We start from the raw sequence: 72,089 nt of genomic DNA on the forward strand, positions 1-72,089 counted from the left end.
GAGACTGTTGAAATCGTCGCTAAGAAACTACCATCCTCGTACAGTAGATGGATTATGAAAAGTAGGAAGGGAGAAATGGTGTACCTTTGACATGACAGTCTTGGAATAAACCTTACAATGGAAACTACGCTGCAGAAATGTTATAAAGCTCCACGACAGAGCATGATCTTACCTGGAAACTTTGACTGTAATGACGTAGTGAGGCTCTAGAATCGTTTTAATGCAATTTATATAATACACCTGTGTAGATGTGTTTAGACATTAAGATCGTAAATTCCAATTCCATGTTAAAATAATAGCTCACTTAACTCATGTGTTTAACGAGATGGTTAATAGCAAAAACAACAACAACATAAAAGCAAATATTAGTTTATAATTTTGGTTTTTTAATGCATTTTAATTACATTTATTATGTTTGTATAACACTATAACTAGTTAATCCCTTGTAAGAGGACTTCAGTTTTTTAGCGGCAGGCCTAAAAGCTCATAACACTAGGTATCTGTAGTAGTTACAATAAAAATTGCACATTATATAACGTTGAGCTATAAATAATAATAACAAAAAACTTTTGAGACGGAATTACTCCTTCCTTACAAAAGCAGGCAAGTTATCGAGTTTTTCATTTTAAGATTTAAAAAATTTTGACCTTATATGAATTTTTTGTTATTACTTTTCTTTGTACATATCCTTATAAAAATGTTCCTCGCTGGCACAGCAATAGGTCTTTAGAATTAAAACCTACAATTAGGGGTTCGATTCTCCTCGGTGGACTCAGCAAATAACCCAATGTGGTTTTGCTAGAAGAAAACACGCACAATCTTTACCAAAAACCACCAAGAACAGTAACAGACCTTACAATAAATCTTTCTAATCGAAAAAGTATGCCTACAGATAAGGATTCCACCTATTTTTATAATTATTAGTTAATTTGTTTTCTTACTTTCTGTTATTTTAACTATACTTTATGTAGAACGTTTGTTTATTACAGGTAACAATTTATTGTTTCAACAATGAATTCTATTATTTGACACGTGAAACGTACGCTTTAGAAGCGCACTCTATATATATTCAATTAGTATTGAGTATTTAAGCCAATTTGAGGTTTGTGGTGTTACTTACGGATTAGCGTTTCAGTAGAGGCTATAAAACGAAACTTTGAGTGTCCAGTTAAAGAAAGAAAACAAATTTATTGGTTTAGAGCCGTTTATTAACAATATTGAGATAAAATTACGTGTTTGTTTTATAGAAATTTAATAGCAACATTTAGAAAAATAATATCTAATACTGATGTTATCATATAACAATATCAAAGCGAGAGTGACTGGCTTTTTTGAAAGTTCTAATGTCATCTCTAAAATATTATTTTTGACCTAGTAGTAATAACTTAATTTCTTGAGAGTTTTGACATCTTTCATGATGCGTTTTTTAAAAGACAGTGACTGTTTATTAAAAAAAAACGTTTTGCAGAAACTCATGTATTTAGTAGATCATATTTATAAAAAAAACGCATAGATAGATAAAACCAAAGCATGGACAAAAACTTCACGCCTTTACTTTATTAGAATAGCAGAATCTAATCATAAGTATAAGTTATGTAAACTGTTAACCAGGAAAACACTTTTGTTTGTTTGTTTTTTGAATTTCTCACAAAGTTACACGAGGGCTATTTGTGCTAGCCGTCCCTAATTTAGCAGTATAAGACTAGAGGGAAGGTAGCTAGTCATCACCACCCAGCGCCAACACTTGGGCTACTCTTTTCCCAACGAATAATGGGATTGATCGTCACATTATAACGCCTCCACGGCTTGGAGGGTGAGCATGTTTGGCGCGACGGGGATGCGAACCCGCGACCCTCAGGTTACGAGTCGCACGCCTGGCCATGCCGGGCCAGGGCTGTATGAAATGTGTTATAAAACTGATTAGACGCATTATTAGAAACATGCATGTAATATCGGTTTGATTACCTTTCACTGCAAGAAAAGCTAGGACCGATCATCGTTTCGTGTTCACGAGATGACCAGAAATGTTTGTTTCGTTTATAGTGCATTTGTGAATATTTATAAGTAATAAGCTTTAAGTGTTTATTTTTTAACATCTTTGTTCTCTTTTTCCTCCGTTTTGACTCGAAGTAAATTTCACAAAATACACCACAAAAAAGATAAATACGGTTTTTGTTAGTTTGTAGTTAAGCACAAAACTATACAACGTGCTATCTGCGTTGAGCTTACCGCGGGCATTGAGAACAAGTTTTTAGCGTCAGAAGTCTTCAGGCTTACCCCTGTTTCACTGAGAGGTTCCGAATGATTAAAAATTATTTGATAAATTGAAACCAAAATTATAAATGTTCGAAAGAAGAAATACATAAAAAATAAATAGTAAACTTCGCATTTTTTGCCATTAGATTTAATTCATAAAATATTCTAAACATCCACCACTGATAGTTCATACTTGTTTGAACTTGGAGTGCCAAATGTGGTGTGCACATGCGGTTTTGGAAACTAAGAAAATTTATTTTGTTGAGACTTGTCTCTCTGGAGCCTACAAACAAAAAACTTGATTTTGAAAGTTTCTATGTGGGATGTAGGTTTGACAGTTTATTTAACGAACAAGTTGTTTTTAAATTTTCGAGCGTATAGCGAATTTATTCTCACTTTTAAAAACACCTGCAGACACAAATAGTATAGTGTATTTAGAGTCCTGGAAAAACACGCTTACTACAAACCCTTAGATTCACAGTATAGGCATACTAATCATTAGTCCAAGCATAACCCTGGTAAAAAGCATGATTTAATTGATAAATAAAGCATAAATTTATTAGTTTAGTGGCTTAAACATCAGTTGGACCCTCAGAAACTATTGTAGAAATTTGTAATTTTGAATGATATACTATTATAGTTCATATGTTGTTTACCTGAACGACACCTAATGATCGGAGCATAATTATCTTTAATTTTGAACTAGGAAACAGAATAATGGCAATGGGTGAAGCGTTTTAATAGAACAATGGAATATATTTTATATCATTTTCTAACTATTAATGAAAATGTTAAACATACGACTTGTGGGAGGTAAGGCAAGACGACCACCTTAACTTTGAATGTGGTTTCAGTAAATTAATATTAATGTATTTAAAAATCAAAGGCTTTAAAATTAATCTTTGCTCTATTATAAATATAATTTTTTACTTAAAACGATGATTTAATACAATTGAACAAATATAACCAACTTTCTTTTCAATTATTTATTAGATTTTTAGAACCTTTCGGTTTTCGTAACGAAAAATCAATTAACTAATTACTTCTTTACGTACTATATTTTCTTCCTTTGAAGCATATAACTGTAAATTCGGAAATTTCCTGACGTGAATATTTGCTCCTTACATCTTTAAATCGTCTTCAAACCCTCTGGATAGTTCTTCATAAAAAAGTAAATGTTGAATGTCGGATTCCTTTACGGTCAGTTTTGAACGTAAAAAATATATTCACACATGTGTATGTTTTAGAAGAAGCTATTCGTATTTGGAAATGTTTTAAAATGTCTCCAACCCTAATTGTTTATTATAAGTTACCACCATAATACAGTTTTTTCACTTTTCTACTTCTCGAGCAAATCTTTCATTTCAGAATGTTCATCATGACTATATCGACGATCTAAGTATGCAGATTTCTGTTTCGCCTGTTTTAGCTAATTTATTTAATGCCATAAATTAATAGTTTCACTTCAATTCATTTTACTGTTTTCTGCACCCATTATATAGAATAAATCTTTGTGGGCCTTAAGGAAATCGGTAATGTGAATAATTTTCTTTCTCGTTTGAATGTAGCCTACTCTGACATCAATCATGTTTACAATTGAAAATAAAAGCGATAGAAAAAGCTATATTATTTAAAAAAACTTTTAAAATGAAAACTGAAAGTGGGTTTCATGACACTGGTTTTCGAAAAGACATACATTTGAAAGTTTATTATATACATTGAAATTCTTTCCATGATCCTATATGAAAAAATGAATACGGATCATCAATACTCTTTCTTCATATATCTAAAATATTTGTTCATATCACCAGGCCTCAAAATAATAACTTAGATCGCAAAACAGTAATAAATAGAACATTTGCATCTCTGAAAAACGAATCACGATCTGAACAACGATTTATGTATCATTTGTTTATTGCGTTATATCATATATCCCAACGCTTTCACATGTCATGGTTAAAAACGACTAAAGAATACAACGTGGATTGAGATACGAAATTATTTTTCCTTCCAGCAAGAAACCTAGTTCAAATTTATCGAATAAATTTGTTGACAAGAAAACTTTGGTTCCTGTATAAAGCTACACGAAGGATGTTGTAATTCTTATTTTGATGAAATCAGTTGTTAAATGTTTACAATGTTAAAATACAATTTCATTCTCTTTCCGGTTTATTTGAACACATAAACAAAAAATATTACCTGATGTTAAAAATCATTTACAGAGGAAACCATATAAGTGTAACAAAACTTAAATGAAGGTCTCTTTATTTTGAAAAAAAAACTTAGCATTAACCATTATATAGGTGTAAAATTATATGTATTTTAATTTTTTTCTATGTAACAATTGTATTTGACGTGATTAGTGATGTAGTATCGCTATTAATAGTGCAACGGGACGGTTTAGGTTTAGTTTTAATGTGTGTTCACCTTACGGTGTTAGGTAAACTTAAAATAAATAGCGTGTTTTGAAAATGAAGTAAAAATGTTTTTACAAACATAAGTAACTTTTATTTACGTACAAAACTTTTAATTAATAAAGATTGGACTGAAGCCTATTTTAGATAGTGAAAAATTCACTTGTGATTGAGAGAAGTTTTATATGTAAGGTTAGATATAACAAATTCAAAAGGTGTAGTAAAATGCCTCATGTATCTCACAGCATATACAATTTAAAATGCATGCCACAGTTTGCAACTGAATTTTAATCACTTAAGCTATCATTTAAGTGCCCATGATGCACATTGAGAAGTCTGTACGACATGGGTACTAATATGGGGTAAGAACTCCAACCCAGTATAAGCCGACTTCTGAGCTACCCAACGTAGCGCAGTGACACATTGTAAAAGTAATTGAAGTAGGACTGTGTTTCTTTGTCAGCATATTTGGCTTTTTGTTATTCCTCATTCTTTGAAATAAATAAAGCGAAATTTACAAAATATATACATTGTAACTGTACAAATTAAAAGTGTTTACCTTCAATCAAAACTGCTTAAAAATAAATAAAAATGTAAGTAGAGTATTGAAAATGTTTACGTTTGCGCCCATCTGCCAGTGTATTTACACAATAATTAACGTGAATGAACAATAATTACACTTAGCTCAACATAAATGGCAGCAAGCGATAACTGCTGATTTACTGGGAATTACTACTTTCCGAAGGAGATGGATCGTCCTACTTTTTTTAACCCATTACGACTGTCACAACATGATAAACTTTGTGAAATTGGACTGTAACAACATTGCTGAAGAAATAAATTAATCACTTCATGTCTTATTTGGTATTAAATTTAGGTTTATAGCAACTAATTATTCTTCTACGAACAGAATAGCACTACTATAATTGTTGAAATCATGTGATAAATGATAATTTATTTTTGATCAATGGGACGTATTTATTTTGCATCGTTATGTTTTATTATGTTGACAATAGAGATATTCATCATGATGAGGCTAAAAGGACATCCTCAAAAGATAAATTCTATTTATTATCAAATGAACTGTATTTAATATGTTTCATTATTTTCACATATATTTCCTTGGTACATTAAAATTAACACCTTCTGTCATCTCAACAAATTAGAACCTTTTATGCTTAAAACAAACTTTAAAATTTCTTTGTGGTAGAGGATGAAGAACCTTTCTTTTGAAAACCGATTCAGCTACGATAAAGACATTAACATGAACAAGTATTTGTCAGTGAACAAAAGGGATATAAATGGTTGTATTTTATTGTATAAACAAATTTCGTCTTTTGATCATGAACTTAAGGTTCGTCAAACACGTTTCTGTATGTACATCTCTTTCATGATCCGAAGGTACAGCTAGCCTTAGGGGCAAAATTACATTACTGAATTAAAGAGATCATATAAAATAAACTTCCTGTTGTGTTCTTATACATTAAAAAATTAATGAATAAAAGCCGAATATTTTGCGTATGTGTTCATTTTAATACGCTCCAAACAAAATCATTAGTGATATAAATTTCTTGAATATTTTTCTAAGATAATATAGTATTTGTAGCCCTGAAGAGAAAATCCACAACAAGTTTGAACAAAATATCGCTAACTTGTTCTTTTTACGTGAATAAGCATGTAGTTTTATCGATTTATTACTATTTCTTAAGCCTGGTGATGCGAGTGGCTAGACGTTTGCTTTGGTCCCCGCTGGGACAACGGTAAGTCTTTGCATTTATAACGCTAAAATTATGTGTTCGATTTCCCTCGGTGAACACAGCCGATATCCCGCTGTGGCTTTGTTATGAGAAAAGTACATGCAAACGCACCCGTTTGTTATAGGCTACTTATTTAAATATGTAATGAAAACTATTATATCATTATTTTGCAGTATAAAAATAGGGTAAGGGGTTCAAATCTAAAAACATAAATTTTAAGCCCAATTTATCATTCAATTTATCACTTATTACTGAGTTATAATACACACCACCACTACGCGAAGCTTGATCTTGTGCTTTCAATTGTGCTTGTATTGGGTTAATGACGAGAAGAATTCCTACAGATTGGTATAACTCCGTGACTGGTGGAAAACTGAGAGATTGGGTTTCACGTTTATTTGGTCGCATTTTAAGCAGTTTGTCTAAATGAATAATTTACAAGAATAAAGTAGTGATACAATATTGCCTATTCGTAAATTCCTATATAACTTTAGGATTACTGGGTGAATGAAAGCATTTCCGAATAACATTGTATAAATAATTATTTCATTTCAGCGTGGATTCGTGGTAAGATTGAAACAAGATAGAAACTGCTGAAAGCTTAATTTGTAGATATGTTGATAAAAGAAAAGGTGTTGTAAATAACCTCCATTATCATTACAGTTCTGATTTAACTAAAGCGTGCAAAAATATTAGGTTGTCCAGAAATAATTGTCGGAATTCTCACGATGACATTTAGAAACTGAATATTGAGAAACGTATCGCTGGTTGGTTGGTTTAATACACGTTTATCGCTTACAAAGTGTCTTAATTGTCTACTGTTTCAACTCTACTCAGTGTAACTTTCGCAACCCCCAAGACAGCATGGACAATAAGGATTTTCGTCCGATTTTCTCCTACGGCTTCAAACTTGGACGAAAAGCTACTGAAACTACACGGAACATCAACCAGGCATTTGGCCATGGTTCTGTTACTGAACGTAGAGCTCAGCGTTGGTTCTAAAGGTTTCGACATGAAGATGAAAGTCTTGAAGACCAGGAAGGTCGTGGAAGGAAGCCATCCTTAGATGAAAACACATTAAGGGAAGCAGTTTGGACAGACCCTCGCACAACAGTACATTAGCTTGTAGAAAATTTAGACACAAGCAAATCAAGCATTTCTAACCACCTAAGTGTGATTGAAAAGAAGACAAAGTTGGACAAGTGAGTTCCAAATGAACTGACTAAAGATTAACAAAATCGGCATTATGAAACCTGTCAAGGATGACGCTTCAAATATTGAATGAATTGGGAATCACGTTTCTGCCTCATCCATCTTACTCCCCAGATTTTTCTCCTACAGATTTTTATTTTTTCAAGCACTTTGACAACTTTTTGGACAATAAACGCTTTCAAAACCAGGCAACTGCAGAAGAAGCTTCCAGTGAATTCATTGACCATAGAAACTCTGATTTTTACGGCAAGGGCATAAACGGCATCGTTACACGATGACAAAAGTGTGTTAAAGCAAACGGTGCTTACTCTAATTAAAGCATATTTTACAACACTGGTTTATACTTTTCCAGTCTTCGTAGTTCAAAAACGACATTTATTTCTGGACAACCTAATAGTTATTTATCATTTTGTACTTCATTTGAATTATGATGTTAAAATACAGTAGGAAAACATTTTATTCTTTTGAGGTACAAAATGAGGTAGGTTTTATTAAATAATTTTGCACTCGAATGTATTAAACTTCGTTTCGCAGACAAGTCTGTTATGCTAGGCCTTTTTATATAAGGTCATATCGGCCTAAGTAATTGTTTGAATGGGCAAATGAAATTACGGAGTCGAAACCTCGAAACAAATATATATGTGAACACAGAACATTAGTTTCATCTTGAATGTGTAGAAATTATTAAATTTAGTTTTATAGAGACTCGAACACATAAGGAACATGTTAATTACCCAGTTAGCAATGCTGTTACTGGCATATATTTACCTGATATATAAGGATCACTATTTTCAAGGTAATATAAGACCATTTTAAATTTTATTAGGATTTCCTCCTGTAAGAGATATTAACTAGCAACTCTATCCTTTTATGTAAAAGAGTAGCTACATATTACATTATCTTTATGGTTTTGAGTCTAATATAGTTAAGGTTACATTTAAGAGTATAAGTATATTTTATTCAATGATGAGAGAAAACTCATAGTTTTTAAATGAAATGGAAATTTTGGAATTTTACACAGTTAAAAATGTGTTACTGAACTATATTTATTGCGCAAAATTTTCAAGAAAAAGAAAATTACGTCTCAGAGCTAAATAGTGTAATAAACAAACAATATGGAGTGTTAAATTCAGTAATGGCTTGTTTGGGTGTCTGTGTCTGTGTGCACATATAAATATTTATAAATGAAATGTTTGACCTTAATTTACTTTTAAAAAATACATGGCATTCTGAATAACAATTTTAGAATTTTAGATAATATTTGAAATAGCTTAGAACCTATTGTGTGATATCAGTTTACTATAAACCGGAAAAAATTACGTAACACAAATTAGTGATGTTAAGTTTACAGTTGTGATACAATAAAACTTAACACTGTTTAGGGAGCCATTTGCATATGCTACCTGATGTAAAGAGACACTACTTCTGTTTTAGTTTCTGCTTTGATCATTTGCTGGTTTGATATTTTTGCTGTTTGATTTATGTTTTACTATTGTTCCTAAAGTGCAGGGTGTTAAAAGTCTTGAAATGGCAAATCATTTTGACATATCCGTATATGTAGTGAAAAAAGTTTAAACGCAACATCAGACAACTATATTTGTACCCGAAACTTCAATTACGTCAAGGAGTAGCCGCTTTCTGTATAACATCAATCCATTTTTCATGAACACAGTATCGATTTTAGAAGAGCAGTGGAAGTTATTATTTTTGTAGGCAGCTGTTTAGGATCCAATTTATTTATTACGATTTAACATCTAGAAGATTTTGTTTAGACTAGTAACTGACCGTATAAACTTACACAACTTGTTGGATTTTTGTTGAGACCATTAGAACATGTAGCAACACAAAAGAGCATGTTCCACACACGAGTTAAAGTTTCATCTCTCAACCATTGTTAATTAGAATCGTGTTTAGGAACCTAAAGACGGATGAAATGTTTAGTGTAGCATTGTTGTGGAGCAGGTCTAATTTTATTTAGAATTACATAAATTTGAATGATGGGAAGATTTATTGCTCAAAGAACAATCGAACAAGAAGGTTTCATGAGTAGGCTAAGAATTGGATTCAAGCAACAAGACGTTAATGATAACATGGGCAAGATACACCCAAGTCTCTTATTAGCCAGTAAGAAGATCTAGTCTAAATATTTCAGATCCTGAGGTCTCTTTAGATGCCATCTATTTTTGACCTTTGCTACTTCTCAGAAAAGTTGATTTTATTAGACTCCGCGTAATATCTTATTTAATATAAGGAAAATCCCTTACTAGCTTTCTATGGATTGCAATTAATGATGTTTGCCAATGAATCGTTTTAACTAACTATACTGACTGGATAAAAGATGTTTCTAGAAACTTCATTTTCTGGTCTAATGATTATTTGAAAAACAAAGTTTTGATGAATATTTCGCACTTATTTTTCTCATGACATTAAAAAGTATACCGTTGTTATAAAACTATAGGTAATCTTAATAATGTATATTCATAAGCAAAAATTCTAAGACAAGTGAATGAGTATATTTAAAATTTTTTTACAAGTTTCATTACAAGGCTGTTTGCTTGTTGAATTTTACGCAAAAGTACCTAAGGACGATCTGCTCTAGTCGTCCCGTATTTTAAAACGAGAAATTACAATTTAAAATACTTATGTTAATCACCTTAGAGTAAGTTGAAAGTGGTATATAAATTATTGTCGATTATTCTGTTGGCTAACTGGAATAAGATATAAAAACCAACAGTAGGTGCACAATACTTTTTATGATAATATGGAAATAAAATCGTGAAAAATTCAGGTATTTTCGAAAGTCAGAGTTGAAATTAGGATTTCAGATCATATTTGAACAGCTGTCGTCGACTGTGTTATACAATACGTAGTTTCACATATTTTTCTGTTATTTAGTAATAACAAATTGAAAATATTTTTAATGTGACAAACTTTTCTCCAACCTTGCATATATATAACACATATTTGTATTTTACTCAACGTTTTGCCGCAGATGATTTCTTTGTTTAGAATTTCGCGCAAAGCTACACGAGGGCTATCTGCGCTACTCGTCTCTAATTTAGTAGTGTAAGACTAGAGGGAAGGCAGCTAGTCGTCACGACCCACCGCCAATTCTTGGGCTACTCTATTACCAACGAATAGCGGGATTGACCGCATGTTATAACGCTTCCACGGCTGAAAAGGCGAGCATGTTTATGTGAGGGGGATTCTAACCCACGACCCTCAGATTACGAGTCGAGTGCCTTAACCACTTGGCCATGCTGGGTTCCGTATACAATTTAGAAATATTGACTCTAATCTAATAAATGTAAGCAAGTAACGTCACTTTGTAAATGCCTGTGAGGATTTTTAATTTAGCCTATAATGAAATTTATATCATGAAGTTTTAAGAGATAATTTGTATAAGAGTGAAAACACCATTCTTATATGTATAAGATTTAAAAACAATTAATGTTATAAGTTTGTTTCAGTCATATCAGAGTGGATAGTCTTTTCTAAAATTTTGTTTTTCTACAATAACGTGTGTTTTCAGTAACTCTATGGCATTATTTAGAAACATGTTACCTATGGAAAATTAATTTAATATAAATGTTAGAAGGTTGAAAATTATGCTGGAAAAGTACTAGTACAATGTAATGTCTACAATTAATGTTTTGTGTTATTTAGATGAGCAATGAATTTTATTTATTGACCAAATGTGTTCAGGAAAATGCCTAATGACGTTTGGAATCGAAGAAAAATGAGCTATTCAGAGTTTAATACTGATCTGGATACAGTGTTTGTAGTATATTATATACGTATGTTCTTAGGGTTTAATGTTTTAATATGATGTGAATAATTAATCTGGGTTGGTTGACTAATGTGAGAATTGCATGAACTGAAAAATAGTACTGAATGCAACAGAGTGAGAGAGAGCGAAATAAAAGGACAGATGTAGAAAAAGAGAGAAACATAAATTACGAACACGCAGCGAAACGTTTAGAAGTTCTAGGGGGAACCAGAAGAGATTATTGTTAACAGAGTTAAAATTTTCAGCTCGTGAGGTAAACGAACAGAAAATCTGCCCAAATCAAACACCCATATACAATAATACGTTTCGAGAGCTACGTTGGCTCATCATATTATGTGTGTAAGTACTACTCAGTTTTCTGTGTAATTAAATATTTTTAATTCTTTATCGTAACTTTCCAGTAGAGGGTATTTTACCCAATATCTGTATCATGTTTGCATCAACATCTAATATTCTTCTAGCAGTCTTAAGTTTGTATCGTAAAATGTATATAAACACTAGTGTCTAAGAATCATGTGCAGACAGATTAAGCACACTCTATATTAACGCGAGGTTTTACTTGATAATTAATTTTAACACACACCTAGTTCTAAAACTGATTTTTCAATAACTATGCAAAATTTTCACTTGTTGATTTGTTTATCTTTATCTCCCTTACTTACACAATAGAAAAGTCGTTTTTAGGAAATGAATATAAGATTTATACTTTCAATTCACCAAACAGAGATTGGGCATTCCAAGCATCAACTATTTGTTGAAAATACGTGAATGTCTTCAATTTGTTTTTCTTAGCAAACAGTTTGTTTGTTTGTTTTGTTTTAAATTTTGCCCAAATCTACTCGAGGGTTATCTGCGCTAGCCGTCCCTAAATTAGTAGTGTAAGGAAGGTAGTTAGTCATCACCACCCACCGCCAACTCTTGGGCTACTCTTTTACCAACGAATAGTGGGATTGACCATCACATTATAACGCCCCCACGGCTGGTAGGGCGAGCATGTTTGGTGCGACCGGGTTTCGAACCCGCGCCCCTCGGATTACGAGTCGAGTGCCTTAACCACCTGGCCATGCCGGGCCTCGTAGACGATTGAGAAATATTGACTTTAATCTAAAAAATCTAAGCAAGTAACGTCACTTTATAAATACCTGTGAGGATTTTTAATTTAGCCTATAATGAAATTTATATCAGGAAGTTTTAAAAGATAATTAAGAGATAAACACGCTTGGCCATGCCGTACCTCTAAGCAAACAGACCGTCTGTTTTATTCCACTGGAGTTATTGAATATTATCAGTTAGCTATAAAAGTCATAGATTTCCTGAGATTGTTGAGACTATCTACATATTTTGTCGTCGTGCAAATTAATAACACTCACTCTATTCCGGGATACGCGTATGTGTCTGTCTGTCTGTGCTTCTGCGCGTGAGTATCTCGAGAACTAATAGACCGATGTACACGAAGGTTTTACATAAGATGGATGTCAGTATAGAATAGTTCTATCTAAATTTGTTAACTAGTCTGGATTCTGGATCACTGTAAAGCATATTTTATAATGGAGGGAAAAGAGCAATTTTGCAGTTTTGGGTTAATAACTCTGTAAAGTTTGACCGTACGCTCTATATGATGATGTTGCAGTAAGATATAGATGCATACAGAGTTTATTATACTGTTTCTAGTCTTAGGTATTTCATCCTTATAGAGAAATGTATTATATAAAGTTAAGTTGTTTATTGTACTTTGAGTTTGTTTGTTTGGAATTAAGCACAAAGCTACACAGTGGGCTGCCAATGCTTTACCCACAAAGAATATCAAAACCCGGTTTCTAGCGGTGTGAGTCCACTGGGTGACAAGTATTTTGAGAATGGGGACATTGTCAGTTTTAAATACTTACTGTGCACTATTAAACGTCAGCTGTATTTCTTTAATACATATATGTTATCCTTTAAAACAATATATCTGGGTTTCTTTTCGTGAAACGCTTTTATCTTAAAGAGTCTACTGTCTGACTTATGTGGCCACTTACGATTATTCGCAAATTCATGTGACCGTTATATATATAAAACATTTTTGTAACTTCATTTTAGATTAAAGTAAAAAATATACTATTGTAACATTTACAAAATATAAAAAATACGTCGCTTCTTAATAGATTTAGTTTAGTGTGATTTGTCAGAAAATTATATTTTTAACGTCGTAGAGGATTAAAGTAATGCTATTTTAAAATAGAAGTTATCATCAGGCATACTTTGAAAGATCTATATGCCTACAAAATAGCAGAATGTGAACTGCAACTTAACATATCTCAACACATGTAAAAAAATAAGTTAATCTGTATAACTTGAAATAAATGTGCAAATATTTTAATTTATTACGCAGCTCTATTTATCTGGACCATTCAAGAAAGTAAGTAAACGTGAAAAGTATATAACAAAGATACAGTGATTTTATCCGTTATTTTGTATTGTTTTGAAATTGTTTCTGTCACAATGAATCTATTTGCCTCTTGGTTATGAAGGAAAATGTCAGTTCTGGTCTACAAAAGGCTTTTAGCGATCTGTATAAAGAATCCCCTCTTCTAGACTAATTTCCTTTTCCTTTGTGATGTACGTGCTTTGTCAAATTTCCGTCAACGATTTGTTTGAAAGATTCTATTAGGAAAACAGGTCACCTGTAAACAGACTGTATTGACCAAACTCACTTACAGATGTTATTCGCTTTACCTAGCAATATCGTTCGTAGAAACGTACAGTTGGAAACCTTAGTTTATTGCAGTAGAAAAAGACACATAGGACTGGTCTTTCCAAAGTAATGTTTTTCATCCTTCATGTAAAGCTTTTACAAAATTCTTATTACTTTATCATATGATAAAAAAAACTCAGATGAGAAAACAAAATGTATTAATTAAAAAAAGACTTTCTTATGCTTCATATTTTGTCTGAGAAGTATATATGATTCATTTTGCTTAATCTATATCTCACTCTCTTCAGTTTGTTTAATTTATAACAAAATGAGGCCACCACCATCATAAACTGCCCTAAATGTTACGTAAATTGACATTTCTGTGTTATTTTTAATTTAGGAATCTTGGTTATGTCTTAGATACTCTAGTTAAGCTACATAAAGACTAATTACGTTAGCCATCCATAATTCCAGTACAATACAAATAATTATAGTTAAATAGTTTAAACAAAAAGATAACGATATAAAATTGTTAAACCCTTGTAATCGTATTCATATTAATTTCTTAGATAAACTTCTATATTTTAGCTTCATCTTGTAGCTTCTTGAATTAAGCACCCCAGTGGCACAACGGAATGTCTGTGAACTCACGCTGCTGTTAATCGGGTGTCGATGATTGTGCTAGCAGCAGTTTTGATAGCTTATCGTGTAGCTTTATGTTTAACTACAAACAAACCTTAAATTAAAACAATAGTATCGCTACACTGATTTTATATAATATAATTTATTGAAAATAATTGTTCGATTTGAATGAAATTTCTTAACAAAAGTTATAGTTTTGGGCACTGAAAACAATATATATAATGTTATTAATATTCAATGATGTTAATTTAATTAAATCGTTCAAAAATAAAAGTGATAACTAGCTGGTATTTCTAGTAAAAAAAATTCAAAGACTTATTGTCAAAATCACATATCGTTATTTACTTATTGTTTTGTTTGTAATTAATAAACCAGTAGATTTTAAATTTTGTGTCTGTACACACTAGTGTATCGCAAGAATTTCACCAAATTAAGAATAATTAAGAGCATAAAATTCAACAAAAAATATTACCTGTAGTAGGAGAAGTGTCATGAAAAGCAAGGTACGTTGCTTATTGTGTCACCAGTGAAAAAAAAAACTCCAATAAGCCATTAAAAAGTTTATCAAATTATTTTGTCGGGACAAGATTATAATGATTTAGTAGAATATTTGATAATTATTTATAGAATAATAGTGTTAATAAACATTAACACACACAGGGCATATTATGTTGGCTCATAAACCAAGTCGTTATATATTATTAAATTACAATGGTGTTGTTGTTTTTAAAACTTTGCAAAGTGTCGTGTACTATGCTGTTTTTGTATCCTAAATCTGTTTCAAACTTTCAGTCTAGGGTAAAAAAACAACACTTTTTGCCTAATGAGAGTCTGATTGGTTTTATTATAAATATAGTGTAGCATTTCAAGATATGATACTTTAAGTAGATTTCCAGATAATGTATTTTAGGAGTTGTAGGAAATGCCAATTCGGCACCAAACCAGCTTAAAGATTAAATCAGAGAATTTGAAGATTAAAACTTCTAGCATTAAGCTTAGAGATTCTTAAAAAAACTTAATAGTATACATGATATTGAATTGAAAGAGCTTATTTAAAATTTCAAAAGAACACAAAAAGAAAGAATTTACTCGATAGTTTCAGATTTTAACAATTTCTAAACATAAAAATAGTAGATATCGTTATAAAGCTTAAATTTAAATGGAAACCTTTAGAAGAAATAAAAACAAAGATGCTAATAATTAACATGGATAACGAATTATTGAAAAAAATGTATTTTAGATGATAAAAATTTAAAAAAGAAATACTTCATACAATGCACATATCATTCATCACTTGATGATATTAAAACAAACAATACGAAAAATGTGAAAATATAGAGCAAACATCCAAGTAAGTTTAAGTTCCTTTTTAATTTTGTTAGGGACTTTGTTTCAGGATTGGATCCAGCTAAAAAACGTGCTGGTTACAAACGGTCGGCACTAATTACGATAGCACAAATGATATCAGGATAATCAATCATGCACTAGAATCTTCGAAACTATATATATTTATGTGTGTGTGTTCGTGTGTGGAAGTCAAAATAAAAATGGATGAAATTGTTTTATTAAAGAATAGCCTATCTATATCTGTGTGTGTGCATATATATATACTACAAGAAATAAAAAAAAACAAAGTTTAAGAACTCTTTGTTGGAAGAATAAGCAAAAACTAAAATTTGCCGTTATAATAAGCACATTCGTTCTTATGTGAAAAAGGAACACGACAAACGTACAGTTCAGACAGAAAGTGTTCGTATCCCTGCGTCGTGAGTAGTTTTTCCTCATAACTTAAAAAGTATCACGATTAAGATAATGAAAGTACAGTAAATTATAAATATTATACTAACACACATCTACATATTTTTATGTAAATTGAACGACAAATAAACTGTTTATAAACAAATAACCAAAAATAAATGGACAGCATAAAATCCATTTGTTTTAAAATAATATATATTCAAAACAACTCAAACGTATTTACAAAAAAACTTTTACACTATGAAATATCATAATTGTATCTAAAACTCTAAATAATTGTATTTTCTTGTCAAAAATCTTCTTAGGCTGATTCAGTTATTTTACAATTCAATTCACAAAGCAGTTATTTTCCTCAACTTTATCACAATAGTATCAGTGAATAATTTACGCTGTCCCTTGCGTTACCACAGTTGTATCCTGAACTTCAAATAATTGTCTCCTTCTCGACAAAGTCCGCACAAACGGGTTCATTTATTTGAATACACCCTTAGAAAGCTAAATTCTTCTGAATATATCTATTAATATGTGAAACTCACTTTAAAAATCACCTGTTTTCTTTTGTTAGCTAATTTTCTGATTGAATAGCACAATAATTAAATTTACTTTCTATTTCTCGTTTACTTTTTTAGTTTTAAACTTGTGCGATTGGTCGCATGTATTTATATGTTGATCACTGAAGCCTCAAATTTTCTAGAAACTACGCGAGTGGCTTTATAATCAACAATACTCACTCATAATGGTTCAGTTTGTTTTGAATTTTGCGCGAAGACTATCTGTGCTAGTCGTCCCTAATTTATCAGTGCAAGACTAGAGGGAAGGCAACTACTCATCACCACCCACCGCCAACTCTTGAGCTACTCTTTTGCCAACGAATAGTGGGATTGACCGTAACGTTATAAAGTCCTCACGGCTGAAAGGGCGAGCATGTTTGGTGTGACGGGGAAATGAACCGCAACCTTTAGATTAGGAGTCGAGTGCCTTAGCCACCTGGCCATGCCGGCCCCTCACTCATAATAACGAGAAAAATACCGGAGGTTTGGATGATGTAGCGGCAACAATACTACAACAACTGAATCACAAAAACAACGCCCAACTCTAACCGAGTTACGCGTGTGTGTGTATGTTTTCTTATAGCAAAGCCACATCGGGCTATCTGCTCAGCCCACCGAGGGGAATCGAACCCTGGATTGTAGTGTTGTAAATCCGAAGACATACCGCTGTACTAGCTGGGGGCCCCTGCTATGAAATGTAAATAATTATTAAATTTTAACTCACAAAATAAATTAAAAATAGCGCCTACACTAAACATTATTTTACATTAACGAATAAATTAATATAAAGGATTTCAAGAAATATAATTTTGCTTCATTAATGCTAACGTTTTTTCTGCAAAGTAACAATTATGATAATGATAAAAGAAGGTAATCATGCTATTTTGTGTTTGAAAATCTAGAAATATAAGACGTACTTTATAGAACAATAAATATATGTCGGAAAATCGAGTGACTCTCTCTCTCTGGTGCTTGGGTATATATATATTTGTATTCCCAGGTGGGTCAGGTACATTAGACCTCTTCCTCCTTCCATGACTTTGTTGGAGTGGCCAAATTAATATATTTCGAGTAAATACTGAATGGCTGGAGTAATATGATAACTTTAGTCTGGTCCTTTTTAGGGCAATGTCCATTTATATTGTTTTTTTCATTTTTAAATAAGTCTAGAACGTAGGTGGCCTGTTTTATTTTAACTCTGTTTTATTATTACTATTATTATTATTATTTTAAATAATTTTATCTTAATGATCTGATGTACAAATTTAACGGGGAGAGGTGTTTAAATCTCTCTTCATCATATATGCAATATCCGTCTAGTTCGCATAATAACTCATTTTATCGCCAATTTTTATCAAAATATTTTATTGTACTATGTAGAAGTCTATCTGGTATTGTTTGTGTATTTAAGTAATAGTGTATGAATTTTAAGGAAGTGGTTTTATGTACTCTGTATGTTGATGTAATTAGTGTATTATGTAATGTTTGGAGTTTGGTTTGTATTTGTTTTACACTTACATTGATCCATGCAGGAGCTGCATAATCTATTACAGGTCTAATGTATGTCTTGTATATTTTAATGATGTTTTCTGGTGTTGTTCCATAGTTTTTACCAGTTAGATTCCTAGTATAGTTTATTCTTTGCCAAATTTTTGTTTTTATGTTATTTACATGTTTATTCATGTAAGTTTCGAATCATATGTTAACCCTAAAAATTTTGCAGTTGTAGCAGTTTGGAGAAGTTTTCCGTTCATGCAGATCTGAGGTTGAACTTTTTGATGTTTTGTTGATTTTGAAAATATTACTAATTGTGTCTTCGCTGTATTTATTTTAATTCTATATTTTTCACAATATTCACATAATCTGTTTAGGTGTGGTTGTAAGTTTGTGGCTGCTATTTCTGGTGTATGGGCACTCTTCCAAATTGCTACATCATCAGCGAACTGTGACGCGTATCCATGGTTTGGGTCTTTGAGTGGCATATTACTTACATACATGATGAAGAGAATAAGACTAACCACTCTTCCTTGAGGGACTCCAGCTTTTGGAGTGAAGAACTCCGAGAAAGTTTCATCTACGTTTATTCTATATCTTCTATTTTCCAAAACGTTGGATAACCAGCGAATAATTTCACGCGGTAGTCCCATTTCATACATATACATACGGAACCGAAGACCATTGTGCCATATAGTGTCGAATGCTTTCTCGCTATCAAGGAAGCAGGCGACAGTGCATTCGTTTTTTATTAAAGCTCTTTATTATAGTTTCAGTTAATCTAATTAAGTGATCTATTGTTTGTCCATATTTTCTAAATCCATTTTGCTCTTCTGGTAATTTTGAATTAATCTCCAAAAATGTGGAGAGTCTGTTGCTTATTATTCTTTCAAGAATTTTGCCTACACATCTGGTCAGGCTGATCGGTCGATAACTGTTTGGTTTATTGCCTGGTTTTCCACCTTTGTGGAACATTAAAATATTAGCTTGCTTCCAAGAAACTGGGATGTATCCAAAGTATAGAGATAAGTTAAATATGGCTAATAGGTAGTCAAATAATTTTGGAATGCCTTTTTTTCAGAAGAATTGTTTGTATTCCATCATTTCTCAGCGCTTTGTTTTTTGAATTTTTGATTGCTTGTTCAAGTTCATTTAGTTTCATTTTTTTGGTGAGTAGTTGTGTATTGTAGTCATATGTATTATTAGTGTTGCTGTTCATAATGTTGACTGGAAAGTGTGGTTTATATAATTTTATGTTATTTGTTACGTGGTTGTTTATTTTATTGTAGTAATAGTTGTTCATGTCCGTGTTATTATGTGTTTTAAATGTGTTTTGTAATTGATGTTTGAAGGCTTCTGCTTTTTCTTTGTTGGTTTGTGCTAAGATGTTGTTATATTCCGGTGTTGGGTATTTTCTTGTCGTGAGTTTATTTGTGAATCTTTTTAAGTGCAGCCAGAACTTACTAGGGTCGGTTTGTTTGTTTAGTTAGGAACAGAAGTTGTCCCATTTTTCTTGTTTTAGCTGTTTAATTTCTGCTCTAATTTTATTTCTAATGTTTTTAATTTGTGTTTTTATTTCTTGTTCTCTTATTGCCATGAATAGTCTTCTTAATTGTCTTCGTTGTTTTATCATTGCTAATAGTAGTTTGGTTGGTTTCCATATATTGTTTGTGGTTATATATTGTTGTTTTGGTACCGTGTCCGTAGCTGCTTTTAGAAGGCACTCCATGATTATTTGACTGTATGAATCAATTTCTGATTCGATGTTTGCTGTATGTATAATTTTGTCTTGTAGTATGTTGTCTAACACTTTTTGAAATTCTTGCCAATTAGCTTTTTTGTAATCAAATTTGTCTTGCCTACTGATTTTATCTTTATAGGGGTTGAGATCGAAAACATACCATATTGGGAGATGGTCGCTGTCAACATCTTTTCCCACATTAAAATTTATTAGCTTTTGCCTAATATTAAAAGAGATGAGACAGATGTCTAGGATATCATTTGAATTTGTTGCATAGGTAGTATGGGTAGGTGTATTATCATTAATAAGGAATATGCTATTATTTTCTATGAATTGTAATAGGTGTCTGCCATTGGAGTTTGTGGATAAATACAGGTGGTTCTCGCAGGAAATGGTCATAAGTTTTCCTATGCTGTGCCTATATTCTCAAGAGCCTGCAAAAACGCGTCTATCTGTTAGCTCACTCTCGCCAAAAGAAATCCAAAAAAATCGAGTGGCTTTCATGCATTTCTTCCTATTTTTGAAATTTTGCGTGTGTTTTAATGTAATTCGTTTTTTTTTGTTATTTTGTAATGCGCCATAAATGACTCAAAAGGTTTTATTAATTATTTTTAATATGTTATTTTTGCATAATACAAGTTACTTCTTTAAACTGCAATTACAATTTCCACTTGCATAATAAAAGCGATTCATATCACCAGGAAAAAAAAAAATTAAAAACATTACTTACATGACAGCAAACTGGAAGATCGTCATTTTAAACATCTACAATTTTAACCAAATATGAAGCTTATTTGATTCTCTGTTTTATACATTTAACTAAAGTTGAACGAAATTATGATCTGAATTTTTAATAAAGCAGGACTAAGTAATATTATGTTAAAGGAATGCCTTATAATAGATTATCAACGAACCTATATATACTACTCGTTAAGTTTCCTAAGAGGATCCCCGCAGTGGCACAGCGGAATGTCTACTAGAAATCGGCTATCTATTTCTATGGTGGACAGAACATAGATTGACCTTTATGTAGCTTTGTGCTTAACAACAGCTTAGAGGAATATAATATTTTAGGTATTTAGGAATCTGTCATTATATTTTTCTCTTGTTAAAAACTATTTCCATTCAATTTAATTCATGAAACACTATAATAGCTGTTAAGTTTTAGCTTTTCATACGTTTGCGCTTTCCTTTCATAAGAGACCCTGTTCTACTAAGTTCTATGTGTATGTTTGCGTTGGAGAGAATTCCCACAGAAACAACTGCCGACATTCTACGTTTTTCTTTTAAGCATTATTTGAAAAACAACCAAGGCCATATCAAAAATATTAACCTTATGTTGTACTCAGTTTCTGCAATTGTTATGGAAAATGTGAGTATCTGTCATCACTTTAAATGCTACTATTTAATACAATTGCGTTTTCTAGGGTGTATTGGTTTTACTGTAATTACTTTTCAATAAGGCGTTTCTCAGAGCTTGACTCTGGGTGTCGGATCTCTTTGTCCAGTTTAGCTGAGTTTCTTTACCAAATCCACTTAGACCGACATGAATATTTTAACAGTTTATTTTATTAATGTAAAGTAGAAAATCCAGTTAATTTTGTTTCAGATTACTTCCTTTAAAGCAATCATTTATAATTTAACCTTAGGATTTTATTATTATGTTTCACGTTGTTTTAAAATTTCGTTCCACATAGTGCTACGTGCTAAATAAACGTTTGCATTTTACTTTATACAAATTAGTTAAGTCTCTTCAAATCATCCGTTATAACTTTCATTTTATTTTTCAACGTATATTTTTGGTATATTTATTAGATGACTATGGATTAATTTCTTTTAGTCAAGATCACCGCCGTGACGAAAGATAAGACAAATCTTAACGTTCTAATCAAAGATCTAGACTGAGCAGGAACGTGGAAACGTTGAAAACTGTTTGAGGAGAATCATTGCTGAGTTATTGTCCACATGTTGCTGTGCTCAGATTGCAAAGCATGAGTATTCTAGAATAACTTCCTAATCAAGATAACCTCTATCAAATAAATGTAAGATAACTAGATTATGGAGAAAATCTGTTCAGAGCTTCGAAGACATGGCTGGTAGCTAGAATAGCCTATACTTGATTATATAAAATGATATATAGTAACCGTTGTAACCTTCACTTACATAACTCAACAACAACCTTATACAGTTACGACAGAAAGTGTTCGTGCCCCTCCTCATAACTTAAAAAGTATCAAGATTAGGATAATCAAAGTATGGTGTACTACAAATACTTTACTAACACACATCTACATAATTTTTTATGTAAATTGAACGACAAATACACTGTTTATAAACAAATAATCAAACATAAAAGGGGCAGAAAGTGTTCGTACGTTTACTTTAATGGTCAGTTGTGTAGCCTTTCAGGTGAATTACTTGGCGCAAGTTTTTCGGATGATGCTGATAAACCCTGGTCTTCAACTCATGCCAAACGTTTTCAATTGGGTTAAGATCGGATGACTGCGATGGCCACTCCAGAACGCTTATATGGTTCCTCTGCAACCAGGATTGCACGTATTTTCATGTGTGCTTTGGGTTATTCAACGACGCCCAAACCGCAAGTTCCGAGCATCATTCTTGATATAAGTGCCTAATATATCAACGTACTCTTCGTTTATCACGATTCCGTTGACGCAGTAAAGGCTGCCTACACCAGAACCCCATAGCATGATCGAGTCACCTCCGTGTTTAACTGTAGGGACGGTGTTATTTGGAATATTTCGTTCCCCTTTCTTACGGAAAATATAGCGAACATCATTGTGGCTGAAAAGCTCGATTTTAGTCTCGTCTGACCAAAGAATACTCTTCCAATAGGTAAAGGGTTTATCTTCATGCTCTCTTGCATACCTCAATCGTGCTTCTAAGTGAACAGGCTTTAAATATGGAGTTATACGAGAACGGCATGCTTTGAACCCAGAAGACTGGGTAACATGTTCGTAACTGTAGAGATGCTTACTTCAACCCCAGTTTCCCTTACCAGTTTCTGTATGTCATGTATGTAAACGAGGGTTCCTACTAACTTCTCTGACAACCTTTCTCTTGGTTCTCTCTGGAATTTTGGTAGGGCGTACGGAACGAGGGAAGTTAGCAGTTGATCCTGTAAGCTTAAACTTGACAATTATGCTCTGAACAGTAGATTTTGGCACCTTAAGCTGAGTAGCAATACCGGGAAGAGACACACGACACTTGTATTTTACAATAATTCGGTTTTTTAAATCACTGGACAGTTATTTCCTGTTCGCCGTCTCACCGCTAGTAGAGCGGTATGTCTCCGGATTTACAACGCTAAAATCAGGGGTTCGATTCCCCTCGGTGGGCTAAGCAGATAGCCCTTTCTAAAATCAGGGGTTCGACTCCCCTCGGTGGGCTAAGCAGATAGCCCTTTGTGGCTTTGCTATACGAAAAACACACACACTTTATTAAGGCCCGGCATGGCCAAGCGTATTAAGGCGTGCGACTCGTAATCTGAGGGTTGCGGGTTCGCATCCCCGTCGCGCCAAACATCCTTGCCCTTTCAGCCGTGGGGGCGTTATAATGTAACGGTCAATCCCACTATTCGTTGGTGAAAAGAGTAGCTCAAGAGTTGGCGGTGGGTGGTGATGACTAGCTGCCTTCCCTCTAGTCTTACACTGCTAAATTAGGGACGGCTAGCACAGATAGCCCTCGAGTAGCTTTGTGCGAAATTCCAAAAACCCAACCCGAAATATGTTTGCACTAGATATAGTATCTAGAACTAACAACTTCTAAAACAGCACTTTTTGAATATTTTAAAGTGAACATGTTGACTTTATTTCTAGAGTAAACAAAAAATTTCAACCGTTCTTTTTTTGTTATTTCAATGTGTTACGATTTCTCATATACAAAATTTAGTCATACAACCATTCATACGGGCATCAAGTATCGCTTTTTTCATTATGAACATTACTCTTAGAAGACTCCCAGTGGCATAGCAGTATATCTGTGGACGTATAATTCTATAAATAAGATTTCAGTGCATATGGTGGGCAGAGCACTGCTTGTCCATAATGTAGTTTTTGTGTTTAACTTCAAACAAAAAGCACTCTCTAGGCGATAACGAAAAAACTCCAAAGTTTTCGCTGCTATCTGACAAGTAAGGATCTTTTATACCTTCATTGTTAAATTGTATTTTTTCAATAAAGGGTAAATGAAAAATATTATACAAGATATTATATCTATCTTGCACATATTATAAAAATCAGTTCGAGTTATTTAGGATGTGTTTTCAACACTAATAAAAGAACTTTTAAATGTACTTTTAAATTTATATATCAGCATTTAATAATTCGAAAAAAAGAATAAATGGAATGTTTTAAAATTGATCCACAAGGATTTCCTACTTTGGCTTTCACAATAAAAATATACTATGGCACAGCTACAAGAATTAAATAACAAGAGAGCATTTGATATCATATTTGGATATAAAATAATTAATTTAGTATATATATCTTCTTCACAGACCTTTGCTAAACTTAAAAATAATAAGAAAGATAAAATACTGATCTACAGCTCGATATTATGGCCTTTGTGTTTGTTCCATCTGAAAAATGGTTCTCAGCGATAAGTAATTTGTGCCAGATTGTTTCTTCGGCACATTGATTCCCGAATGATGTGTGCTTACTTTTATCAGAAAAAGTGAAAACAATGACTAACCTGAGGGTAATATTTTCTGGTTCAAGAAGTCTTGGTAATTGAAAACAACTGTCATGAGAAAAGTGTTACTATAAGGTTGATTCAGCAACATAAGCTGTTTATCATGACTAGTTATTATAGGACACAAATCTATCGTGAACAAGATTTTACATTATATATTGTAAACACATAGCTTAACAATACGTTTTCTGTGCTGTTTCTGTCACGAGTATTGTAACGTGGTTCTTCGGGGTATGGGCCTTACGTTTAAACATTGGAGGGCAAGGTTTTAATTATTCACTTCAAATGTACCATAATATTAGATTATCAACGAGGTTAATAAAATTGTAGCAATAATTTTTCAATAATAATCAATATTTTTATATGTCACACAATGTACTATTTATGTTCTCCTCTTGTTTGTTTTTGAATTTAGCGCAAAGCTACTAAAGGGCTATCTGCGCTAGCCGTCCCTACTTTAGCAGTGTAAGCCTAGAGGGAAGGCAGCTAGTCATCATCATCATCCACCGCCAACTCTTGGCTACTCTTTTACCAACAAATAATGGGATTGACGGTCACATTATAATGCCCTCACGGCTAAAAGGGCGAGCATGTTTGGCGCGACGGGGATGTGGACCCGCGACCCTCAGATTACGAGTCGCACGCCTTAACCCACCTGGCCATGCCGGGCCTCTCCTCTTGTTTAAAGTTCCATCGAATCCAATCATTAGTGAAAAAAAAATTATTGAATTGTTTTTCTTAAGAGTTTCGAAATTATAGTTAAGAACTTTGCTGAAACAAATTTAAGAACTAATGATATTAAGTTTTACAGTTAAATTACAAACTTCTGGCTCTTTGATGTCTCTTTTAGTTACAGATATCACAAATGAATTTTTACTATAATAATTGCGATAATGAACAAAATTGTTTAGTTTATTTGGAAATAAACTGCGGACTCACATCACTAGACATGCCTCTGTACCACTGAGAGGCAACTAAATAGTAACTGTCCAAATAAAAATACCATTTAATAAAATGACAAAAAACTGGTCATGTTTTATAGTTACAGCAAATTAATTGTTTAAAATATTATAACACTTAGTCGGCAGCATATGACCGACTGAGATGAAATGATTTATGTTTATTTTAAAGCAAAGCCACACTGAACTATTTACTGTACTCACCACTGGGAATCGAACTCATGGTAAGCCCTTAAACTTGCCGCTTTCCTAACGGAGAACAATGATTTATGAAACTCGTCATTAAAAATAGGCCTTCCTCATGAATATGACAAAAAAACAAAATAATTAGTTTAATTAATTACTCAAAACTGCAGTTGGATGTAGCAACATTTTCAAATTTAGGAGCATAACTTTTGAACGTGGTTCTTGCAGGGAATATATTGCCTTTTATGGCAGATGACAAACTTTGATCCAAGGTGACTATATTAGTGGTGGTCACCGATTCGTTGAAATTGGTTGTGCGCACACTGGTGGAGGTTCTTCTAAGATTTTTTCTTCCTCTATAATGTCGAACACGACTGCTTCTAACACTGGGAAATAAGAGACAAAATATCTGACGAAACCCGTTCCGGAATTTGGAGTTCATCCAGCAGTAAATAATAGGATTGTAGGAAGCATGACTCATGGCTAGCCAGTGGCAAATAAACCATATATACTGGATGTGCTCGTAAGACCAAATGGTTTGGTCTTGATCACTTATCACGATTAAGGTGTTTAGAGGTAGCCAACAAAACGTAAAGACTGTAACCACCATGATCATCATCTTCACCATCTGCAATGACAAATAAATAAAATAATAATTATCTCAAAGGATAAGAACAGTACATAATCTGATATCTCTTAACCAATTTATTTGTAGTACATTGAAATACGTGTCATCGCCAAGTATAAGTTTGTGTATCATACAATTTAAATAAAAGTAGTATGAAAACCAGGTTTACGTTTCTAATAGAAAGCGGAAGCAAATACATCGTATATGATGTGTGTGTTTTTCTTATAGAAAAGCCATGTTAAGTTATCTGCGCATTCCAGTGAGGGGAATCAAACCCCTAATTTTAGAGTTGTAATTTCGGAGACTTACCGCTGTACCAGCGCGCGAATCGTATATGATTTTACTAATATATAACATCACTCTATTTCGTGCTTTTAATATTGTGAACTAAATTAAATCAGTTTAATAATTAGTTATACTTGTTATAAAATCCTGGTCAATCAGAAACCCAACCCAAAATACGGTTTTATATAAAAGAATTAAAAGTTCAGAATTACTGTTGCGTGGAAAAACAACAAGAAATTAAATAACACTGCCCTACGTATAAAAATCAGATTGCACTGCCGTACGTACAAAATTCAGCTGTTTGAAAATCAGTCTTCTATTCTTTAGAAGGCCAAGAACACGTGAAGAACAAAAATGTAAAAAGAAAGGAAGTTACGAACTGTGTTTACATTGTGATCTTTAAGTTATATTTATAGCAAAACATCGCGATGTCATTCCTCAAAGTAGGCGTTGAGTAGTGCGAAAGATCCAAAAGCAAGTAAAAAAAAGGGAAGAGGTAGAGAAAGATGTTATTGTGGAAATGTGTGCTGAAGAGAGTGTTTTATTGAAGATGTACTAGAATAAAACTATAAACATGTTTATTATCACTAATTATTAATAACGCCATTGGAACTAAAATTACTTCAATATTTAACAAAATAAAAGCATTCTAAATCTTCACATTGATTAGTAAGAGATCGGGAGGAAGTTGATTGTTTTTTCTGTTTCTTCTCAACTATAGAGTATTTTTATATTCTGAAATTTTCTCTTGCTTTGAGACAATTCCGTATCTATAGCGTTCTTTTTTTCTTGTTTATTTTTGATTTTTTAAAAAAGCACATGCATTTCCAAGGGTGCGCTTCTCACTGCCCGAAATAAGATGTTAGCATCAGATCTTCTACATTTTTAATATTTCATTCTTTATTCAGTTCCTTTGGACTTTTCATGTATAAGAATATTGTATAATAATATTTTAACCACTGTATGCCTGTCGTCTATTGTCAACGACGTATTTCGCTCAATACAGAGAATTAAAATGCCACAAAAAGTATAATCTTAGAAAATTTTGACAATTACTTCGCCTTATTTCGAACAATTTGGTACAAAAATACGTTTTTCAGGTCCCATACATATTATACATATAAAGATAAGAGAATTGCTCATATTTAGTTTGTTTAGAGAGCTTTGGTCAATTATCTGCCCTTATATCGACCAATTTATATGGAATTTGTTATAATAATAATTTTCTTCTTGTAGTAATACAGATTTTTCTTCGTTTTTTGCGAATTTTCTGGAACAAAAATTAGTCGTGCTCGAACTTCCTCGCGAATGTGGTCTCTTTAATTTCTAAATACCTTCACATTGTAAATTATCATTACATATCTTATAACCGTTAACCTCTTCTAATGTAATTACAAATATGGATATACTGTGAAATCCTTTGTCAATGAATTGGTTCAGTAATATATTCAATGAAACCGTAATTTTTGGTACATCTGTTTCATTCTCACAGGAGTGTATATATATTATTTGTTTGTATACGACATGAGAGAAAGCAGCTGATCTTCACCACCCACCGCCACATCTTTTACCAACGAATAGTGGGATTGACCGTCACATTATAACGCCCCCACGGCTGAAAGGACGATCATGTTTGGTATACGGGGATTCGAACCCGCGATCATCGGATTACGAGTCGAGTGTCTTAACCCACCTGGCCATGCCGGGCCACTATCTAATGAAAGGAAATCTGTAATATTTTACTTAGGATTTGAATACAAATATCAATACACTAATGCTTTGAAAGAAAAAAACAAAAAACTTTGGAAATATGCACTACAAGTTAATAACAAGACGAAAGTTTCTTATATTATTATTTTATTGAAAATTTATTACTACACTTAATCTATTAAGAAGTTTATACATCTTTCATTCATACTTAGAGCAAGTTGACTATGAATTCTAGTGGACTTGAAAACACTGAATCATTTTAAAATAGATTTTTTAGTTATCCCAAATGCTGTCGTCCACAGATTCTCTCGTCCAGAGGATTCATATTTCAAAGACTGGTGAATTCTATAATCAACTATTCGTTATCATAAAAACGCAACCTAATTCGTCTGTCAGATTAATTTCGCATATTTATAAAATATTAAGGTATGGTTAAAAGTTATTATGCAGAAAAAAATAACGGTCATAGATGAACAGAGAATATTGAACAAATTTAAGCTTATGTATTTGAACGTTTGTATCATCATAATATTTTAAAAAAAATATTTAGTTTCAGCTTTACTTAATAGTAACTATGATTACATTTGAGATTTCAGTATACTTTAAGTTGTTATAAGTTCAGCTTTTAATCAAAACGTGTTTAAAAATCTTTAATAGAGTTAAAATAGTGAAAAAGGATTATAAATCTAAAACATTTATGCCATTTTTAAATTTTATATTGATAAAAGACTTATTGACGGCTAATTTGTATCTGTGAATGTGTACACATTTTAAAAACTTAGACCTCAAGCACTTTGAAAAGTTTTATATTTCCATGAATTCGATAATGTCAGTAAAGAAAGCATTTTATTATGCACTAAATGCTATTTGTATGGCGAGTTATAATAATCAATTTAATACCCTCGACTTTGTAGTTCGTGTTGAGTCTTTATGATTACAAAATGAGTTGTGTATAAAATTAACCATTAATTATGTGTCGCTTGTATGAACAAGTTGAAATATATTTAGCGCTTTCAACTTTCAATCTATTCCTATCCACATTTTAGTTCATTTAAATGACCGTGTAAATTGTATTAACTACACTCTGAAATTATCTGTAATGTGTCGCTGTTATCACTGTACAGTTTTAGGCTACGAAACGTTCCAACAGCAAATGACTTTGAAAGAGGCAATTAGGATGGAGAGCGTAATTGCGTTAGGCTCTAAAGATTATTTTAGACTCTTATGAGACTAATCTGAGGCATAACGCCAATATATTGAATGAAGTTCTTAGATATCTTTGGGGACCGCCTCTTGTTGTCGTATAATAGGTGTACTAACGAAAATAAACATTAAAGGTCTTCAAATAAGATCTGTGAATTGCTAACATTATACAGAAAATGACACAAAATATACGCTTTTACAGCCTTCAAAAATATATTTTCACTGTTATATTCACTACTCAAATATTTATTCAGGATAAACATTTCACTTTAAACGGTTGTTAATTTATTTTATTAATACGTGAAATATAAAAGACCTAAAGGTGGAATGAGGAAGACTTCGTCTAGTATTCAGAAATAAGTTTCAGGTTATGGATAAGGCAAATAATACAAACCCATTGATAGCTGTAGACGTCTATCCTACATTTTGAATAAGGTTTATGTGTTATTATCGAACTTCCAGTGGAACTTTCTGTATCGTGATGTAGAACAGTGATGTCTGAATAAATCAAGAAACATTTGAGCTCTTTGCGTCTTCATTATATATGGTGTGGAAACTTGCATGGAAACAATATCATGGAAAAGAGCATTCATGATAAAACTTACTTTTCTAATTCTTTTATTTATGTTAGACTACGATCTTAAGAAGGTTTCTATTGTTGTCTCATAAATCAAGAATAACAGTACTGAGCTGTACAAACCACTAAGCACTTGCCCCAAAACACTCAACCACAACCAAGAGTTTTTTCCAAACGGCGTAATCGTGTACGAAATCGGGTTCACTGAAATTCACCAATTCAGCTGTGCCTTAGATATTCGAGACTAAACCGTCAATACTTCAGTAGTCAGCAAATCAGAAATTAAAATTATCTTAGAAAATGAACACTATTGTCAGATTCGACTAAGCTATGACTCTGAAATGGTTATTTCTTTTTTGTATTCGATTTCGCAAATCCAATTTGTTTTTAGGCCACGCGCGTTCAATTTTAAAAGCAGAGTCATCATCTCAGTCTTTGTGCAATAACTTTGGAAAGTAACAGCATTACTTTTTCACACTCACTCTACTATTAGTAGAGTTTGTGGCTCGAAATAATGAGTTTTATGGTCCACAGAGCTAGTTTTAGTTAAAACAAAATCTAAATTTTAAATTTCTTTTATATCCTACAGGTATAACAAACAATATCATTACTTTTTTCTATGGGCTACGTTTTGTGGAATTTTGACGAGTAGTTTTTTTGTAAAGTACTTATTTTTTTTTTTATATATACAAATCTGAGAGGTAGACGAGAAATGTGTGAATAGACAGGTTTATTTACTGTAGGTATATATGTGTGTGTGTGTGTGTGTGTTGTTTGCGATACTTTTCCCACAATAAACAAACATCATGCCATCCACTTGTTCAATGTAATGTATTAAAACAAATTAATCATCAAAGCTGTATACAGACCCTTAAATAATTGCCACTTTTCGTCCAAGTATACACATGATGGTTCAAGTACTTTTAGAATACAATTGAAAAGAAATTGTTTCTCAATTGTGATAATTTCACTAAAAATAAAAAGCTCCACCATACGCTCCTTAAGATTAAACTCATAATCATGCAGTCAAGATATATCTGTCTTTCAATGTAACTAATTGTCTATATAAAATGAACAACATTTTGTCCGAGTGTTTATAGCCTCACCAACACATAGAGTGGCCCGGCATGGCCCGATAGCTAACCTTGTAATCTGATTATTCTGGATTCGAATTCTCATCACAAAAGTGCTCTCACTTTTAGCTGTGAGAACTTATAATATGACGGTCAATCCCACTATTCGATGGTAAAAAGAGTATTCCAGATGGGTTTTTAATTATGATAAATACATAATATTGCGTGTGGGTTTCCGCAATTTGAATTATAATATAATTTAAATGGAACCATCTTTAAGAATGTCATGACAAAAAAAAAAAAAAAAGAGTCCTGCGTAATGCTTGATAAGTCTGTTAATACGTCCAAACAGTGAGCTGTTGCTACTGGTATGGTAAATGGGATTTTCAGTTTTTTCTACAGAAATATTGAATGCAAGTCTAAAGAGGTTACTAGTTTATTGTACAGGTGGCTGTTTAAGCCACATTTAGCGTATTGTATTCAGTTATTGGTTCATTACCTCAGAAAAGATATTGAATTGTTGGAAAGGGTTCAGAAGAAGGTTATTAAACTGGTAACTGAAATAGAGGGGTTATCATATAAGAAGAAATTAAGATTATTTAAATCGTTTTCTTTAGATAAAAGAAGAGTTAGAGGGGATTTGAGTAAAGTGTTTAACATTGTAAAATGAATTGATAGTGTCCATGCATTAATATTTTTCATACTTAACAGCGAAAATTATGAAACTAGAGAATCTAGATTCAGGTAAGGTAGAAGCTGTCTTCTGGTAAGACAATTTTATTATTGAAATAGGGTTGGAATGTGTTGCCTTCGGATGTCGTAGCGGTAGTAAATTTGAGGGAGTTGAAAAGAAAGCTTGATAGATAAGGGTTGGCTTTAATGTTTTTTTATTAATTAATCAATTTGTTTGTTTTAGTTTCGTTTAGAGAATGGGACAGTAAGATCGACCAACAGGTCCCTTTTTATCCCTAAACATTATGTTGTGTTATGTTAGTGGGCACAACAGATAGCCTAATGTGCCATTGCTATAACAAACGTGCAGTACTGATGAATTCACAATGCTTAATGAGCATAAGTTACGTTTTAATGATGACAATAAATGTGGAAGAATGAAATAGCACGCTATAACACTTACTGGATCTTCCAATTGGCATGGTATGTATGCTATCTGCCAGTTATATGTTGATGAACACAACAAAATCTTGAGAAATGTTAATGGAGAATACATTCGTTTGCTGGCTAATATATATCGTGGATTGTTTCGAGTATCTTTTTTCAAGTCTCCAAAATGCTTTTTATCTACTTTGACGACAGTACTTTCCAAACTGGGTGTAGAAAGATATAGTAATAAATATTGACTCTAAAGTTATCCTCAGGAGAAATGTTCACGTGACTATTGGACTCGTTTATGGAGCAATAGTGCTGTTAAGTATAGTATAGATTAAGTCAGTGTTGCTCCCAGCACAGGTGTGAAATTTAGTTATGGTCATGAATATGAATTAAAGAAAGTAAATAGTAAATTCCAAGTGTTGGATAAAGCTTTTGTCTGACGCGAGTTTTGAATTGCAAATGCATATACTAACATAACGTCATACACAAGATGCAAGGATGAACTCTGCACAACACAATCTTTACCTTTGGACAAAGTTGTGGGGCAACGTCTAGAGTCACTAGTCTGTCTGGTATATGCTTGACAATCATAGATCCTTCGCTCTATACAGGCATTGGATTCTGCCGAGATGAAATACATTTATCTTTGGTAGAAATTTCGATTTATGCTATCATCATTAACTTCCTGTAAGAAGTCCAAAACTATTCCTGACAGAGAGTGATGTTCAACAAAATCATAGTTTGTAATTCAGTCGCAAGCTGGTAATCATGCGGCAGAATTATTAATTTTACTAAAAAAAAAAAGAAAAGAAAATATTTTACCAATAGTGATGGAAGCTATGCTAATAGCATACTACAATGCATTATATGTTGTAAAGCATTGAGTAACAAACTTATTTATGACTAATATGAATGTATTAAACAGTTGATCAAGAACTCTTAAAGTGCTGATCACGCAGCCTTAGATTGCACTAGTATTTGTGATGATTTTGATGATCCACTTGATGCACTCTGTCGACAATATTCTCTACATTTTCATCAAGCACTTGTGCACCGTCACACTTCCTTTGATAAAACATTATGTTAATAAAGAAACTTTGTGCACTAAAAGACAAAATTATTGCTATAGACAAGATACAAAGAGTTAGAAATATTTCGGTTCTTGATGCTCAAAACAGCATAATAATGTATGATTTGCTTTCCGTTATTACACACATCATCAGGTTGATTAGGAACAGCAGTAACAAGTTTGTATTTTACCAGGCCTGGAGTTTGTACGTTCATTGAATCGTGTACTAGGTGGATCAATAGTCTAAATCCACCAGATGCTCTATAATTGAAGTGATGGAAATTTACTTTTTAGAGCTACGTATTATATATTAATTAGCTCTGAAGAACAATATTTTGAAGTTAGAGGTAAAAGTGTTGCTCACATGCTAATCTTATCTAAATTAGTATTTGGTATTGGAACAGATGGTCATCGAAACTACTTTAATTAGCACAACGAGAGTGTTGAGCAGTATGTTGTGCAAAATCAGATTGCTGCTGATAGAAAATAGGGCTATTATTTTAAGATGTCTCTTTTAGCTCATCTTTTGAATATAGTGGTGTAGTCTTACTAGCATAAGTGTATTTGATAGTATGTTTCCTTTATATAATTGACTGAACTATACAAGAAGACGTGCATTGCAAGTCGATACACATATATTACACAAGTGTCCACTTTACTATGGTTATATGCACAATGAACGTGTAAGGTACGAAGCATGCACTGCAATCATTTGCGTGGGTTCCTTCTTTGTCACGTCGGTGCTATTTTTTCCCAATATACTTTATGTCTATGTGATGAACTAATTTTACATGACAAAGTATTAATTTGTTTCTATATTGATTATTTGCTTCCAATTGTTCAGGTTGTTATTTGAGTTGGACTACAGTACAGTATTCTATTTTGCATGTAGTTTATCAATCAGCAGAGAATTAAAAGGTATTGTGTGCCTCTTATCTCTTTACAGACATTATTTAATGAATGTCTAGGTAGACGGTTAATTTTATGTGATGCACATTATGAAGTAAAACGTAGTTTTGCAGAAAAAAAAACTAACTCAGCCCGGAATGGCCAGGTAGTTAGGGCGCTCGACTCATAATTTGGGGGTCACGGGTTCGAATCCCCTTCGCACCAAAGATGCTCGCCCTTTCAGTCGTGTGGGTGTTATAATGTTACGGTCATTCCCACTATTCGTTGGTAAGAGTAGCCTGATAGTTGGAGGTGGGTGGTAATGACTAGCTGTAGTCTTACAGCTAAATTAAGGATGGCTAGCGCAGATAGCGCTATTGTAGCTTTGCGCGCAATTCAAAAACAAGCAATAACTAACTCAAAGTTAGTTTAGATGTAAAAAAAAAAAAAGTGCCAAGAGAAAGTTGTCATACAAAAAATCAACTATAAGAATTCGATATCAGAATGCACCCAAGACAATCAATATTATTGAATGTACAATTTGAAATTATGTGCTGAAAAGAAAGTAAACACTGAAAAGGTTTAATATTATTTTTTATCATGTTCAGTTTTCTTAATGATATTACAAGTATGAGTTACTTGTCATGTGGCTGCACTTTTATCAATTATAATAAAAACGCGTATTAGATCTGCATTAACGCAAAATTACACAATGTTTTCTCTCTGTGGGCTCTGTTCATCGTAAGAAATCGAACTCGAGATTTGGGCGTTGTAAGCCTGTAAATTTACCATTGATTTACTGGGAACCTGATATAAATACAGAATTTCCTTTACGTTCCATAATAATAAAGATTAATGATGAACACACACACACGTGTATATATATATATTTCTTTAGAGAGTGTCTTTAATCTTTAAATAGTGAGAATGTTGTAGGCAGCAGCATCAGTAAATAATGGCTTTCTTTTAAGTATTAAGAGCACAATAGTAAATATATGTGTTCACTGAAAAATATTTTTTGTTTATACTTGTGGTAATTATATGTTAATACATATATTTCTATATAGTGAGAATTTAAAAATCTTTTACATGCATTGCTTCAGTTTCACTTGTTTCTTATTTTATTTCTTGTCGACAATGTTTTGAAATTTGTACTGTTTCAACTATATCCCTTGTGAATGAATCGTTAACTTTGTTTGTTAGTACAAAAAATTACAAACGTATTTTGTAGTAACAGTGCGTATTCCATATTTACGCTTAAGTATTTTAACTAATATTTTTTTATGTTGAATTACTCACGGAATCAGCAAATGTATAAAAGGTAAACACAAGAACAAAAAAAAAAACTTACTTTTCGTTTTGAAGCCGCCATTCTCTGGTCTCTACCATCTTCTGCTTCACCAGGTGTTCGTTTTCCCCAAACCACTATGGCTATCCTGGTGTAAGTGAAAATGAGGACCAATAAAGGTAGGAAATATTGGAGTGTCATCAGCGCCATTCCATAATAGTAGCGTTGCGCCGGAGGATCCCAAACTTCTGTGCAGTGGTAGTCATCTGAGTCTTTTGTTGTTACAAGTCTAGAAACCACAGCAGTGGGAAGTGGAGTGATGATGGCTACCATCCACACCAGGAATATCAGTAGTTTTGCTTGGAGCTTAGTCATTCGGGGTCTTAATGGTTTGATGATGGCGATATATTTATCAATGCTGATAGCTATCATGGTATAGGCGCTAATAAACACAGACACTGCTTGGGCGTAGGTGACGACAATACACAGAGTGGTACCAAAAGGCCACCGGTGAAGAATCAAGTTAACCACAAAAGTAAAAGGTATGCACAAAACGGCCATTAGCAAGTCCCCCACGGCTAGATTCACGATAAAAAAGTTAGTTACAGTACGCATATGTTGATCAGCAAGTACGATGTAACATACGATTCCATTTCCTCCTATCGCAGCAAAGCAGATGGCTGTGTACATAATATACATAATGGCTTGTACGCCTTCTGGAACAGAATAGTTATCCCTCAATGTTGTATTAATTTCATCTTTAAAATTTTCAGTCCAATTCATAAAGGAAAGATTCACTTGAGTCTCAAAAGACATGTTTACCTACAGGTATTTTTAGGTTAACGATACCGAAAAGTAGAAATTTGCTTCAAAGTGAAGGTACTGTTATTTGTATTACTATCACTATTTTAACGCAATGGTTGTCTTCTGGCATATATTGCCACTGGAAACAGTCGGTTTTCTCCTATAAAATAAAGATTAAACAATGTTTGTTACTAGAGCAACATCGCCATACTTTTCTCGTTATTTATAACAACAAAAATAACCACAATAAGTGAAAAAAAAAAACAGGTTAAATTAAAATATATTAGTTTTCTTATTTAAAACCTTTATATTGGTATAATCACTAACTTGGTTAACATTAATTTCTCGGTGAGTCAGCGGAAAATCTGGACTTATAACACCAAATATCGTGTTTTGATACTTATAATAAGAAGAATACAGGTAGCCCATTGTGTAACTTTGGGCCTAAGTATAAACTAATACAGAAAATATGTACAGTATCAAACAAATGTGATACGTGAATTCGCATCACAAAGCAGTGACACTTATATAAACGCATTTAATTATTAATGACAATAAGATGTATACTATTTGTAGAAAACTCAAAACCGGTTACTGTAGTAATAGCACTCAAAACTCTGGGATAGCCTGTCTCATGAACATCTATTAAACGCAGAATAAAATCCACAAGCAAACAAAGGAAAATGAGATATGCGTTGTAACACAGGGGCTTAAGGTGAATACGTCTTGAGAGCTAATGCCACTCTTGTTCTTGCTTGGTCATAGGAATTAGCAACTTTTAAGTAACATACATTGTGCCTGATAAAGATCTATGCATGATATCTGACTGGACCAAAAACTTATTCGTGACAAAAACTTGTAGTTTGCGTGATGTAGACTATCAGACGCCGGAAGGGCTATATTCGACTGAAGCCAATTGATAAGAAATACGCGAGCAGTTGGTTCACAAATATTGTGCTTAGGATTATAAATGAAAAGAAAAATTCGAAATATGTTTTATCGAACCAAAATTCAGTAATTGTGCTGACCAGTGAAGAAAAAGTCACTATAAGATTCTGTTAACCAAATATTGTCTACACTAGCATTTTGTTCTTGGGATATATCTTGTTCAGAGTTAATTAACTGCAGTATTGAAGTGGACATAATTAAAATAAAATGTTCACACTTGTGTGTTTTAAGCATCTTTCTCAAAGGAAACGAGTGGCCTTGGATCGTTATGCATATCACTTCCTGTAGTTTGCAGTGATAAAACAAACACAAGTAGAATTAAATGACTTATATGCTTTTCTTTCTATTTCTACTCTTCTGTCACAACAGGAAACGCTAAATGCTACTTATCAGACCAAACGACACATTTTCACAACCTGAAATCTAAGCATCATTACATTTAAACAAGTTTTTGGACTACTTATCTGCTTACACATGACAGTTGTTTTACAATATTATTTGCACCGAATCTGAATCCTGATTACTGTAGAAGTAATTGATCAACCGGAACATAGAATGATGTCTCTTATACTCCACTAGTCTGTTCAGTCCTTCTCTTCCTCACTTTTATGAACTACTTATACGATTTCTCCTAATAACAAAATGAATTCTTTTTATATGTTCTTATTGATTAAATCCGATAACAAGTTTTTTGAGACAAAGACTGATTGTTGGTAGAAGCATAGAGATAGATGGCATCTTACATAATGCCTGTTTTGAAGACCTTGCTGTAAACAACATTATCTTGCAAACTACATATTAAATATTTACATCTTTGTACTTATGACATTTATGCAATTACCTACACATCACATGATCAGGATTTATGTCATAGAAGAAGGTGAAATGTTTTACCGATATGCGGTTAGGATTTTTAATATCTATATTAATCAATGTACAATAGCGTGAGATCCAACTATAGCCTTAGTTATTGTATCTATAACATATCTTCTAGAGGAATGTGTCATACATTCTCAGCTGTTGTGTTTTACCAATATTTCATGAACCCGTCAGCCAGAATTTTGCACAACCGCATTTTAAGTCATTCCAAATCGTTTGTTTACAGATTAACAGTTTTACAAAAACCTAATTGGACAAAAAACAGGCGATTCCCACACCTTTTGTGCTAAAAGGATTCACTGCTGTTCACAAAGCAGATATCAGCATTCAGTGAGTAAGTGTACTGACCTCGTATTTATAAAGCAACGTTAATACAGTAAAATAATACAATGGATTGTAAATGTAAAGTGCGTATGTTTAGTAATTGTGAAAAGTGTCCTCTATGTTAGTGTGGATGAAACAGTTTAGAGCCAGAGGTAAAAAAGGCACGAAAAGCAGGTGGAAACCAGATTGAGAGGGAATTAAAATCATGGAAAAAGGAAAAATCGAAGGACTGATTACGCTTTTACATAGGACAGCGAGGAAGATGAAATGTCTAGCGATACTTCTAAGAAACTAATGGATTTCATAACACCAAAGACATGACACAGATCATCTAAAAACTAAAATGTGAATGCAAGGTGTTCAAAGTAATGCTGCAGTACTTCAACATGGGGGCTGGAATGATGTCTATTAATTTCAGCAGTTGTTTGGTATCAAATTCACAGCGACATCAACACTTCTAAACGAAGAAGCTCAACACGAGGCATCAAGTTTCAATCCTCTTGACAAAAACAATCAATTGTTTGCATTCTACATGATTATATTAAGGATTGTACGCAATAGATGCAGATAGTCTTATGAACGTGATTGGAAACAACATTTTAAAGAAATGTAATGATACGAAACTATTCTCATTTGCCAACAATGTTCAGTGAGCTCTGCCAGAGAAATATATTCAGAGAAAAGTTGTACTTGCACTTTTATGTTAGTTTATGACGTTCAAAGAAGTGAAAGACAGATTGAAGTTTTGAGAAAAAAAAAACTTCAAGCACCTGGATGGCACTTTCCTCGAATGAAGTCTGGGTTTCAGCTAAAACCTACAGTTGGATCTGTCCAGCGTTACTGTAAGCGAACGTTACGAAAGCAGTAGAGTACCATTGATAAATCTGAAGAAAACTATCCCACTGATGCCAAAGGCAAGGTCTTCGTATCTACTGTGAAAACAAAGACCAAGAACAGACAGTCAAGTAAACACCAAACTATGCTTGATCTTAGCCAAGAGGCCTAGATGGTAAGTCAACACCACACATACATCTGTGTACCATGGGAGTCAAACTTGCAATAGTGTCACTAAATTTTCGAAAAGATTTTGAAAAAGGTTTGTGTGGAATTTTAGTTCACCCAGAAAGCGTTAAGAATAAGGTTTAACTTATTTCGGAATGATGTTAAATATTAAAGACTGCTATATAGCCCAAATCCTGGGTGCCTGGTTTGTGGAAGAAGTGTTGAAGTTAGTTATTTAGGAAAATACTTGTAGATTTTCATAGTGTGTGTGTGTGTGTGTGTCACACACACACACATATACAAAAGAATTGTCCTATAGTGATAGGCAGAATTAACAATCAGATAGATACTAGTACAGTGTATTGTTACGTATTATAAATTTATCTCGGACGAATCTCTGATTTGTTCGGTTAAGATTACAAATAGCCAAATATTTCAATTTAGAAAAGTAGTTGAATATTTGAATATAGTTTCCCGATAAATAAACGTTTATAACAGTTATAGCTCCGAGGTGTATGGCATACCAACTGTACCAAACCAACAATATATATGGCTTTTGGCACGTTGGTTTAAAAACGTTAGGCGAGGTTCTATGAATTTCATTTGGTTGAACAATAATTGACGAAAAGCTAGTACTTTCGTAAAACATATATTATTGATTTTTACGCTCGAAAAATTTCTATAACTTTAGTGAATAGGTGGGAATTTCGCTATATAGAATTAACAATATACAGTCATGTGAAAACGTTAGGACACCCTATGAAAGCCTGTGTATTTTTGTAACATTTTTGGACATATAGATATTTAATCTCAATTTTAACAATAATGAGAGATTATAGGAATATAACTAAACAATTACAACTGAACTGAAGAAAAGACTTTTCAAGATCTTCTGTAGATGTAATTCTACAAAAATTCATATTCTAACTGAGAAAAAAGTTAGGACATACCCACATTTATTCCCACTAAAAAATGGCTCAACTCACACACAGGTGTATCACACCAGGTGCACATGCTTAGAAAATCATTACCCAGCATTTTGAATGAGGCTTGCTCTATTTAAACCTCAGACATTTAGTTTGGTGTGCTCCTGACTGTTGAAGTGAGAATGAGCACCATGGTGAGAGCAAAAGAGCTGTCTGAGGCCTTCAGAAAGAAAATTGTAGCAGCTTATGAGTCTAGTAAGGGATTTAAAAATATCTCAAAAGATTTTGAAATCAGCCATTCTACTGTCCGGAAAATAGTCAATAGATGAAGGGCTTTCAAAACAACTGATAACATGCCCAGGTCTGGTCGTCCAAGCAAGTTCACCCCAAGAACAGACCACAAGATGCTAAAAGAGGTCTCTAAACACCCTAACATGTCATCACGGGACCTACAGCAGGCTCTGGCTACTGTTGATGTGAAAGTGCATGCCTCTACAATCAGAAAGAGACTGCACAAGTTTAACTTGCATGGTAGATGTGCAAGGAGGAAACCTTTGCTCTCTAAGAGAAATATCAAAGCCAGAGTGAAGTTTGCCAGGGAGAATGTAGACAAAGACCAGGACTTTTCAATTAATATTATTTGGACAGATGAGTTCAAAATTGAATTATTTGGACACCATAACAGAGGACATGTTTGGCGTAAACCAAATACAGCATTCCAGGAAAAGAACCCCATACCAACTGTGAAGCATGGAGGTGGGAGTGCCATGGTTTGAGGCAGCTTTGCTGCAGCAGGACCTGGACAGCTTACAATCATAGAATCCACCATGAATTCTACTGTGTATCAGAGGGTGCTTGAGGATCATGTGAGACCATCTATAAGAAAATTAAAGCTGAAGCGGAACTGGACCCTGCAACACGACAATTACCCAAAACATACCAGTAAATCCACCAAAGACTGACTGAAAACTAAGAAATGGAGAGTCCTGGAATGGCCGAGTCATAGCCCAGATCTTAATCCCATTGAGATGCTGTGGGTGACTTGAAACGGGCTGTACATGCAAAAAACTCCTCAAACATCTCACAGCTGAAAGAATTCTGCATTGAAGAATGGGGCAAACGTTTTCAGACCGATGTCAGAGACTGGTAAATGACTACAAGAAGCGTCTCACTGCAGTTAGTTCAGCCAAAGGGGGGTAACACTAGCTATTAGGAGTAAGGTGTCCTAACTTTGTTCCTCAGTTAAAATATGCATTTGTGAAGAATTACATTTACAGAAGATTTTGAAAAGTCTTTTCCTCAGTTTTAATTGTTTAGTTATATTCCTATAATCTTAGTATTGTTGAAATTGAGATTAAATATCTATATATCCAAAAATGTTACAAAAATACACAGGCTTTCATTGGGTGTCCTAACTTTTTCACATTACTGTAGGTAGCACACATTTCCCAATATATATTTAACTGAAACAAACATCGATAATAAAATAAGTATATAATAGTAAATCCGCCAGAGCTGTTACTAATTTTCATTGGGAATTAATAAAAAATAATGAATAAAATTAAGAAAATTAATTTCAATAAAGTTATTATTTTACAGTAAATTAATAGTACACATTTTATATAACATCGAACTAATTTAAAAATCAAGTTCCATGCATTAAAGGTCGTTTGAAATAATTGAATCAATTAATGCAATGACAGATTCAAAAGAATATTAATAAATTTTCAAATAACTGATGCTAGCTTTTAATATTGTATTTTGAACAGTTTCAGAAAGCTACTTTATGGAATGAAATTTATCGTTTCGTACATAAACACCCACCACATATATTATATATGATCTTAAATATTAAAAGAACTGCCAAGTTCGAAATACTGTTGGTTGGAAGCACTTTCACAGCTTACAGTCTCTTCAGTTAACCTAATTAAATACAATAAATAATGTTCATAAAAATATCAAAATGCCTATACAATAAACACATCCTAGTAAAAATATATTAATAAAAATAGAAATGAATTTCATGTTATTTCAATTCTATAAACAGCGTATTAAGTATCTCATACCTGTAAAAACATCATTTAGATAAAATGCAACTACATACTTAAAATTCACAAGTTATTTACATAAGATTCAAAATACTTCTAAATTTTGTTATGAAATGACTTTCCTATAATAATATTTTTTGTTGATTATCACAAAACAAAAGTGGAAAAGACAAAAAAAAAAGTTCTTACAACATACCATGGGTATTAAAGATACAATTGTAATACTGTTCAGAGCATTTTAATGAAAGCCGACTTTGGTTTTAACATGAACTTAATGACTTTACTGTATGTAGGTTTCAATATACATGTATATAAATATAGGTTTAGGAATTGCAAGAAAAAGATAGATAAAACATAGAGGTTTAAAATAAATATATGATTTGAAAAATATTGGTATGAGTAATATAATCTTCATTATAAAGTTTAAATCTCATGTTATTACACCGAATGATATCCTCTTTCTATTTTCAGTTTTATAATTATGATAAAGTAAAAGTTTTAAATGTGCTGTTTATAACATAAGCATTATTGGCGGTTATAGATGTAAAAGAAATGATTAAACTTTCACACATCTTGATTATAAGTTTTAATCCTGCGATGTACATAATAACAACTGGTAAAATTTCCGTCTTATTAGTTGGTACGAAATAAAACAGTTGTCAGTTAGGCCCTATGGATAATTTCTATTTCAAAAAAATTCTTTATTTACTTAAATGTAATATTACTCATTTTTGTCATTAACATTTTGCATTATTCTCTACGCTATTATGTACGAGATACTTCTTTTTTACAAGTCTTGGGTGGCTTCTTTTAAAATCTAAATAAACATATGAATTTGTTGGTTTATAAAAAAAATATCATTTTCTAGTGAGTCATTGTCAGATATTTCAATTACTATTTATAGCTTTATAAGTCTTTTCGACAGGGGATTTAATATTTGGAACCGAATTATTTAAAACATGACTAAAGTTAAACCAATTTAAATCTTAATTTCAAGTAATAGAATAATCATAAATGTATCTGAGCCAATGCGACAACGCATAAGAACTAGCTTTCAACTTCATTCTTTGATCAACAATGGTATAGATCTTTTCTTCTTAGAAACCAATTATCAAAATATCAAATGTAAGTGACAATTTTGTACTTTCTGCTGTTACTCTTATCTGATAATACAAAAATATTATAATATATGAAATATATACTGATTAATAATTTACAGTTTCAATTAAAAACTATTTAGTACTTCTAGCATGTAAAAGCTCTAGATAACATTCATAAAAAATATTTAAATGTCGCTGGTTCATGTTCAGACCCGGCATGGCCAAGTGGTTAAGGTATTCGACTCGTAATCCGAGGATCGCGGGTTCGAATCCCTGTCACACCAAACATGCTCGCTCTTTCAGCCGTGGGAGCATTATAACGTGAAGGTCAATCACACTAATCGTTGGTGAAAGAGTAGCCCAAGAATTGGCGGTGGGTGATGATGACTAGCTGCTTTTCCTCTAGTCTTACACTGTAAAATTAGTGTGGGCTAGCGCAGATAGCCTTCGTGTAACTTTGCGCAAAATTCAAATAATCATCTTCAATAATAGTATACAAGATACTCCATGTAGTGTTATTAAACTGCAGTTACAACGCGTTCTACCAAGTAAGTTTGATGTAAAATCTAAAGTAACCCTCATTTTTTAACTTTTGGAATAAATGGTATTAACAATTCACTCAAAGAACAAGTACGGTGTGTGGAACTTTGACGTCCTGCAACAATAGGTCTAATAGGGCAACAAGAAGGTTCAACAAAAATGTACTTAATCATTATTCCAATTAGAACAAGCGTTGATAAATTTTCGACATTTATGTATTTTTGATAAAACACAAAAGCTACTTGTAACTGGGGTAAAAATTTATAAATATAATGAAGTAGTAATTTGCTCTGTCTCCAAAGCTTTAATTTCAGTCAAGTTTTTTTAAATTTCAATTTCTTTCCTAACTAGATTTTCTTGTTCACTTAAAAAGGAACTGATGCTTTCTTGTAACATTTTCGGAATAAGTGGTGGATCTTGAGATAAACAATCTGTAAACTTTGGTAGCATTTTCCTTTTATAAAATGCTCAAAAAGTTTTTTTTTTCTATTATTAAGCATATATTTTCAGTTTTGGTTTTCCTCAGGGACATTTACGCGATTATAGGATATTTGCAAATGTTTACTTGCTAATTTGTTCTTTTACTTAGGATATTTCATCAAACACTTGTTGAGCATACATATCCAATGTGGCATTCATGTCCTCTTTTAACGTAAAAATCGAAATGTTTTCAATATGTTGTAAAAAAAATGTTTCATATTATCCTGCATATCCGACATAAACCTTGAGGTAAAGTTGTTAAAATTATCAAAAATCAGTTTTGTAGTTCTTTCAAAATGTTATAGTTCCTCGTGTCGTTACTCTTAATGTGAATTATGAGACTGTTTCTCAATTTCAAGCGATTCTTTTTGCAATTCTATGAACTGTGTATTTATTAAAACGTTCAGGATGTTGCGAATGCTACGCTGGGCAAACTGAAAAATTAACATAGGATGAATTAATAAAAGTTTCATGTTAAAATTCAAGTCAGAGTCCATTAAATTCTCTGAACATTATTATATATGCATCTTAAGTACTCGTGGTATATTATAAAAGAACTTTTTTTTGTTTTTCATTTGATCTTGTGATAAACAAAAAAGATTATTAAATGAAATTTATTTCATAAAAATATTAGAAGTAATTAAAAAAAACTTTAGATATATATATATCTTGTGCTTCTTCAAGATCCACATTTTAAATTGGTCCATTTTCACTATACGGGAGGCCCGGTATGGCCAGCCTAGTGTTTAAGGCACTCGACTCGTAATCCGAGGATCATATATTCAAATCCCGTCACACCAAACATGCTCGCTCTTTCATCCATGGTGGGCTTTATAATGTGACGGTCAATCTCACTATTCGTTGGTAAAGTAGTAGCTCAAAAGCGGTGGGTAGTGCTGATGACTACCTGCATTTCCTTTAGTCTTACAGTGGTAAAAGAGAGATGGCTAGCGCAGATAGCCCTCGTGTAGCTCTGCGCGAAATTCAAAACAAACCAGAAACACTATAGCGGTCATTGCAGAGATTCAAGTCCATGTTCTTCTAGTATTATAAACATATCTGCAAGGTTACCATTGAGATAAGAAAAAACATCATTTTTTTAGTAATTTTAGTGGTTTCAGAATCACGTGAACAAACAAACATTGTAGAAACGATAGTTTACTTTTTAGCAGATTCGGCTATTGTTAAACCAACTCAGTTGTGGTTTCCGGAATTTTAATAATCACAGTATATACTTTTACAATAGAAAATGTAGAAAAATTACTAGATTAAATTTCAGATTTCAAAATTATATTATCGTTCATAAGGTGTTCTGCACCATTTTTATGTAAATGTTCTATGGTATAAAAAAAAAAAGACAAATATGCTTTTGCTTAAATCATTGAAGAAATGCATATAAAATTCTTAAAAATACGAAACTTCTATTTAAATCATTTAGCATTACTCTGTTAAAAACTTACGTTTAAAAAGGTCTGTAATGTATTTCAAAATACATTTAAATATTGGACGAAAGATGCTGTATTTTATAAAAATGATCTTCCGTGTTTCTACAAACACGTTGGGCAATATGACACTGGTGTTTATTAAGGTTTACGTAAGAAAAGGTTCAACGTTACCTTTAAGAAAATAGTATTAAACTTTGATGTTGAATAAGCAATTAATAAAGTAAAAATTACAGTTGTATTACCATTTGGTTTATAAAAACACTTATATTGATTAGTATTTTATTACGTAGTTCGGGTCAAGAGCATGATTCGTTCATTAGTGTGACGGATTGAGAGTTCCCTAGAGGAAAAACGGCAAGTTTACGAATTTACGATGCTAAAATCCTGGGTTTGATTCAACGCAATCTGTACAGCATATTGCTCACTTATGATTTTGCTCTGAAGCATATAAACAATCGGAATTGTGGAATTTAGATTCCGTGGTTCATGACCTGCTATGGCTAAGAAACATGTTTATACATGTCTTCACACACTTGAATTACAACATTCGGCCTGGCAGGAATAACAAAAGAGTTGGTGTTGTCCAACTACTTTCTTTCTAGCCATTCTCTTCAAAATTAAGATAAAGCTGACACAGACAGCTCAGGGGCAGTTTTTGCACACAAAATTTAACAAAACACAATATATAATGTTATACCATTGACTCGATTTTATATAAAGTGAATATAATCATTGAGAGACAAACTTAACACAAAATGTAATCATTTTCGTCAAAATAATTACACATATCTCGAGAAAATTCAGTAATTATACTCAACTTTATATTACTTTTAACATTAATTTTCAAAATAAAAATTTTTCACATAATATCAATGGAGCATAAAAGTTGTTATGTTCTTTAGAAATAGCGATTAAAGTTGAAACTTTTCTTGCAGATATAAAATGAAGGTTCTTTAAAAAACACATTTCAGAGTCGAAATTACATTTATAAAATATATTTCCCAGTTTAAAAATATATTTTCTGTATTTAAAATTTCACAAGATCGTTTTATTTAGCTTCATTAAAATTTGTTTTGGCCAAGTGTAATATAATTGATATCAGATTCGAGTATAGTTTCTGCCTCTTGATTACGTTTACTCTTATTAAATAAAAATAGAGTAAGTAGGAGTAAGAGCTGTAAGCGTACGAACGTTCATTTTGCTGACTTCTCTCTCTACTACCCACGAATGCGAGTCAAGGAACAGTAATGCTAAATGGAAATAACTGTGGTAAAAACCAACGAACTTTTCCAAGGAATATTTATTAGACTTATAATGTTAAAACAGAGTTAGATGAACACAGCAGGTCTCTAATGATAAGAAAATGGTCCCTCTTACTCGGGTTACAACACTGATGTCCGGTTGCGGAAATTATAGTAAAAGGGTATCTCATCTAATGCGTATTTATAATATTTGATTGGTTTCTTAAAGCCAGAACATTGTCAGTAAAATAATTTTTAAGGTTGGTTTTTTTATGTGCGGTTCATATATTTATTTTTACGTAACAAAATTTCAGTAAAAATTATATAAGACACTAATATATTGACATGTATATTTGCTACTAGAGTCATCCAAATATCCGATATTTATTTAGGTAATCAAATCACGGCTCTCGTTCAACTTCTGGTTCGGTGATTTCATTTGCCCACAAGATATTTTAGAAGGTACTGTTGAGTACAGCTAAATTATCCAAATTGTTCATGAGGCCTCTTCTACTGGAAATTCAAAATTAAATTCTAAATGTAACTTCATTGCAGTCTGTTAAGTTCAGTCGTTTACCATCGTTCCCCGAAGTGACGCTTAGGGTTTAAAATTTCATCTGTGATTAGATAATCGTTTTTATGATAACCCAAATAAGTTGTCTAAATCTAACACAATTTATTGTAAATGTAAATATTTAAAGGTTAAAGAATGAGTAATCCAGAAATACTAAAAGAATAGAAATCAGGCCTTCAGTACGTGCTTTTAAGATTGAATTAAATACAACACAACAACTACAAAGTGTACAATAAATTTTCTGTGCTCTGACCACCACACACATATCGAAACCGGGTTTTTAACGTTCTAAACTCGCAGACATACCGCTGTGCCGTCTCCCGCTAGTACAGCAGTATGTTTTCGGATTTACAACGTTAAAATCAGAAGTTCGATTCACCTCGGTGGGCTCAGCAGATAGCTCGATGTGGCTTTGCTATAAGAAAAACACACACAAACATACATACCGCTGTGCCATTGAAGGGGGAACTGCTTTTAAGAATAATACGTTATAAATCTTAGCGACAAATTTAAGCTGACAAAAATGAAATAAAACATGTTGTAATTAGGCCGGGCATGGCCAGGTAGTTAGGGCGCTCGTCTTGTAATTTGAGGGTCGCGGGGTCGAATCCTCCTCACACTAAATATGCTCGATCTTTCAGCGAAAGGGGCGTTATAATGGTACGGTCAATTCCCCTATTTGTTTGTAAAAGAGTAGCTTAAGGGTTGGCGGTGAGTAGTGATGACTGTTTTCCCTCTAGTCTTTTACTGCTAAATTAGTGACGGCTGGCGCAGATAACTCTCGTGTAGCTTTGCGCGAAATTGTTAAACAAAGAAACAAACGAAGATACTTAACATAGTAAGTATCATTAATTTAATGCTATTAAATTTATTTCTTCTAGCATATACCGATACCATATGCTAGCTTCTTACTAGCTTTTTCTTCTATTTAGTGAAGGCACTGTATAGGACACCATGACAGTTATTTCAGACTTTACATTTGGTAACTTTTCTCATTCAAGCAGATGAAAAAACCTACTTGTAGAGAAAAATATGTATGTAAAAATGGCTGGTATGGATTGAGAAAAAAATTTATATAGAGGAGCGAACAGCGTTTTGACCTTCTTCGGTCATCGTCAGGTTCACAAAGAAAGACGTAACTGACCGATAGCTGACCACATGCTTGAAGGGGGTTGTGTAATTGAGTGTAGGAATGTAAAGGGCGTGCTTAGATGTTTGATTATATTTATTAATATAGGTATAAAGGTGTTCCTTTGTATTGGTTTATTTTGGGCTTGAATTGTTGCATAAGTAAGGCTTCTTTAATTTTGTGTTTGTTTGTTTCTTTCTTTCTTTAGCATTTGAGTGATTTCTATGGTTATGTTGCGTTTATTTGACTTGCAGTGTTTGAAAACGTGTGAAGGTGACTTTTTATGTTCTTTAAATCTGGTTTCGATTTTTCTACTTGTTTCTCCAATATAGAAGTCGTGGCACTTATCACATTGTATTTTATAAATAATGTTGGTGTAGTGCTTGTCAGTGTAGTTTTTACATAGTATAGACCTCAGTTTTGTCCCTGGTTTTTGAATAAATTTAGTTTTAACTGGAATGTCATATTTTGTTACTAGTTTTTGCCAAATGTTGGTTATTTTTCTGCTGATGTCGGGATTATATGGTATGCAGCAGTATATGGTTTCGTGATTTTTTAATTCGTGGGATATATTTACTTTTGCCAGTTGATTTTGCTTTTTGTCTAGGTGTGTGCGTATAATGTTTTCTACGATTTGTGGAGGAAATTTATTGATGTTGATGAAGTATTTTATCGAATTCATCGTTAATTTTATCTGGGGAGCATAGTTTTATGGCTGTGTTTATTTGGTTTCTTAGTATGTTGAGTTTATTTATTAGAAAAGCAAGTTGAGCTTTATGTTAAAATATAAAGAAATGCAGAAATATATTATGTATATTTTCACCTGCGTAGAAATTTATGTTAACATTCTAAACTAAAATTCAATTTTATGTAATGCTCGTTCTAAACGAAAAAAAAAAAAAGCTCTGTTAATTCTGAAGCGATTAAAGCAAATAAATATCACAAGATACATTCAAACTCCATAATAATAAATAATACTTGAAACATAAAAAGAATCACATGGAAATTATGAAATGTACTTGTTGATAAAATGTTAAACAATTAATATATTTTTTTGAACAAAGTGCAATGTAGTTAAAACATTTAACAGTGTTATTTGCTGATCAAAAGTTAATTTCATTTCTCTAATAATGAGGAAGAGAAATGAACTTATGTTGGATAAAATGCACACATTCTAGAAATCAGTTAGTCTTTTTTTATTTAAGATTTTAGTGCAAATTTATGCAAGAGTTATGATTGAATATCCTTCCTTAATTCTAAATTGATAGATTAGAGGGAAGGCCGATAAACAGTGCCTTCTGCCATCTTTTGAACTACTTTTGACTGATTAAATAGTACGTACCTACAGTCCTAAAATACAAGCCTTTGTGTTGCAATAAGTCGCGGACAATTAATAATACTTGGCAAGATAATTACATGAACATTTCTGGCCACCAATTAGTTTGCAGTTTTGGGATATTTGTGATATTCAACAGTATATCACAGCTAAACCTTTAGATATTCAGATAAGCAGCCAAGCATATTAATCTAGACTATGTGCGGTCCACTCATGAGTTTGTTATCTTGGAAACTTACAGAAGTTTTTAAGCTTTATAAATGGCCTTAATATTGATTTTTTTTATAGTAATTACATTTGGCTATATGATAATATTTCTCATTTTCATTCATAATGTTTAAGAAAACAGTCTTTTAAACGACAGCTTTGGACAAAATTTAAGAAAAAAAAACAATAAATAAAACTAACAACGAGTACTTGGTTGTAACATAGCAAGCAACATAAAATAAACAAACTACTAAAAATCAGATAATACCAACAAACAAGCCCAGCAGAGAAACAACAAACACTAACAATGAAGGTAACAGAAATGTGAAAAGCAATTACAAATATAATCACCGACTTCCTTAAAGAATATAGTAAACAACATGTTATTGAGCTCATTAAGAAACATACAACACCCATTACCACATGCAATAAACAAAATTATAACTAGCATCAAACCACAATGTATACTGTCACTGTATTACTCATAAAAATCCAAGGGTGCCTTGTTATCAAGCTGTATGAGATCGAGTATGTTGCCACAAGTACATCGGCAAATATTATATTTACCTCCCTACCAATGCTTTACAACTATCGTCCGTTGGAAACAGTAGAAAACCAACTAGAAAGAATAGTCAGACAAAACAGGAATACTCGGAACGGACGGGCCATAACTCCTATACAAAGAGCACAAAATCAATTATCTTAAACAGTATAAATACCGTAAAAAAAAAAGTACAAAAGGTATACTTTCAAGCAATAAAACAGTAACAATAGGAGGTATATATTACTAACCATAAAATAAACCAGACACTACACTACTAAACATCATATCCCATAGTGACAAACACATTATAGGCGCTTTCAATAGCCAAAACACAATTTTCGATTGCAGAAATACAAGTGCTAATGGAATACATTTATTATTTCTGGAAGACTCAGATACTTACCTACTAAACGATACAAACTCAGCACAAACCAATGATACATATTACTCCAGTGAGTTACTAGATCTGTGTATGTGTTCACCAACATTAATAAACAATTTTCTCACATTTAACGTAAATTGAGACAAACCTTTTGCTGATATGAAGTGTATTCGATCTCTTACCATACCAAAATCAAACAAAACACACAAATTAACTACGAAAAAAAAAAGGAAAATGTGAGGAGATAATAATAAGAGTTTCTCCAACACCTACCTCAACAGCCTGGATAGACAGAGCTGTATTAGAAACAGATTACAGATGCATACCAAAAGTATCAGTTGGCAATAAACATATATAACAACCAGTAACCCACAAACAAAAAACGCAAATACATACGTTCAGAAAACAAAGAAACGATATTAATCAAGTAAAAACCACAAAAATGGAGCACTTTCTGTACACAAATAAATTCAAAAAACAGATTCCAAAGAGTTCTGGTCCCACCTTGCGCTTAAACATTATAATAAATTAGCATACAGGAATAAACAGAAAATACATGCCTTTCAGGAACAACTACAAAACTTTCAAGATAGCAGACGACTCAAACATAAACAGAGGCTTCGTGAAAATAATACATATTCTACGATTGGTTGTGATGAGAGATATTTATACACACACACACACACACACACACACACCACTCTTCACTAAGGACACTCAACACATCAACAGAAGCGGAACACGACTACACAACAAATCAACTTATCAAACGCATCACAGCAACAGAAGTAAAAGAAAAAAAAAATTGAAAACAGAACACCAGGACAAGACAAAATGGTTCGTTATGGCCAGGTGGCTAGGGCGCTCGACTCGTAATCTGAGGGTTGCAGATTCGAATCCCCCTCACACCAAACAGCTGTGGGGCGATATAATGTGAAGGTCAATCCCACTATTCGTTAGTGAAAGAATACCCCAGGAGTTGATGGTGATGACTAGCTGCTTTCCCTCTAGCCTTACTTACTATGCTAAATTAGGGACGGCTAACGTAACTTTGCGCGAAATTCAAAAACAGACAAAATAAACTTTAAAACATTACACAAGAAAAGCCCTCTAAGATCATTAAACCATCTCATTTCTTTTTACAAGTTATCTCAGAATAGGATTACTACCATCCACTTGGAAACAGGCGGAAGTTCATACGTTTCAGTGGGAAAGAAAAACCAGCAAATAATTCTGAAAATTACAGGCCGATAAGTCTAACAAGCAATCTGGGAAAATTACTTGCAAAAAAAAAAAAAATCAGATAGTAGACTCGCAAATGACTTTGAAACTAGCTGAATACTCCCGCAAATAGAAAACCGATTTCGAAAAGCAAGATAAGCAACGCATCAACTCATAAGATTAAAAGGAATAAACAATACACGGTTTTAATAATAAAACAACAAAACTCGTATGCTTCCTAGATGTCGAAAGAAAACTTTCGACAAAGTATGGCAAAATGGGTTCAAACATAAACTGTCCGAATTGGGACTCCCAGTAGAAATTATTCAACGAGTTTCTAATGTAAATTTTGAGGGTTCCTATAACGAGTGCGGTACTCTGGAGGCGGGTGTCCCTCAAGGATGAGTACTTAGTCCTATGTTATTTACCATGTAGGTCAGTGACATGCTCGTGAAAGATCCAAACCACACTTTTTGCTCACAGTTTACAGATAATGTTGCAATCTGGAAGAGTGCTTCAAACGTAAAAACGGTAGCATACAATGTACAACCACCCTGTCAAACGAAGTAGAATTGTACTGTAATAAGTGGATAATTAAAATTCATGCACACAAAACACAAGTCATTATTTACAAAATCGTACGGATAGGACTATTTACAGGTAGCAATACCCGTAAACTTCTTAGGGATGACTTTTGACTCAAAATTAAACTGGATACTATTTATTAATAGCATAAAACCCAGAATTTTGAAAAAAGCGAGTTACCTAAACAGTGTGTGTGTGTGTGTGTGTGTGTGTGTGTGTTCCTATAGGAAAGCCACATCGGGCTATCTGCCGAGTCCACCGAGGGGAATCGAACTCCCCTATTTTAGTGTTGTAAATCCGTAGGCTTACCGCTGTACTATTGTGAAACTAAACGAAGAGACTAATTGACGGCAAACAAGAAGCTTCACAAGAAAACATTAAACAAACATTCATAGAACATGCATACTGCAAGTCATAAATTACATATGTATAACATAAGTAACTGTCAAAAATACACATTAAGAAACTACGGCAAATATAAAACTACATTTTAACGAAAGCATATAAAGCTCCGTGATCAACAAACTCGGTATGTCTACACAACTATTTAAACATGCAAAGATTATGAGACACACCCCTAGATAACTCGCTTCAATATTATAAAAAAAAAATATGAGTAGAAATAAACTGATGTAAAAGAATTTTGTATGTTAAAATAATGTGGGTGTCTCCTAAGTGGAACTGTGTTGCGAACACGGAATAATACTACGATTATACAGAAGAGCAGCTAGTGAAACTACGAGTCAGTATTACCCGGTGAATTAGACACTGCACGAAAATATGTTAATTAAAACTGCGAACAACGGAAAAATGTAACATTGTGAGAATTGCAAGAACGTAGAAAGGATTATTACCTACGATTCAGTAACAATGTAAACAAAATAATTCCAGAGATGGATGAAGAGGTCTACGATGAACCTGACCATTGCCGGTATACAACATAGAACGAATCCCGGTAAAGATAATTATGGAAATACATTGTTTTAAGGGACATTACAAAAAAATGTTGTCAAACACTGTCCAAAGGGCATTATTTAAAACTTTTGATGAAAAGTAGCTTATCTATATGTATCAGAACTGAAAAAAATCACTTATAAATTAAAGAAGTCAATCGTGCATATCAAACTACTTGGAATATTTTAATTTCATAAATAAACATTATTAAAGTAACACTTGCGATTACTGAATCATTGTTTAAGTATTGTCGTTCCTAATAAGCTTTCTAATAATAACCGCAGTAATATCTCCAGAAGTTCAGCAAAGTTAAATTTATGTTACCCCTTGTTCGTTATATGTCGAACAATATAAACGATTTTTTTTTTTGAGTGTTTGAATCAAGGGACGATATTCACAGTTTTTTCAATTATTATAACCAAATATATTTTACAGAATTAATTATGGGGAAAAATGAAATAGGTTATTTATGATTAAACACAAAACTATACGATCAGTTATTTGTGCTCTGCACACTACGACTATCGAAACCTGGTTTCCAGTATAGAAATACAACTGTGTCTTTAAAGTACAAAGAAGTAAGTTAACCATAATAAAGCACATAAATAAACATTCGTTGTTTTTAAAATTTACATGACTTAGCAATACATAAAAACACATGCAAGTGAGATATGTATTTGATGATGAGGGAAGTTAAAATGGGTTTTCTTTAATTTCAAGCAATGATAAATTTATCTTCTTGATTAATACAAGCTTGTTACCTTTAGTTGTTTAATTTGAAGTTTAAAATGTTGCGATATATATAATTTTTGAGATAAAGTATGCCTCTACATACATCAATTTTGAAAACTATTTTATGCTCTTTATTTTTTAATTTATTTGGTATTTTATTTTCTTATAAAAGTTAATAATTAATAGTGTGGTTACTGAAACGTTTCAAAAATATATTTCTTATGTAGGTTTGTTTTGAATTCTTCTTAAAGCCACAAGAGGGTTATTTGCGCTAGCCGTTCCTTATTTAGTAGTGTAAGACTAGAGAGAAGGCAGCTAGTCATCACAACCAACTCTAGGACTACTTTTTACAAACAAATAGTGAGAGTGACCGTAAAACGACAGAAAGAGCAAGAATGTTTGGTGCGACGGGGATAAGAATCCGCGACTCTCAGTTTGCAAGTCAAGCACCCTAACCAACTGCCCATGCATGGGCTTCTCTCGTGTTACGATTACTTGGTTTAGTAGAGACCTTACAACGCGATTAACGCTAATATATTTCAAAGATGTTTCTTATAAAAGTATTAATTATAATATGAATGGCGCGATAATGTTGAAACGTCATTACATAATGACATTACATTGTTACTAGATAGAAGGAAATACAGATAATATTCTGAATTCGTGTCCTTAGAAGACCAGGATAATAAGAAAAACAACTATATAGTTAGCGAAATGAATTTTGTCCAAAATTACCTTAGGACAATCTGCTCTAGCTGTCCTCGATTTTGAAATGATAAACTGAAGGGTTTTTGTTTTTTGCGCAAAGCTACTCAAGTGCTATCTTTGCTAGCCGCGCCTAATTTAGCAGTGTAAGATTAGATGGAAGGCAGCTAGTCATCACCACCCACCGCGAACTCTTGGGCTACTCTTGTACCAACGAATAGTGGGATTGACCGTCACATTATAACGCCCCCACGGGTGGGAGGGCGAGCATGTTTGGTGCGACGGAGATTCGAACCCGTAACACTCAGTCGATGTCTTAACCCACCTGGCCATGCCGGTTCACAGTGAAAGGAAAAAAGCTTGTCAATATCAACTGCTGTCAATTTTGAGTCTGCTCTTTTTCTGTCGAATAAGTAGAATTAACATTCACATTGTAGTAACCCACGGCTAAAAGAAGCGTATTCGGTGATGTGGATTTGAACTCATGATTCGCAACTTGCAGGTCAGGTGTCGTAACTACCAAACCATGCCAAATCTAGACAACCACTTTTCGAGTTTAATCTTTTCTGTGGTTAAAAGAAATTAACTGCTGTAGAGAAGTTTTACAAAGTCAAACTAGGAATTGATGTTAAATTGGTGTTAGCCTTCAAAATTATCCTCATATATTTTCTAAAGTAACTAACAAATTAAAATAATATGTCCACAAGTTTTCAGCTCTAAGTTGTATAAATATGCATTTGTAATGCACCATTAATGAAATGTACCCGATTTTAAAATGATAAAATATTCAAAACTCACTCAGAAAATTTGAAAAAAAACTTATCAAATTACATAACGACTTAAAAAAAGAAAATTTTATAAATACATCAAATGTAGCATTAGATGCTCCAAATTTCTTACGAGAACAATAAAACAATAACCGAGTGCAAAATTTTATTATAATTTAATAAATAAGTAATATTGTATCGTTGGATTAGTACTATTCTACCAGTTTTAGATCGATATTTCTTTAATGATCAAGATTTTGATTATGTTATCAACATCACTTTTCATCTCGCTTACCTTTTTAACTAACAACCCACTCTAAAAGGTGCGTTACAAGTGTTATGTATTAATTTCGTTAGGTTTACGTTTTTTTTTTTTCACAGCTGAATTTTAATAGTTTATTTTGGTATTCTGTTTTTTTAACAAATTTTTGCTTCCGAAATTACAAATTTTCAGATTAAAATATCACTTTGTTTTCCACTTTCAAAAACACTTTAATAAAAATTGACTTTTCTTTAGAGTTCTTGTGGGAATAGTAAAATACAATATCTCTACAAGTAGAGAGTAAAATAAACAGCAAACGTCATAAAAATAACCAAATATGACAAAGTTAACCATATATGTATAGTAGCATCACTTGTTCAACACTTTGATAAATCCAAAAATTTAAATAAAAATAGTATAGCACATGAGTAACTAGTATTTTAATGTTAGAAAATACAAATACGTTTCTCTTTGTCTGTAATTTCTGTATATGGTTATTTAGGCTCTAAGGATAATTGAATAAACAAAATAGGAGTAATTAAAATCTAACGAGTAGTTTTTAACATAGTACATATGAATCCAATAATCCTTTCGTGTATAGACTAGCATTACTCAAATTTAAATATATATATATATATATGTAAATCACAAATACTAAAATAATTCATATTACGAAAATTCATATTAAAAATTTTATTTTTGAAACGAAACTACTGTACAAGTTATGGTTACCTTTACAGACTGGATGAACGGAAATTGATAACACTCCTAGTGGCACAACCTAACAACCTACAGAGGGATTTTATAACAAATCCATTCGTCGCTGCGCATGGTCAAACTCTGTACAAGTTATGAATTTGAATGAGGTGCATCAATTCACAAACGTTGTGGCCATAGTTTAGTGAGAAACTTTAGATTCGATCATGATGTAATCGTTAAGCGGATGTATAAAAACTAACATAATGGAGGTTGTTTTACTCAATAGTATATTTACAAAATCATTTTAATTAAAAAGTTTGTAGTTATGCACTTATTTCTTTCTATAATAACTCATACTGTAATTGTTACAGATTGTGAATTTTGGCAACCAAAAGCATTTCTTTAGTAAGTAGGTGTTTAAACAGAAAATGAAAAAATATTTTAGAAAAACTCAAATAACACCTAAAATTTTCTAGAATCATAATTATTTATTACTCACACATGATGTTGCTTAGTAACGAGGGTGTCTCATATAATGCCCCAAAACATTTTATATTCTTTTACATATACCATTAACTTACGCTTTTTGAAAGCTTCTCAGATAATAAAAATAACGTTATTGTAATATAAATCTATGTTAGCCATATGCTTCTATTTAAAAGTTAAAACTGGTTGTTTATAACTTGTCTATTTTCAATAATGTTATGTTGAATATTTCTTAGCTTATAGTAAAAGTGGCAGTTTTTAGTGGGTAAAAACAAGTAAACAAAAACAATAGTATAATATAAGTATTTTCTTTTCAATTTGACTCTACTTTATAAAAAATGAATTTTATTAACAAATACAAAAGATGTTTCATTGTCTCATGGGTTATTTCCTCACACAAAATCTGATATCCATGAAATGTCTTTTTTTATATATAGTAACATAGTTAAACAAAACTTATTTAAAATAGTTTAGAAGTTTTTCAAAAGGTTTTCAATAGAAGATGTTTACTTTGGAAATTAGACGTTATCAGACTCTGAATAAAAATATTAATCTTCTACTTGTGTTTAAGGTTTACTCGTCGATAAAACGAAATATCTCTCGTAAACACGAAGGTTTCCCAGCATGTTTACTAAAATTGTAGCTATAGAATATTCTGTTTTTATCTAAGCAGCTTAAATGCATAGAATAATGATGCGATAGCAGAATGTTCAAGAACATAAACGTTTCGGAAAATGTTAACATATAAAATTAGGATCTTAATACTCAATACTAATATCATTCGAGCTGTAGTTACAGTGTTCCTTTCACGTAGGTAATTAACCCTAGAAAAATTAGAATCATAATGTCATGAAAAATAACTCACACTATGACTTTTTTACACAGGATATATAATATTTAAAAAATTATTAAAGCATGACTTTTGAGATAATGAACATTTTTTGCTCAAGACCATATATTTAGCTAAAAACATGAAACCGGTTACAATAGCAATACCTAGAAACATTTCTTTTTTTTTTTTTTTTTACAGCTTTTATGCCCCACAGCAGCTCAACGCTAAACATATGGACTTAAAACGCTAAAAATCGAGCTTTGAAACTGCGATGGACACAGCACGGATAGTCCATTACACAAAAAACAAAATGTAGGTTTCATTTCGTTAACGAGACGTTATCTTGGAAGTAATTTTTCTTAAGTATATTTATAAGCTTTGATTAAAAGTAAAGAAGAAAAAAAAACGTATAAAATTACATAGATATTTCTAGCTATACTGAAACCACGTTTCTGTGACATAATATGAAAATAAAACAAGTCAAAAAACCGGCTGCATCAAATAATTTATCGTTGTTCATTGCAACTAATAGAGCAAGTTATAAGTTTTATAAAGTTTTTATAGAATAATGAATACGATGAATTACCAACAATCAAACGTTCTATTTTAACACCAGAGTTTCGTATTAAACTTAGTAACATTTGTCTCTCTCTTCAATTTCGCGCAAAGCTCCTCGAGGGATATTTGTGACAGCTGATCTTGAGATAATTGTTTTGGTTTGGTTTGAATTTTGCGCAAAGCTACAAGAGCGCTATCTGTGCTAGCCGTCCCTAATTTAGGAGTGTAAAACTGGAGAGAAGGCAGCTAGTCATCACCATCCACCGCCAACTCTTGGGCTACTCTTTTACCAACGAATAGTGGGATTGACCGTAACGTTATAACGCCCCCACGGCAGATTACGAGTCGAGCACCTTATCCACCTGGTTATGCCGGGCCTCTTGAGATAAAATTGATAGACTAGAGAAAAGATAACTAATCACCATCATCCACCAATAACTATCAGCTGATAGGATTCAAGCTCGTGATTGCGAGTTGATCCCTAACCACCAACCCATGGCAAGCTGTCATGGAGGAATGAAGGGATGCACCAGAAAAATTCCTTCCTTTTAATCACAGATAGAGTGGTGGTTCTATGAAACAAACGTTTCTATTTTACAAAATTAAATACCTTAATCGTTTTTTTTTTTTGTTTTAGACAGTTATTACTACTATCCTTTTTTTTTTAAAGCAAACTCACTGGGAGTATAAGTAAGCTTAATTTAACTTTTGTATAAAAGTGTAGTTGATAATTAGCCATATTTATCTGTTTAACAAAGTAATGTTTTATAATTAGTAATTTAATATACAATATTAGCTTACCTAAAAATCATAAATAACGTGGAAAATCGTACGCGTGACAAGTCTGTCATCAGACGTGACTCAAAACAAAGAAACTTTTATTTTTTAAATCATAGTTATTAATCTGTTATACATATGTTGAAATATTTATGTTACAGGAAACTTGGGTAATTATTCTAATTTAATGGGAACTATATAAATTTAACACAGGGATCAGTTAAACACATTTAACGCATTTTAACATGCTTTACAAAGAGTAATCAAGTAGATGTAACCATAACTACTTGTATGGTTGCCTTCAAAAGAGTTAGAAAAGAGATTATCATTAAGTTCTGGGAGCGTGATTATGTAAATCTTCTTTTAAACCTCGTAAGATGTTGTTCGAAATAATATTCATCTTTTAGGGCTATGCATAGAAAGATATAAGCGCTGAGCTGTAACCTGTTGTATTGATATTCACAAAACATACTGCCATCGATGTATTAAACGTACTAGCAGTAATCCTGATTTATAGTATATGTATATGTGTGTGTATATTACACTTTAAATATAAATAAAAACTTTATTGTTTCAAAGTGGTAATGCCGGTTTTAATTTGGATATTTTTGCTTAAGCGGTAAATTAAGTTTTTTTTTAATTTAAAATTACTTTAATTAAAACGACCAATAAATGAATTAAGGTGATGGATATTTCAACAAATAAATATTATAGTATATTTATATCATTTTTATTAATAATTAATAGTTACATATTTTCTCTTCAGGTTTGTTAAAAGTAAATTTTGTTTGCCAACCGCTGCTTTATATAATTATTACTCAGCAAATCCTCCAATTGGAACAGATGAAACAAGGTATAAATAACATTTCCACTCGCATGTATACTCTTATCACACATTTTTACTAATCGTTTTGCATAAAAGATTTTAAAGTGGTTTAGTATGTTTTTGTTACTATTAATTTTGCGTTTCTGATTAACAACATAATACTGCATATTTTATAATAATCTCATTTTTATTGAACCATTGACGTGAAACGTTTAATGTATTTCATTATATTGTTTGCTAATGCATTTGCTAGTAAACGATTTACAACGCTAAAATCAGGGGTCGATTCCCCTCGGTTGAGCAGATAACCCTTTGTGGCTTTGCTATATGAAAAACACACAAACGCTAATGCATTTAAGGCAAAGAGTTGCAAAAATACTTGCTTGCTTTTAGCCAAAAAATATAGATGAAAATAAAATCTTAAAAGAGCGCATGTATGCACAAAAAACATTTCCATGTTTTTTATCTTTGCATATAATCGATGTAAACGCCAATAATTACAACTTTCATGTAAAGATTTTCGTTGATGAAAACCAAAATTCCATTTTTGGAGTATCATAGTTAAGTAAAGATTTAAACAAATAAATGTGCGTAATTGCAGCGTTTCAGTTATGTCCAAACTCAATGATTTAGAATATAGATGATTTAAATTACTAAGAAAGAGTTGATTAGTTAGCATTTATTGACGCAAAGCAACTAGGCTATCTGCGACAAAAAACTCGTAAAAAGCATAAAAGTAAAATTATTTTAAAAATAAAGAGTTAAAACGAAACAATGTCCAAAATTCGGATAAAAGGGTGAAATAGATTTCAAAAGACTCCTAAAAAGCAGGCTGGACAGTATCACCATCGCCAATGACACTGTCCAACATCACGGCTTAACCCGTAAGAAAAACAAAAATATGTAAAATGTTGCTGTCGCTCACATACGACGCCACGACAGAAAACGTAGGCGGTTGTGACTTGAATGTCACAATGACCTCACATTGATGCATTAATTTCAGATAAAAAAATCAGTTAAAAAAGCCATGGCTAGTGCGTAGCTTAGTTAGGACAACTTCCTCCAAAAGGCCGAGTCTTCAATATAGGCTCGTAGACAGTATACGGATGGGCTTGGCTTTGACGCACCAGGGTAGACGACTTTAACCGCGGTCTCAGCAAGCTTGTTCCCGCGAGCACTGATGTCTCAGGTATCCAGAAAAAATGTATACGGAAAAAAAAATATAAAGAAACACAGAGTTAGAGCTAATGCTAAGCGGTTCCATGGCAGTGAACACAGAAACTATAGAGTTAGGAGTGTAATGCTGTGCTGAAAAAAAGTTACAAATGGCAGAGGTGAAGAAGGGGTTCATGGGATTCAATGAACAAACTCTGGATTGGAAAAGAGCAGAAAGCCCCCGAACAGGGCCGAAGCCAACATGGTAAATGAGGTTCAGTATCTTCAAAGCCGATGTCCTGGCAGAATCATAGACCAAAGGCCCATAGTCCAGTTTCAAGCAAAAGAGAGACCAATAGGTCCTTAGCATGGAACATTAATCTGCTTCCAAAGAGGTGGTAGAGAAGACACTGTACATGTTAAAAGGCTTCATATACTTTGCACGTAGCTGTTTGATGTGAAGAATGAAAATCAGCTTATTGAAGAACTTTTCCATGGGAGCCACGGGAAGAACAACATCACTGAGATGGAACTTGAGATCTGGGTGTATACCTAGTTGGCGGCAATTGTGCATGTAAGTGGTTTTAAAGAAGCAAAAGGTAAAACCATTTGCCACGGTTCACTTCAACAAGCAATTGAGGGTAGTCTGAAGCTGCTGCTCAAGAAACCTCGTATTAAACGACCAGCACGTCGACATACAGTAGGAGGAAGTTGTGCAGTGATAGCATCAATATTCATATGGAAAAGTGTGACACTTAAAGCACAGCTCTAAGAGCCTCTAAAGTACTATGGAAAAGAATGGGAAAGTATTTAACCTACACTGACTTAGAATCGCCTGCCCAGTAAAAAAAAAGCTCTGGATGAAAATGAGTAAATGGCCACGTAACCCATAGAAGTGGATGCCCACCAAAATATCGTATCTCAACACGGAATCAAGGTGATCCCTCCCTAGAACATGGTTCATTGATCAGTGTTTCAATTCAAATAAGGTGGTCTATAATAGAACACTGTCGATGAAGCCCATAGTGCATGGGCAAGAGGAGGTTGTTTAATTCAAGGAACTAAACAAGACGAGCATTAACCAATCTCACGAAGACTTTATAGAGACAGTTAGTCAAAGCAGTTTAACAGTAGTTAAAAGGAAAGTTAAGGTCCAACCTAGGCTTAGAGAAAGGAAGGGAAATAGCCCAATGCCAAGGATCAGGAAAACAATATCCTGCCAAACCCAATTATAAACAACCAGAATAATAGCAAAAGTGGCAGGACAGAGACTGCACAGCATCTTGCAGTGAATGCCATCAGATCTGACTTATGTACTGTAAAATCAATGAAAAGCAAAGTCGAGTTTTGCTAATATGAAGGAGTGACTATATTCATGGAGACGATTGGCCTGAAAGAAAATAGGTGATGATCAAGACGTAATGGTCAAGAAGGCAAGGAAGAAACAGAAGTGTTACATACGCAAGAAAAGCTCTCGCCGAGAGTATTGACGATTTTCTGGATATACACGACTTCCTTGCAATTGGAGAGCAATATGCTCCCCGCTCGTACAGCGGTATGTCTTCGGATTTACAACGCAAAATCAGGGGGTTCGATTTCCCTCGGTGGTCTCAGCAGGTAGCCCGACCTGGCTTTGCTGTAAGAAAACACACAAGCATAAGGAAAGCAATATGAAAAGGAAATGGAAAGCATGCTTACCACTGACTTTCCAAATCATGCCCCATAGGATTTTGGAATTGGTGATACAAGATATGCTGGTTTTCATCATAATGCAAGATTCCTTTTGACTTTGACGTCTAACCTGTCGTGCACTGGAACGGATCCGCTGGGGAGCAATGTATTGGGTTGAGGAATAATTCGTGAGCGTTTTTTCAAGTTAAAAAATATATATTCATAAATGAAACGCTTTCGCAAAATACTTCATGTCATTTGGTAGATAATTTTTTGCTCTAATAGATGGTGTGTTTGATTTTCATATGTCTTTAATTTTTGCTTTCATTTTCAGCTCATTAAATGGAATGTCAAGTGGACAAAATCGAGCATTTTCGACACCATCTGCTTTTCGCATTTAATTTCTTGCAATTTCGTTTAAAACAATGCATACTATATACCTAGGTATTACATGAAATAAAGTATCATAATAAATGTTTTGGGTGTAATGTGTTCATGCATTGAAGTATTGTATAGTCTTGCATGTAATGCTTGAATGAAATTATTTAAAAACGCTCACGAATTATTCCTCAACCTAATAGTTTGAAAAAGTGGAATACCTGTGATCGGTATCCCAGGCTCTTTTGTGAGCCTTAGATGCCTCCTGGCAGGCAGGATTACACCATAAAAACGTGTCGAGATTTTATAAATAGAATGAGAAGCTGCTTAGACCATACAGTTAGTCACTGCTACCATGCAGTCGTCTGTCAATACCAGGAAAACTGGATGGGGAACCCTTTGGTTTAAAACCACAATGTTTTTCTTTATTAAAAGGAAGTTTGTCGACCTCCATGGATTCTGAACTGGGTTCAGGTCTCTGTCAGTATTCTTGTAACAGGATGTGAAATTATAATCGTTTTACATTTCAGAGAGAAAGAAGTAGGGCTCGAGCAGGTGCCAGAAGATGGGACTGAAAGAAGTGGACCTGGGCGGTAATTGGAAGTGAAGGTGGAGACAGAAGCAAGAGTGGATTTTCACTTGTAAACTTTCTTATCCATAAAGGTAAACTATTCATCACATGGTTTGAGAACGACTCTGTTGGAGGCATTGAAATATCTCCTATGGGAGCAATTGAATGTAGTACAGAAACATATGTCCAAGATGGAGGTGGGGACAATAACTTCCGAGTTTTGAGGTATGAAATGTTGTTAATCGTTTTAAAATATAGTACCTCTTTCTCCTCGACTCATCTAGAGTAAGAATGAAAGTAAGAAGGGTGAGAGCCACTACAATGAACACAGTGAGGATCCATTTCGCACTCTTAGGCGTTATGGTGTTTAACACCACAATAATTACCCATTAAAGAACCATGACATGATGCCTTTGAGTGACCAAACTGCTGAAAGTGGAAATATCTTAGAAGATTGGGAATATATGGCAGTACCTCATAATTTAGATAAACTGCCATGATAGCAACATGTGGACGTGGTGATGTAAACATCAAAATTAGAATATCGGTAGATAGCATAAATCCGACCTTATAAATGGAGATACACCTCATTGCAGAAACTCCTTGGGTGAAGACACCAGCGAGGATCTCTGAGTCGGTAATTTTCTTCAAACTTTTCTCAAGATTAATTCCTCATGAGGAATGCAAAGTAGCATGAGGGTGACCTCAATGGGTATGTCCTTAACGACCTTTCAATTCAATAGCAACATCAGGGTTTCGTGAGTATTATACCCAAACACGAGCATCATTCATAATGTCTACAGCACCCGTTAATAAGACTTAATGCTGGTACTTGATTGACCCTAGCCCATCAAGAAGGGCTGATTGGGAAGCAACTTCAAGGCTACACATCTACAGAATTCAACACCAAAGTGGTGTATTGAGATTGGACCCCTCAATCTCACGGAATAAGGGTGTGGACGTTCAGATTTCGAATGAGGTAAACTGAATAGACAGAATCTTCTCTGGGAGCTTTGTTCGTAACGTACTGTCATCCAAATCTAGGAATCTATGAAAGAGAATTAAAATGTTTCATGATATGAAATAAAATATTAAAAATAGTAAAACAGTTATTCCTAACTTTGGTTAACACAAATTGCAGCTTACTACAACACAATTTCATTAAGATAATTAAAGGAATGACCTACATATCTTCGCGAGCTATTGGTATCCTGCATGTTCACTTACCTAACTAAGGCTAAAGTGGAACACTGTCATACATTAATCGAACATCAATATTCAAATCATATAAGAATAATATCAAACATTATTGAATGTCCATTTGTAAAACGAACTCAGGCAACATTTGTAGATAAATAAGATGCCCAAATCAACAGATGAACTATTAATATGATAGGATTGTTCAGTATTTTATTTGTAATTAATCACAAAGCTACGCAAAGGGATATCTGTGCTCTGCTCACCACAGGTATCAAAAACTGGTTTTTAGCGGTGAAAGCCTGCAGACATGCTTGTTTGTTTGTTTGTTTTGAAATTTCGCACAAAGCTACTCGAGGGCTATCTGTGCTAGCCGTCCCTAATTTAGCAGTGTAAGACTAGAGGGAAGGCAGCTAGTCATCATCACCCACCGCCAACTCTTGGGCTACTTTTTTACCAACGAAAAGTGGGATTGACCGTCACATTATAACGCCCTCACGGCTGGGAGGGTGAGCATGTTTGGCGCGACTCGGGCGCGAACCCGCGACCCTCAGATTACGAAGCGCACGCCTTAACGCGCTAGGCCATGCCAGGCCCACCTGCAGACATGTCGCTGTGACACTGGGTGGCAGGATGGTTCAGAATATGATTAGTTACTTATATAAAATTTATCCTCATACTTATATCGATAAATATTATTATATTATGTTATATCAATATATACACAAAACAATGTCGAAAAAGGTATGTTAACCGTTGTGAAAGTGTATAAAGAATTCGTCAAATTTCTAACATATTAATGTCTTAAGAATTCCGTTAATATTTGTACACTAGAGGCTAACCTTTACATTTGTTTATTTTAGGTTTATTTTTATTGACCAAAATGTATTCTGTAATCTTTCGGTTAAGAAATATTGGCACTTAAAGAAGATCTTGACATCCGGTGAGGTGTTAGTTGTTTATGGTATTCCGTGTTCTTTTCCATACTGCTAAGCAGTAGATTTGTTAGTATCGAGATTTTGTATGTCACGCATGTGCAGAGATGTAAGGGTCATCAAGTTTCTCCTATATATATAAAAAAGTATCTGACACGAGTTAGTTCATAAACAATGTTCTTACAATGGTAAATATCATGTAGTTTATGTTTAGCGGATATAGTTATTTTTAGACATTGTGTTTCTTTCTTGTATCTTGAAATTGCTATTCATAATTCAAAGTGAGATGCCTTTTTAGCATTCTAATAAGTAAGTATGATTTTTCTAATTTTTCAATTTCATGGCGATATGAACACATATATGATATCATCCACTTTCGCTTTAAATATGTTTTCCTTACTTCCATGACTTGAGGGAACATACTTTATTTTTGATTACCAAAACTTATTATTACATATTATATATAGTTCTGTGAGTGAGAACTTTCACTTAAAAAGGTCGCAAAATTTTCCATAGCCTTCCTTCATACTTCTTTTTTATTACAAACTTCCTATGGAAGTATCTACACTTCTTTTTATTGCATGGAAGAAAATGTGAGCAAAAATGCTGAAAAAGAGCTTTAGTAAATCCACTCTGTTACAGTGGATAACTGAGCCTGAAAGTAAAGTGCATTTAGCCTGAAGTAATAAGATATTATTTGATGAAAAGATATAAATACGAGAGAATTAGCAAGAAAGTAAAATTGTATTAAAATCTACTTTGAACTATGGCCTACAAATGAATTTATATTAATTTAGCTAGCTTTTAGAACTTAAATTTAAAAAACACAACAAAAACCACTTTCATTATCACTAAGTGGTTAAGACTATCCAAGGTGTTTTTTTTTTAAATAGAACCGAACCGTTACAACAGTATATTATTATAATTCTATATTGAGGATGCAGTTTTCCTTTGTTTGGTTAATAGTGTGTTTGACTTTGTAGTTTCATGGTATAATTTGTATAATTTATTATGAAAACAATTTTAAAGCAATCTTTCAATCCCAATAGAAAACTTTCAATGTTCTACGAAATACATAATATAGAGGCTTGAGTACACCAAACTAAAAGAATTTTGGTGTTCCATCACGTCATTACAATTTACGTTACCACATCTGGTCATGTTATATCTGACAAACCTGCATTTTGACAACAGTCCTGCAGTGTAGACTTCGTTACAAAACAGTCCATCATAGGGCTATCATGTCCAAAGCATGCCACTCTTGTCATCTAGTATATGAAGAAGACAATTTCTCAATGCTCGTTTCAACCCTCAAATCACACAGAAGTTCTTAAACAATCGAACTGAAGGTAAGACTGAACCTTATCTTGAAGAGAGCATATCCTTAATTCTTCTTTGATTTAATTGGGCATGACTGAAGTTTGACTTCTTCCAGCTTTCTTTACTGACTGTTCTGGTGAGTCAAGTCGTTCTTTATTTTACATTGCCATTTAGGATAAGAGATATATTCTTGACTTGGAACTTGTAACTCTGTTATCTGAACATATCCTTATAATTTGAGTGTATGGATATTTTGCCACTGCCTTTTGTGTACATTGATTTTTACTTGTTACAAGACACCATATACTTCTTACAACAGAGGTATACAGCTTATTGTAAAATTATTTTCGGATGTTACTAGAGCACAAAGTTAATCTATATTTCTAAATCTTCTAATGTTAAAAAACACAATAGATATTTCCTTCTTGGATATACTAAATTTCTCATCGAAACATACGTTTTTCTTCTGAGTGTGCCAATATCTTATAACATAAAGGATTTATACATATCCTTCACAAAAGTAATTAGTTTTCCGCATCGCTACACTAGTTGCTTTACCAAATAATGTCCTAATCTAGTTATAATGCATTTCGTTTCGCCGAGCATTTATTATGAGGCTGTGATTATGACTGGATTTGCTGATTTACAAATTCAAAATTGTTATAACATATCGTATTCAATAATTTGTATAACGTTTGCATCAGGCCGTACACTTTAGACCCAGCATGGCCAGGTGGTTAAGGCACTCGACTCGTAATCCGAGGCGCGTGGGTTCGAATCCCTGACACACCAAACATGCTCGCCCTTTCAGCCGTGGGGGCGTTATAATGTGACGGCCAATTCCACTATTCGCTGGTAAAAGAATAGCCCAAGAGTTGGTGGTGGGTGGTGATGATTAGCTGCCTTTCCTCTAATCTTACACTGATAAATTAGGAACGGCCAGCGAAGATAACCCTCGTGTAACTTTGCGCGAAATTCAAAACAAACCAAACCGTACACTTTAGTCTCCAGAGAAGTGAAATAGTCATACCGAAGAAAAATAATGTAGGTTTCAGTGAAACGTTTATTTTAATTTTATTTTTTGCACTTCTTTAAGAAGATAACTCAGTATTACGCTGGGATAAATCAAGACTAAATAAATTTAATAAGATTAACCTGTTTCGAACAAGGCTGAGTGCGGCTTAATGGTTGATTAATTGTCTTCTTTATTATTTTAAAATTAGGGACGACTTGCAAAGACAGTCTTCTGGTAGCTTTGCGCAAAATATAACAAACGAAAATAAGTGTTTCAAATAAAACATATTTCTTTGAGTTTTCATTCTTTGTTGTTATTGATGGTATTATGAGTAAACATGAAGAAATGTTCCTTCTTTAAGTGTTCTATTTTTTATTTTTTTTAATTACATAGGGAAATTAAGTTTCAAACTCTACTATTTATTGAATAAAAACAAGCACTAAAAAAGGAAGATTTTTTGTTTGTACAAAATGATAGAAGCGTTATTTTGCAACTGGTTACAACTGATCGTATTCTGTGTTTCTTGCCAACACCGGAAATTTGTTTGATGTGAAATATAAAAGTAGAAGAAGCTTGTTGTTACACTGAATATATAACTAGCATAAAATATGCAGTGAATAGTCGTTTTAAATAGCTCATACCATTTCATCAGCAGTCTTTCTTTGTTTCGAGGGTTAGCAACAAAGACAAAAAAACTGTGAACAAGAAGTATACGTTGGAGTATGGACATACTGAGGGTAGTAGGTAAAAAAAAAAAAACAATTTTTCTCAGCTAAGACACATACTGAAAGATAGAAGAGTCTTGTATAGAATATATTGTAAAGTAATACAACAGATAGAAATACTAATGCTTTAAATGAGGGGATCTGTTTTAGTTATTTCCACCACAATTATGTATCAAGTATTTTGTGTATATAATCTGTAAACCTTGAGAGTAGTAATTACGAAAATATTAAAATATATTTGGAGTAAATTGCTTCACTTCATCTCCGTTGGATATTTTGCAATGATATAAAGATGTAGATGAATGGAATAAAAAGCCCATACATTAATTTTTCTTCGAAACGAAATTTATCAACATGAGATTTAGTCATGACAGTTGATGATTATGGTACATCGGTTGAATAAAGGAGAGAGAATTGTGTATATTTTTTCTATTTTTTTTATATTAATATATATAATTCATGCTGCGGCTAGTCATTGAAATGTTTGAATAGACACATAACAGAACAAATTATAAATACAAGCTGCATTTGAAGGTTTTGAGTTTTACTTTGGTGAAAATAAAAGTGAACACTTTTCGTAATTGTATCCTTCCATTTAATTTTATAACTCTTCATGAATGTGCTGTCAGTGGAAAATGCAAACTTTTCAGAACACCAGGTTTTACTACTAGGAGGTAGTTGAAGGTTAACATTATTGTTCGATTGTAATGTTTACGACAGAGTGAAGATAATTAATTAGCAGAATGTTCGCTACCATCACTAACAAAACATGCTTAAACGAAAATAAAGATAATAACTAGATGGAATTTATCAAACTGTTAAATTACAGATGTTAGGGATAAACTAGTTATCAAAATATAATACAATATAATAATTTACATATGAATAGTCAACTATTCTTAGATGTCCTACAATTTCTCAACAATTCTCAACGTTTTTTTCTTCATACGGAAGCCAAAGAAATTAATTAATAATTGTGCCTTAACAAAATAAGCTTAATAAATTATTTTCACTATACATTTCACTGTGTATCTACACATGTATACATTTATCAAGACATATAGGTTTTAGACAGTTTCAACTATCTCTGTGACTAGATAATTTTTAACCTTTACAATTCCAAACAATTTTACTTTAAATTTGTCCAAAATAAGAAACTTTTTCATTTAATTTCATAATTCTCTTCATATAGGGTAGAGTTGTATACGATATACAAACGTGTTGTTATATCTTGTATAGTATACTGCTTACAAATACAATATGCATAAACAATAATAAGTATAAACTTGAGATAAGGTAATACAATACTTTACCTCAAGTGATAAGTTCAGTTAAGATGTTGCATAGATTCCTAAATCAATTGATCTGGTTGAAATTACAGCAAATAATCTAAAGTTTAATATAATATACGGTCTATGTTTTGGTGTGAGCAATAAAAGGCACAAATATCTTCTTGCAGATTTGCAGTACCTTGGTTACTTGCTTCGCAGTTTTAGGTATCTAATATGGTTTAGAAGCCGTCGAAAAATTTATATGACTTTAAGCACCTGTGTAACAAATCAACGTGTACTGATTTTAACAAGTAAAATATAAACTTCGCATCAATGTGTTGAATAAATTGTCGTCAAGTATGCTGGTTATGATTTGTTGTTGTAAATATCAACTACTTGTATATTAAATACGTTTAGGTTTACATCATTTCTTATTACTGTTATATTTCTGTATTTAGTTTTTCCGAGATCATTTGGGTCATCATTTAAATAAATCTTTAAATGATTATTAACCTTCTTAAAGCACAGTTAGTTCTTCCCATATTACTGCTACTACCATT

At 32.8% G+C, this 72,089-nt stretch overlaps 1 protein-coding gene across 2 annotated transcripts; it reads right to left on the reverse strand.

Annotated features, from left to right (window-relative positions):
* Nucleotides 1-25,708: 25,708 nt before the first annotated feature.
* LOC143252801 (RYamide receptor-like) lies at nucleotides 25,709-57,891 on the reverse strand. 2 transcript variants are annotated; one of them, XM_076505514.1, is made up of 3 exons: nucleotides 57,846-57,877; nucleotides 36,042-36,942; nucleotides 25,709-26,775 (listed from the first exon to the last, which is right to left on the reverse strand). In XM_076505514.1, the coding sequence occupies exons 2-3, from the start codon at nucleotides 36,792-36,794 to the stop codon at nucleotides 26,302-26,304; spliced, it is 1,227 nt and encodes a 408-aa protein (XP_076361629.1). In that variant the 5' UTR covers nucleotides 36,795-36,942; nucleotides 57,846-57,877; the 3' UTR covers nucleotides 25,709-26,301. The 2 variants fall into 2 exon arrangements, 1 of the variants encoding a protein (XP_076361629.1); XR_013029145.1 differs by lacking the exons at nucleotides 25,709-26,775; nucleotides 36,042-36,942 and adding an exon at nucleotides 47,757-48,312 and having other exon boundaries at nucleotides 57,846-57,891.
* Nucleotides 57,892-72,089: the final 14,198 nt, after the last annotated feature.

This window comes from Tachypleus tridentatus, chromosome 6, assembly GCF_004210375.1.
Source record: "Tachypleus tridentatus isolate NWPU-2018 chromosome 6, ASM421037v1, whole genome shotgun sequence".
Classification (NCBI taxonomy): Eukaryota; Metazoa; Arthropoda; class Merostomata; order Xiphosura; family Limulidae; genus Tachypleus; species Tachypleus tridentatus.

Bases quoted from the DNA above. Each gene is read 5' to 3' on its own strand.
- LOC143252801 (XM_076505514.1), bottom strand. From the start codon at position 36,794: ATGTCTTTTGAGACTCAAGTGAATCTTTCCTTTATGAATTGGACTGAA. The intron at 26,776-36,041 runs GTAAGTTTTTTT...TTGTCATTGCAG, and splicing joins TGGCGGCTTCAAAACGAAAA to ATGGTGAAGATGATGATCAT.